General features: G+C 40.0%; 1 protein-coding gene and 1 non-coding gene across 4 annotated transcripts; one reads left to right on the top strand and one right to left on the bottom strand.

The window, feature by feature from the left end:
* Positions 1 to 16,397: 16,397 nt before the first annotated feature.
* On the top strand, positions 16,398 to 35,190 carry NTMT2 (N-terminal Xaa-Pro-Lys N-methyltransferase 2). Of its 3 annotated transcripts, XM_081489534.1 has the most exons (5): positions 16,901 to 17,009; positions 19,526 to 19,578; positions 27,395 to 27,570; positions 32,389 to 32,638; positions 33,644 to 35,014. In XM_081489534.1, exons 2-5 carry the CDS (start codon positions 19,566 to 19,568, stop codon positions 33,913 to 33,915), a joined length of 711 nt encoding a protein of 236 aa, XP_081345660.1. In that variant the 5' UTR covers positions 16,901 to 17,009; positions 19,526 to 19,565; the 3' UTR covers positions 33,916 to 35,014. The 3 variants fall into 3 exon arrangements, with proteins under 3 accessions (XP_081345659.1, XP_081345658.1, XP_081345660.1); XM_081489533.1 differs by lacking the exons at positions 16,901 to 17,009; positions 19,526 to 19,578 and adding an exon at positions 16,398 to 16,672 and having other exon boundaries at positions 33,692 to 35,190; XM_081489532.1 differs by lacking the exons at positions 16,901 to 17,009; positions 19,526 to 19,578 and adding an exon at positions 16,398 to 16,672.
* An 11,590-nt stretch (positions 35,191 to 46,780) lies between these two features.
* Positions 46,781 to 46,853, bottom strand: TRNAC-ACA (transfer RNA cysteine (anticodon ACA)). The gene has a single exon. It is a non-coding gene; the product is annotated as a tRNA-Cys (tRNA).
* Positions 46,854 to 72,089: the final 25,236 nt, after the last annotated feature.

The following is a 72,089-nucleotide window of genomic DNA, read 5'->3' as shown; positions in this document are numbered from 1 at the left end:
ATTTACTAATTTTTGACTTGACAATACGATTCAAATAATAATAATATTCAGTAATATTACTCAAATAATATTCAAATGGACATGTCTTTCGGGATGAAAACTATAAATACTTCTGAAGTTTATTTGTTAAGCTAGAAAAAGATCATAAATGAAAAAACATCCATGATACTGCTGTATTCTTTATACAGTCAAAATTGTAAGAGTTTTGTCTCATTTAGCATCAACAATCTCATGTCTCCCTCTTGGTTTTACACTCTCATTTTGGTGTAGCACATTCTTTAGTATCTTCTTTTAGTAAAATGGTGCATGGGAGGTAATTTTTAGTACCTTCTTCCATGTCAAAAAAATGTCATTGTTTTTCCTACATGTCATAATGGATAGTTTGGTGGAATATTCATATTTTAGAATTGAAATAATATTTTTCCACAATTTTGTAAATCTTCCTGTTATTGCTATGTAGCTGCCACTGCTGCCATTCAAAAGTCTGGTGATGGTCTGTGGTGCGGTGTATGCGTGCTTAGTCATGTTCGACTCTTTGCCGCCCCATGGACTGTAGACCATCAGGCTCCTTTGTCCGTGGGATTTTTCAGGCAAGAACACTGGAGTGAATTTCCATTTCCTCCTCCAGGGAATCTTGCAGACCCAGAGATCGAACTCACATCTCCTAAATTGACAGGCGATTCTTTACCACTGAGCCACCTGGGAAGCCCCGATGATGGTCTGAGCGATCATCATCTCTCATCTGGCTATTGCAGAAACCTCCTAAGTAGTCTCCCTGCTTCCAGTCTTGTCTCGCTATAGTATGTTCTCAATGAAGCAGCAGGGTGATCCTTTGAAAAAAGACATCCTTTTGTCCCTCTTTCCTTCCCCCACTGTGTCCACAAGCCTGTTCCCTGTATCTGCATCTCCATTCCTTCCTTATAAATAGGCTCATCAATATCATTTTACATATATATACTGCCATGTGTAAAAAAGATAGCTGGTGAGAAGTCGCTGTATAACACACAGAACCCAGCCTGGTGTTCTGTGATGACCTAGGGTCAGGGAGGGGAGGAAGGCTCAAGAGGGAGTTGATGTATGTATAATTATGGCTGATTTGCATTGTTGTATGGTAGATACCAATACAACATTGTAAAGCTTGTAACACAGTAAATAAAAAATTATTATTTTTAAAATAGATTAAAAAAACAAGTCCTATCATGAGACTCTTCTGTTCAAAATCTTACAATGACTTCCGTTCTCACTCAGAGCACCGTCAGTGTCCTTCCAGGCCCTGTGTTCCCTGTTCTCATCTTTACTGTCCTCCTCCACGTTTACTCTGTTCCAGGCACATTGGCCCCCCAGTTGCTATATAAACATGTCAGATACATTACCACTTTTGCACTGGCTGCCCCTTGGCCAGGAAGGCTCTTCACCCAGACATCTGCAAGGCGGATGCCTTCACTTCCTTCAAGTCTTTACTAAAACACACCTGGTGAAGGAAAACTATCCTGATTATCCCATTTAAAACTACATGTCATTTTCCTCTCTTTTGACGCCAAATCATATTATCCTGCTCTGTTTTTTCTTTCTTTGTGGCATTTTCAATTTCTAACAAGCTATATTATTTGCTTTTATATTTTGTCTATTTCCTAGGCTCTAGGAGGGCATAGAACTTCATCTATTGTGTCACGCATACAGCCCCGGTTCCAAATCAGTACAGTTTTGGTGCACAGTAAATGTCATTCGAATGAATAAACAGGACTGATGATTATATTCTTCTTCCATATAATGTGACAGAGGCCATTCATTTTAGAAACATTTCTGAGGCAGAGGTTATATATACAATCAAACTTTTCATCATTTTACTCCTTCCATCTGTTTTCCATATTGTAGATAAAATAATCTTTCCAAAATGCAAACCTGATTATGTTAGCCCCGTCTCCACCTTCTTCCCTTCTGCTTAAGATGTGCTAAATGGCCTTCTGCATTTTTAGGTTTGACAGAAGTCTTTGACACAGTTTATAAAGCTCTGCACAGATTGCTTCTTGCAATCTAAGCCAGAGGGTCTTTGCACAAGCTGTTCCCTCTTCTTGGAATGCTTTTCCCTCCTTTCTTTGCTTAATTATCTCCATGATCAAAGCCACATCTAACAGTGGAGGAAAGAGCCTAGAAACAGGACCAGGCAAGGGGCCTGAGCAGGTTCCTTTGATTTATAAAAATTTTAGTTTCAGATATTCAGGATAAATAAATTCTGGCAATCAAATGTATAACAAGAAGACTATAGTTAATACAATTGTGTTGTAGGGAATTCCCTGGTGGTACAGTGGTTAGGATTCAGTGTGCCTGAATTCAATCCCTGGTGAGGGAAATAAAACCCCACAAGCTGTGAAGCACAGTAAAAAAAAAAAAAGAAAAAAGAAAAAAACTATCATATATTTGAAATTTGCAAAAAGTGAGTTTTAACCATTCTTATAAAAAAAAGATAACTGTGAGGTGAAGGATATGTTAATTAATAAACATTTCACAATGTACATGTATGTGTAAGCATCACACTGTACACCTTAAAAATATACCATTTTTATTGGTCGATTGGACCTCAGTAAGGACTTCCCTGGTGGCTCAGTGGTGTAGAATCCACCTGCAATGCAGGAGACCCAGGAAGGAAATGGTAACCCATTCCATATTCTTGCCTGAGAAATCCCATGGTCAGAGGAGCCTGGCTACAGTTCAGGGGTCACAAAAAAGACCCATAGGACTGAGCTACTAAACCACCACCACCACCACCTCAATAAAGCTCAGGGGGAGAAAAAAGTTACCACTAGTTCATACTGCTTCTTCTAATATCTTTTAGTGCTGGTCCTAAAAACTATTAAATAGATTAATTATGCTAAAAATAAAAACAAAAAAAACAGAAACACTGTCCAATTTACTCTAATGAGAAGCATCTGTCTTTCTCATCTCGTTAACTCTTGCTTATTCCTCGGGTCTCAGCTCAGGGGTCTTTCTCAGGGCAGTGTTCCCTAAAGAGACCATCCCCACCTTTGGGAGGCTCTCTCCTTAGCACTCACCAGAGATGTGCTTGCTTTCACAAGCCTGTGATTACCTGGCTACTTTCTATTGCTTGCGCTAGACTCTAAGCTTCATGAGGATAAGGGACTGAGATTGGTTTTGTTCACCATTTGACCTCAGTGCCTAATACAGTATCAAGGTAGGTGATCAAAAAATCATTATTAAAAAAAAATTTTTTTTTTTTTACTGTGCCATGTAGCTTCAGGATCATAGTTTCCCAGTTGAAGATTAAGTTTGGGTACTGGCAACAAAAGAGCCATGTCCTAACCCCTGAGCTATCAGGAAATTTCCTCCAAAAATTGTTTTAAAATGGATGCATGGGTGTAAAATTGTCTGTTTAGCCATTGACTTTCATTCTATATTAGATCCTATCGAATCACCAATGTTCCATGATTCTTCCATATTATTAGTGCTCTAAACTTTAAAACTTGCTCTTTCTCCATCTAGTGACATATACTACATTCAACAAAGTCGCAACAGGTCTGTATATCTGCTTTTCTGTTGGTCTTCCTTGAGTTCTTAATAATTGCCTCATGTGGCTCTTCAAAATTAGAATCTTGATGTCAATCACTGTACTTGAATATTAATTTTATACTATTCTGGGCTCACCTCAGCTAAAGCCGATTTTAAAGGTGGTTCTAGAGTTGTCTAACTTTAAGAACCACCAATTCTAAAAGTGTGTGTACTCTAACTTTTAAAAAATGTGGTTAGATTGCTCTGAGTGTGTGCAGAACTTTCATATTATACCTCTCAGACCTTAATAAAAACTTTCAAAATCCAGATAAAAGAAGTGTTGGAGGTGAGCCTAGGAATAGGGAATGAGTGATGAAAAAAAAAAATAAGAAAAAGCAAGGTGAACACAGAGTGGATTAGCAAAGTGAAGCCAGGAATTTTTTCACACCAGGTTTCTAATTCTTTCTATAGAATATGTGGAGGTGTAAAAAAGTTATTGTCTTCTGATACTTGGCTTCTGACATTTGACTTCAAGTTTCATTTTAGGTTAGAGAGGGAAGAATTCCCTGTATAATGATGATTTTACTGACCTCGTCAGCAAGTCTAGGAGTTGTTTTTCTACCAGAAGTGATGGATTTGCTGTGATCTAGTCATAATCTGTTACTCAGTCCCACTCTGGCAAGTTTCACAGATTTATAAAAGAGATGAGTCAATTAGGAATCCAGCCTGGGCAGTTAAGAAATGGAACAAAAGTTAGAAGGTTTCATCTGGCTTCAAATGCAAGTCTGTCTTGCTTACTCTCTAGGTACCCTGGGTGTACACATGGAAGTGCCAATAGAGAGACGTATTATTTTAAATTATGTCACTGAATCCATCAGTATTCACAACTGCACAAAACATAACATGCTGGCCAAAATACGATTAAAATCAGCCCAGAAAAATAACCCAAGAGAATCAAGCAGTTTATGACCTTGGCTGTCACTAGGTATTTAATTCATTCAAAGCACACTTTGTAACTGGAATGATAGGAGATTTTTTACAATGATTCCAGAGATCTTGATAGATGCACCAAGAGTAAAGGAGGGACAGCATTTCAGCCTCACTTTATTCTTGTCTGGCTTTCGTCAGAGAGCCAGAGCAGTTTGAGAGTGATCCATTGAGTCTGCACAGAGGACCAGTAAGTGAAGCTTCAGAGGTTACCCTGGCCTGACATTGGCATTTCATAGTAATGTTTCTGTGGTGTGTGTACAGCTTAATTGCCGGTGTCACCTGTAACTAGCATTTATACAATCATTCTTTTGGAATGGTGGAACTATAAAAATAAAAACACACTAAAACAAATATGCTCTACCCTTAATATCAATCAAAAGACAGCTTTAGTTAAAAACAAAAGTAAAAGCAAAACATACTTGGTCTAACAAGTTATTCTGTGTGAAAAAGGAAGACTGTCCAAAACATATAAATCGTGGCCACTTCTCTCTGCAGTAAGCACTTTTTTCCCTTCAGAATTATCATTTTGTGATCGGAAAAGCCCTGGAGTTTAAAGTATGCCTCGTACAAATGTCACTTCCAAGCTTCAGTGCTAATCCAGAGGAAATATTATCCTAGTGGTCTCCAAGGTCCAATGTCTAGGTGTTGGATACATGATAAACTTACATGGAGCTTTCTTAGTGAGATATAGTCCTCCAGAGGATTGAATGTTTCAAGGCTTAGTACAACCCAACCCTTTAAATAAGATTTAAGCTTCCCTTGTCAGGTTCCTTTAAGAGCTTTTTAAATTTGTTTTATTTGCTGCTTTGACCAGGTTCTAATCCCCAGTCCCCAGTGACAACATTTGGCCATCTCAACCACTTCATGTCTGCTTTCCCAGGGCCTGGGGCAGCTTGTACAACTGAAGATATTTCTTTTCTTCTTTCACAGAAGAACCTCATTGAAATAATATGAGATGGAAAATTGCAATAATAATGATTAAATGATAGAATTACTGGAAACAGAGAATGGGTCTACCAATTCACACCTTAACCTTGGACTTCCCAGCCTCTAGAACTGAGAAATAAATGTCTATGTTTAAGCTACCCAGTCTGTGGTAGTTTGTTAATAGCAATCTGAGCTAAGACAACAACTAAAAATTTAAAATACTTTCTTGTACTTGAAAATGATGTGGAAATTTCTAGGTACCAGAAACAAAAAGGGAACTCAAAGCCAGAATGAAAATTTGGAGCCAATACCATGGCATCCTATGGGATTAGCTGATTAATATATAGACCCTAGGGCTTCCCAGGTGGCTCAGTGGTAAAGAATCTGCCTGCCAAGGCAGGAGAGTTGCAGGATGTGGGATTAGATCTCTGGGTGGGGAAGGTCCCCTGGAGAAGGAAATGACAATCCACTCCGTACTCTTGCCTGAAGAATCCCATGGACGGAAGAGCCTGGTGGGGTACAGTCCAAACACAGTGCATTGGCACTGGCTCATATTGAGCCTAGGACAACTCCACAGCTCAGTGGGGCCGCTGCCCACACTGGGAGCACAGGGCAGCTGGACCCTCCTAGTGTGCATTTCTCTGTTCAGTCATAGTGGGTGGGCAGTGGTCGGGGGATCCGGATCAAGACCTGTACCATTTTTCTCCAACTTCCCTGGGCGCTGGACAACTGGCAGCAAAGGGACAGATTCTCCTCTTTTCGTGATAGCTGTTCCAGGTATTGGAATGCGCTTCCATCCAAGGTTAACTGCAGGCTGGCCTCAGCCTCCCCCCAGAGTATGTGGAGAAATTTTTGCCATCATCTTTGGTCAGTGTCACCACATCTGCTCATGCAAGAAGAATGTTTGTTTGTTCGTTTTTCGCTCTTCTTTCCCCTTGCTCCCATCGTAGCAAAGGAACATCCAGCAAGGAGACAAAAAGAAAATACAGTAATATTTAAAATATATATATATATATATACACATTCATGCTCAGTCACTTCAGTCGTGTCTGACTGTTTGAGACCCCATAGTCTATAGCCTGCCAGGCTTCTCTGTCTATGGGGTTCTCCAGACAAGGATACTGGAGTGGTTGTCACACCCTCCTCCAGGGGATCTTCCTGATCCAGGGATGGAACCCATGTCTCATGTCTCCTGTTTTGGCAGGGGAGTTCTTTACCACTAGAATCACCTGGGAAGAGCGTCTAGGGGATATATAAACACACACACACACACACACACACACACACACACACATGGGCTTCCCACGTGGCTCTGGTGGTAAAGAACCTGCCTGCCAACGCAGGAGACATAACAGATATGGGTTCATTCCCTGGATTGGGACCATCTCCTGGAGGAGGAAACTCCAGTATTCTTGCTTGGAGAATTCCATGGACAGAGGAGCCTGGCAGACTACAGTCCATCGGGTTGCAAAGAATCAGACACAACTGACACTTTGCATAGTGACTTGGCATATAGTCACTACAGTGACTTAGCATATACCCTAGAAGTGACTTAGCATATACCCTAGAAACAGAAGGAAGGACCTTTAATATCCTGACACCCTTAGCAATGACTTCCTAGGCCTCCGTGATTTGGTGCAGAGACTTAAGAGAATGTACTTTTAAGCTAGGCTACCTAAGTTCAAACTCCTAATGCTACAATTTATCAACTGTGTGACCTTGAGCATATTATACAACCTCTCTATACATCAATTTCCTGATCTATAGAGTGGGAATTTAAAGAAGAACCTTCTCAAAGAGGTACATAGAACAATGCCTGGAATAACTTATGTGTTCTATAAATGTTTACTTAGTATTATCAGTGAGTTTGAGCAAACTCCAAGAGATAGTGAAAGACAGAGAAGTCTGGCATGCTGCAGTCCATGAGGTTGCAAAGAGTTGACAGGAGTTAGCAACTAAACAACAACAAAATTAGTGAAATGTCCATAAAAGCAAATTAGGAAAACTTTTTAAAAAGTATCACAAAGTTTAGGAAGAATATAGGGGACTTGAGGGTCTCACACTGCTGGTAGATGATAAATGTGTGTATCCACATTGGAAAGCAGCTTTGCAATGTGTAGCAAAGTTAAAGAAGTGCATAGTCTACAACCCACGAATTTCACTAGAGCACACTCTCTAAAGCAACTCTCACACCTGTGCACCAGGAGGCTTTTAGAAGGATGATGGTAAAGTAAAAGATGGGAAGCAACCTAAATGTTCATTAATAGGGAAAGATTAAAAGTGGTACAGTTATATAATGGAATACTACACTGTAGTTAAAATGAATGAATGAATGAATGAATGAATGACTCTGTGTGTATTGGCTCCCCCTCTCCCCATTGTGCACTGAATATGTAATGTCCTGGATAAAATATCAAGAACATAGAGCTGACTCAGTAAAGTGAATTGCAGAATACCAACTTGTTTTTATTTAAAAATTAGCAAGACAATTTAAGGCTAAGTACATATGTACTGAAAATACAAACACTCAGATAGGAAGGATGCATACCTCAAATTGGCGTGTGTTTTCTGAGAAAAGCAGACTTCCCTGGTGGCTCAGATGGTAAAGCATCTGCCTATGATGTGGGAGACCTGGGTTCAGTCCCTGGGTCGGGAAGATTTCCTGGAGAAGAAAATGGCACCCCACTCCAGTATTCTTGCCTGGAAAATCTCATGGATGGAGGAACCTGGTAGGCTACAGTCCATGGGGTCGCAAAGAGTTGGACATGACTGAGTGACTTCATTTTCCCTTTCTCAGAAAGGCAGTGGAGCAATCCTGGTAGGGAAGAGCTCCCAACTGTATTTGTGTGACTGTTTAATTCTTAGAAAGACAAACAAATCTAAATCTGATACACCATAATAGAGCATTTGTTAACATTTGATGGTAACATGAATGCTTGTTTTGTAAATCTCCATAAGGCTGAATTTTCAAAATCCAGTAAATGAGGAAATAAAAAACATAACTGTGGCAGAGAAGAAAGCATCTATTTTTCCAGCTTTTGGTTGGAACAAATAAACACCCCAGAAGTTTTTGAAGCTCACTGGGTGAGGTTCACACTTGGAGAAACTCTATCATCAATGCCAGGTTATCCAAAGGACACCAAGAATACAAGTTTCTAGGCTTGAGGGGTGGCAGGAGACTGGGGAGAGAGAGAGAGGGTGGGAGGGTAGGGATTGAAACTGAGAGTCAGAACAGAGGGAAGTTTATTTGGTATATTACATATTGTGGGTTGGACAGCATATTCTTTTACTTACAGCTCTTAAAAAAATTATACCTGCTACTGATACATGTTCAGTTTCAGCTGAAATCAGTTTGTTATTTAGTCATTGAGTTGAGTCCGACTCTTTTGCAATGCCTTGAACTGTAGCCTGCCAGGTTCCTCTGTTCATGGGATTTCCCAAGCAAAAATACTGGAGTGGGTTGCCATTTCCCTCCCCATAAAACAGTAGAGAATAGAATACTTAACCCCAAGTTTAGCTTGTGAAATGCCCAATAGGGTAATTGTAGAGGCTCATATACATATGAAAACATTGTTGAGGAGAAAGCCAAGGACAAGTTGAGTAAGAGCCAAGATATCAGTTAAAGGGGAGGTGTGAAAGGAGGGCTTCCCTAGTGGCTCAGCGGTAAAGAATCCACCTACAATTTTAAGAGCCACAGGAGACTCGGGTTCGATCCCTGGGTTGGGAAGATTCCCTGGGGGAGGGCATGGCAACCTATTGTAGTATGCTTGCCTGGAGAATCCCCATGGACATAGGAGCCTGGCGGGTTACAGTCCATAGTGTTGCAGAGTCGGACATGGCTGAAGCAACTTAGCAGACATGCATAGGATGAAAGGAAAGGATGGGGGCAGAACACTGAATTTTCAAGTGAAAGTCTATGCAGAATTCTTCTGTATAAAAATTAAAATCAACCCCTCTGGCTGATGTGAGCGGGGAAGGCCAGAACCCCTATGCTTGTTCACCTCATCATGTTCTACCCCTATCTACAGAGACTGAGTAGTACTGATGAGCCATACTCTCTTTAGATTTCAACTCACATTTCTACTTCTTCCCTCAATCTTCCTTTCTACTGAAAAGGAAAATAAGAGTTGATACACTGAAGGGAAAACTGAAATATTAAGATAGCAACCTGAGACTTCATCATACTTCTTAATTGTTTACGATAAAAAAAGATAATCTGACTTTCTTTTATTAATAATTGTCTGATATTTTTTAATTAGGGAAAATGTGCAAAAGTTAGTTTGCCTAGATAGTGTTCTATGTGTGCACTTTTAGCTATTGGAAATCATATTGAAATATTGCATTATGGAAATTATGTGAAATCAGGCATTGTTATATTTTAAAAGGAGAATTTGAAATGAAGTTGAATGTTTTATAATTTTTTTAATTAAAAAAGAATTTTACTTATTTTTGGCTGTGCTGGATCTTCATTGCTGTGCTTGGGCTTTCTCTAGTTGCAGTGATGCTGGGCTACTCTCCAGTTGCGGTTCATGGGCTTCTCATTGCCGTGCTTCCCTTGTTGCAGAGCACGGGCTGTAGGGTGCGTGGGCTCAGTAGCTGTGGCTTGTGGACCCAGCTGCCTTGTGGCATGTGAGATCTTCCCAGACCAGAGATTGAACCAACATCTCCTGCACTGGCAGGTAGACTCTTCACTGGACCACCTGGGAAGCCCTATAATTTCTTAAATTAACATAAATGAGAAATGATAAAAGTAAATACACACACGCACACACACAGATGTTTTAAGTAAGAGCATATTTCCCCTGGTTAGAGATGTGAATGTATTTTTATAAATCTAAATGCTTGGGGAATCAAACCCCTAATTAGAACCAAGCCTCCCAGTTGAATTCTCTCCTCAGTACGACAGGAAGGAGTCCTTCCATGGCTACTCAGCCTTTCTGTCTGTTTAACTGTATGACTTAACCTGAAAATTATGAGTTTAAATATTTCTTCAGCTGTGAAGGTCATTTACATTAAGCCACATTTTTTGTTTAAGAATGACTGTTAAGTTGAAATCTGCTTGTTGACCTTGAATCTAATTGGTTCATACGGCCAATGGATGGCTCTTCTGTACCACATGAAGCACTGCAGTGGATGAAAATAGTAATCCAAACTTCCTCTTGTACCATATATTCTAAGCACATTTAGGGTAATGTATATGAGTGCTTGCTCAGTTATGTCTGACTCTGCGACCTCATGGATTATAGCCCACCAGGCTCCTCTGTCCATGGAAGTTTCCAGGCAAGAATACTGGAGTGGATTGCCATTTCCTTCTCCAGGGAATCTTTCCAAACCAGGGATCAAACCTACATCTCCTTCATTGCAGGTGGATTCTTTATTGCTGTGTCAGCTGGGAAGCCCCATATAGGGTAATAAACTCTCTTAATGATTTCCAAGTTATAATCAGGGGTAATCTTGATTGGGTGCCTGTTTTTTAAACACAATAGGATAAAGAAAGAGGCAAACACTTCATATGAATTTATAAGTATAGAATGACAAGAAAGCTGGTGGTCTGCTCATTGAAACCTATTTCTAACCATTTTTCACGCTACTGTCTCATTCTAAGCTTTAAGTCTACTTAAAAGTCTATTTTAGTACAAAGATACACCGAGTTTATCAAGCAATAATTACTCATTCTGTATTCTCAGCACTAATTTTCATTAAAACCTGTATACAAGCCAGAAAGAAAAACAACAATACAGTATACTAATGCATATATATGGAATTTGAAAGATGGTAACGATAACCCTATATGCGAGACAGAATAAGAGACACAGATGCATAGAACAATTTTATGGACTCTGAGGGAGAAGGTGAGGGTGGGACGTTCTGGGAGAATAGCATTGAAACAAGTATATTATCATATGTGAAACAGAACACCATTCCATGTTCGATGCATGAGACAAGGGCTCAGGGCCGGGGCAATGGGATGACCCAGAGGGATGGGATGGGGAGGGAGGTGGGTGGGGGGTCCAGGAAGGGGAACACATGTAAACCCATGGCTGATTCATGTCAATGTATGGCAAAAACTATTACAATATTGTAAAGTAATTAGCCCCCAACTAAAATAAATAAATTTATTAAAAAAAAAAAACCTGTATACAATAAAATATATTGATTTTATCCTAAATTTAATTCAGCTGATTTTGGCCTATTATTTTAGTCTTTTAGATCTACCTCCTTGGATTGGAATTGGGAATGTTGATCCAGGTACTTTTATTTCACTCTTGTTTTAGGCCCAATTCTATATACTTTTTAAAAAATCAAAATATTGTTGATTGACAATATTGTGCTAGTTTTAGGTATACAGCAAAGTGATTCAGTTATATATGTGTATGTACCTATATTTTCAGATTATTTTCATTATAGATTATTACAAGATATTGAATATAGTTTATTGTGCTATACAGTAAATCCTTGTTACTTATCTAGTTTATGTATAGTAGTTTGTGTCTGTTGCTCCCACACTCCAAATTTATCCCTCCTCTCCACTCTTTCCCTTTTGGTAACCATAAGTTTGTTTTCTATGTCTCTATATATTTTTGTTTTCACTGACTCAATGGACATGAGTTTGAGCAAACTCTGGGAGATAGTGAAGGACAGGGAAGCCTGGCGTGCTGCAATCTATGGGATCACAAAGAATTGGACACAATTTAGGGACTGAACAACAATATGCTTTTTAATCTCCATTTTTCTATAAGATTGTTTGTATTGTTATTTATTTATAGGAACTATTCAGGTACTTATCACACAAATTTTGTTGATTATAGGTGCTCTAAATATTTATCTTTTGTTCGTTGACTTTTCACTTTCTTCATGTATTTTTGATGGCCAGAAATTCATTATTCAAATATTAATTCAGTCAAATTAATTAGCTCTCTTTCTTTATGTTTTTGTTTTTTGCATCTTAAAAAATATCATTTTTTTTACCCTGGTGTCATAAATATATTTTCCTGTAACTTGTTCAAAGAGTTTTAGAATTGTGCTTTTCACAGTTATGTCTTCAATCCACCTGGAATAGGTTTGTGTAGGATATGAGGTGGGGACCCAATTGTGCCAACATCAGGGGTCTTATTGAAAGTACCTTTTTTCTACTACAATATTATCTCTATCTTATATCAACTTAATATATGTGAATAGACTTGTTTAGGGGCTCTGTATTCTGCTTCAGAAATCTTTTTAAGCTATTTTTATGCTAATAAGTCCCTTAGACCACAAGTAAATCAAAACAATCAATCCTAAAGGAAAGCAACCCTGAATGTTCATTGGGAGGACTGATGCTGAAGCTCCAATACTTTGGCCATCTGATGCGAAGAACTGACTCATTGGAAAAGACCCTGATGCTGGGAAAGATTGAAGGCAGGAGGAGAAGGGGACAGAGGATGAGACTGTTGGATGGCATCACTGACTCGATGGACATGAGTTTGAATAAGCTCTGGAAGTTGAACAGGGAAGCCTGGCATGCTGCAGTCCATGGGGTCACAAAGAGTTGGACATGACTGAGTGACTGAACTGCAAGATGGAGAAACTTGCTAGTATCAATTGCTAAATAAAGAATACAGAGTAGCTGGAGTCAGTGATTGCCAGTCTTCTCCTAGGACCATACATTCTAACCTTTTCAATATCTGAGCTATTATCAAAATGCTACTAAAATGTTGAGGTTAAGAACCTGCCTCCTGTTAGAAGCATTGACAAGTCAAGTAATGAAGGAGTTTCCCTGAATCTTCTGCTGCTGCTGCTTAGTTTTTCCCACAACAACAGAAAATTCTGAAGGATAGATGAATTAATTCCAATAGCATGTTTAATTTGGGTTTCTTTTATTTTCAACTTTTAAATGCCTAGAATACAAAAAATCTCCTGGATATACAGTGAAATTTCACAGTAAGAGACAATGTCACATTAAATATAACCCTGAAAGTATTTTTAGGATGTGTAACTTATCAACTTTCCTCCAAAGATTGTAATAGCTTGCACTTATTGAACATGGAGTGTATTCCAGGCACTGAGGTGTTTTACATGGAGTATATTTAGTTCTCACAATATACATCATATGAGGTATATATTATTATTATTACCCTCATATTGCCCAAGAAAAATGTGAGGCTCAGAAAGACTAAGAATTTGTTAAGTTTTCCAGATATGTAAGTGGTGGAAATGAGTTTCTAACTTAGTCAAATATGTTGAATTATAGTTAAGAGCCTGCCTTCTTAATACCGTGGAATACTCTCACTTGAAGTTTCCCCGTTCTGTTTAATATCACATACTTTATCTCTGTCCTCATGAGAATTTAGTAAAAATGAGGCAGGATGATATTTGTGTTAGATAAGATTCCATATTGCTAGCACAGAAAGCCTGGCTCAAGCTGGCACTAATAACAGATTTAGATAATGTGCCCACTTCCACATGAAAACTGGAGCTGGGGGGAACATCACTGGCTCAGGACAGGATGATGTGCCCATCCATGAACCACACACTGCGGCAAGGGGAAAAGGGATAACTGAGATTGCAGTTCAGTCCGTTCCTAAAGCCAGGGATGGGAAAAATCCCATCAAAATCGAATGGCTGCCCCTTGAGGTGGGGAGAGGGGAAATGGGAATATAGAAGCACAGGGAAATGAAGAAAAATAAGCCAAACAGATGGAGTCCTTAGTTCCTTTCCCACTAAAAGATTAACACATACATTAAACTGAAAGGAAGATCATGGTTAGATGCCAAATCTTAAAAGAATTCCACTGACAATGTGTGAATTAGCTCTCCTTTAGCTGCATTGTGGCCTTCCCTGTAGCTCAGACAGTAAAGAATCTGCCTGCAATATGGGAGACCTGGGTTCGATCCCTGGGTTGGGAAGATCACCTGGAGAAGGAAATGGCAACCCACTCCAGTATTCTTGCCTGGAGAATGCCCATGGACAGAGGAGAGGACCCAGGTGGGCTACAGTCCATGGGGTCACAAAGAGTTGGACATGACTGAATGACTAAGGACAGCACAGCTGCATTGTAACACATTATTCCAAATTTGGCTGCTTCAAAGAAGCACTTACTTCTGTGAGTCAGTAACCTGAGTGTGGCTTAGCTGGCTCAGTGCTTTTTATCGAGTTGCTGGGGAAAGCTCTTCCAAGCTCACTCATGATTGTTGGTAGAATGTAGCTTTTCCTAGGCTGTTGCACTGAGGCAGTTTCTTGTCACGTGGGCCTCTCCTTAGGGTATCTCACAGCACGCAGCTGGCTTCCCCGAGAGCAAGCAAGGAAGAGAGCAAAGGGAATGTCCAGGACAGTCTTTTTATAACCTAATTTTGGAAGTGACATCCTATTGCTTCCACTTGTATTTTATTCTTTAGAAGGGAGTCAGTAAGTCTATCCTTTTCTCAGGAAAGAAGAGAGAGAGAGAAGTGTGAAAATCAATCATAAGGTGGGGATCTATGGGGCTATTTTAGAAGCTGCCTACTCTGTGTGGGCTTCCCAGGTGACTCAGTGATAAAGAATCCGTCTGCCAAAGAAAGAGACGGGAGTTTGATCCCTGGGTCGGGAAGATTCCCTGGAGAAGGAAATGGTAACCCACTCCAGTATTCTTGCCTGGGAAATCCCATGGACAGAGGAACCTGACAGGGCTACTATCTGTGGGGCCACAAAAAAAATCGGACATGACTTATCGGCTAAAAAAACAAACAAACAAACATAATGTGTTCATTTGTATGTGGGTGGGTGGGTGTGTATGTATGTTTTAGGGATGGTGGGCAGTCAGTGGTTGTACACGGTATGGGCCAAAAGAGTATGAGTTCTTATGAATTTTCCTGTTTAGAGTATTGGAGAGTTAAAATGGTAGTTGTCCCTACAGGAAACATATGACATTCAAAAATTGAGAATTTGAGCCAGCTTAATAAAGTGACTATTTCCAAAGGTGTGGTAAGTTAGGTACAGAGAAATTACAAGGAATAGTGCATTACTCGAGAGGTTGAGACAGCTTGGTGTATCACTCTCCTGAGGTCCGAAGCAGCATGAGGAAGGAGCAGTTATCAGAACTGGGAGAGGGTTTTGTATGAGAAGACCCCAGGAGAGAAGCCATGACTTTTCACCTTATGAAGCAATCAGCCAATAGCATCTCAACAGGGAGGGTGCCAGGGGAATAAATCCACTGAATCACTCTCCTCCACCCTCCTGCTGGTACCACCCACTGGCAGAACTCAACCAGAAGCCAGAAGGCAAGACATACACTAATATGGTCAATACAGTCCAGTCTCCAACCACACACAATAATGTCGGAACAGCAGTGAGCAGACCAGGAGGACAGTGAGAAGATACACAATACAGATTTCAAAGGAGTGCATATGAGGAAAATCATATCCTTAATAGGGAAAGATGAAGAAACAGTCTTCCATGAATAGGTATTATTTAGTGAAAGCTAGATGGAAGAGTTTGCTGACAGAAAAAGGTATTTAACATCAGAACAGGCTTTCATATAATTGCATCTCTTGAAGATCCTCAAAAATGGGAAACATGCATCCATCTCTATGAAAAGATTTGGGCAAAACTGTACTGATGAAAGAAGCATGGGTAGCTAAGATGACTTTGAAGAGTCCTTGTAACTTGAGGATTTGGCGTTCCAAGAGGAGGGATGGAAATCAGGGAACTGGATCTCCTGCAAAATATTCACAACTCTTTGAAATGGAAATGAGGTTCTTCCAATTTAGGAATCAAATTAAAGCAAGTATTCAGGGTGTTAGCAGGCTGTGCTCCTGCTTGTTTGAAATGGCAGCTAAAGGAGGGAGGTGTGCTTTTTCCTGGATGAAGCAGGATCTCGCTCAGCCTGTTTTCAACTTTACTTAGCACCTGCTGACCAGGAGTGGTGTCGCCCGAGCAATCAGACACTAGACGTGCCAAGAGTCTGACCTCCCCGTGTCTGCTGCCCCTCCCCCAAGCCCCATGACACCTCTCCTGATATAGATGGACAGGGGTTGGTTTAAAATGACAGTCTCAAGTTCGTGTAGGAAGAGAAAGTTAATTCAAAGAAACTGTCAGGCAAGCTTCCTCTCTCTGTAGGAATAATTATTAGCCCCTTTCACCATGGCCCACCTGGGAGCCCACTTTGCCTTCAGATCCCGCTGGCAGAAGACCGATGATGAACTCTGTCGACATAGCATGTCTTTTATTCTTCACAAAGCCATTTGCAATGACTTCTTTCAGAGCTATCTCTACCTGCTGGAAAATATTCCCCTGGGTAAGTGAGTCAGAGCTCCTAGATAAGGGATAAGAAATGACTGGAGCCACTGTGTGAGGTTGTGGGGCTTTTCCAAAAGGAATTAGAACAAGGACACTTTTCAGATAAAAAGGACCCACAACTGTTTAAATGGGCTTAAATGTTTCAATGGCATTCTTTTATGGAGAGTGCAAAGATCAAGGGCTGCCTGGAAGGTCAAGCCTCTATTTTGGGACTTGCATGCACCTCAGACATGAGTAACTTGCTTCTCTGGGTGTTGGTTGCCTGAATATCAGGCTTGTAGAAATGCATTTCTTGAGTTTGAAAGGACATTTTTAATATTTGCGAAAATTTAGAGGTGAGTAAATTAGGTAACTCAAAGATGAGAGTATTAATACAATAGCATATCAACTAAGAATTAACAAGAATGGCTAAACAATAATAGATCAAGGTTGCTGGGGTGTGCATATATGTGTGCATGTCTGCATGTGTATGCCTGAGCTCACACTCCACATAATGCTTTCTGGCCTTTCTGAGTTACAATAATAGACTGAGAGCTTAAAGGAGCTGATTTTAGTGTGATCTTTGAATGCTAAGAAAAAAACTGGGCAGTAGTCTGTCTCCATTTTAGTTATTTCCTCTAGTTTTCAAGGAATTGGACAATAGGGCAACATAAAGCTTATCTGGTTTGTCTACACTGCTTTTCTCAGCCTGTGTGAAAGTACTTAGTTAAGTGCACTCTTAACAGCCCTGAAGAGGAAATAACTTGTGATTAAAGAGTGAAGTATCCCCTTTGATTTATATTTCCCCCAATGGAAGCAGGAGCAATATGTTTCAGCCCCAGTCTGTTTTCTTAAGGTTGCTGAAAGCCCCATTGTACACTTGATGTGGGCAGGCTTTCCAGATGGGCAAGGAGCTACATAATTCTTTGCATTGCATTCAAGACTATGTTCCCAGCCTACCAAAGTCACTTTCTAAGCCCATTTCTGAGGGGAATCTTTAATTCTAGATATACAAATGGCTTCATCTCACATATATACATACATGTATATATATATTCCTTATACAAATTTCTCATTTATGACTTTATTTGATCCTCATAACCACATGATGAGATAGATAGAGTCAGCATTATTACTATTCTATGCACCTTCTCACTCTTGTCCCCTATCCTATTTTTTCAAAGTGAGCAAAAGAAAATTCAGAGATGATAAGATCAGTCTAGATAGGTCTCACCTAGATACCAAAGCAAGAACCAGGGCTCTTTCTGATAGATCACATTTTGTTGTTCAGTCGCTAAGTTGTTCCCAATTTTTTGTGACCTCATGGACTGCAGCACTTCAGACTCCTCTGTCCTTCACTGTCTCCTGGAGTTTGCTCAGATTCATATCCTTTGTGTTGGTGATGCTATCTAACCATCTCATCCTCTGCCACCCTCTTCTCCCTTTGCTTTCAATCTTTCCTGGTTTCAGGATCTTTTCCAATGAGTCTGTTCTTTGTGTCAGATGTCCAAAGTATTGGAGCTTCAGCTTCAGCAACAGTCCTTGCAATGAATATTCAGGGTTGATTTCCTTTAGGACTGACTGGTTTGATCTCCTTGCAGTCCACGGGACTCCCATGAGTCTACTCCAGTGCCATAATTCAAAAGCGCCAATTTTTCATTGCTCAGCCTGCTTTATGATCCAAACTCTCTGATCTACCCACAAGTAATTCCTTTAGGACATACTGGACATCTCATCTGTATCCAAATGGAAAAATTAGAGCAGTTTATTTGGAAGATGATGATGTTCTGACCACTCCATATATTTTGTCAGACCACTGGAGACACTCTTTGGACGATACCTCAGTAACAGTAGCTTGTTGGCTCATGTTGCATTAGTCTGGCGAAAGATATAAATTCAACAACTTATGAGAGACTTGCTAAGGGGTAGATGACTGCCAAATTTTAAAAATAATTATTAGAGATTAAAACTTCATCTCTGAAAGTAGCTAAAGATGAATTTAAAAGACTCCAATAAATATTTGTTAGAAAAATTAAATGGCCCCTTACTAATAATTAATTGCAGGTTTCCAACATCCTGAGTTCAAATTCTGGCACTGCTACTGATAGAGAAATCACCCCTGCAAGTTGCTAAACTCTGAGCATCATTTTCCTCGAAACGGTGGGGCTGTTGGAGTATTAAATGCAATTATATATGTGAAACTCGTCAATGCTCAGTAAGCAGTAGCATTTCATTTCCTTTCTTAGAATCAGCTCTCTTTTAAAGTCACCACGCAGCCTTCCTTAGAACAGGCATTACCGAAGATAAGCTTAATTTGCTGTATGAGAGTTTTCAGGCTTCAGTGGATATTAACGTTTTCAGCTTGGAAATAAAACTCAGCCAGTGGAAGCACTCCTTCCCCAGCCCCACTGAGGTGTTTTAGAGTTGGCTTCCCCTCCTCTTGATGATTTCAAGACTTCATAGAAATGAAAATAAAGCCCCCCTTTTTTTAAAAGACTGGGGAGCCCTACTGTAGAGTCTGCACAGAGAGTTTGTTGTTTGAAGTAATTATGGGAAGAATGGCGGCTAACCAGACTCTTTGATTCCTTCTTTCCTTCCTTCCTCCCTCCTAATGCCTGCGTTAGGCAGTCAGCCTCACACCAGCTCACTGTGAAGTGACATTTACTCATGGGGACACTTGCTGAAATATCCCTGGCTAACTTCAGTGATTCCTGGAGAAGCAAGAGCATGCATATTCAAAGTCTCCAATGAAACTCTTAGCTATGCCATTGACTATGATAGGTCTTCACAAAGAAATGGAAACATGCTTGTTACTATTCTCAGTGGTGTGCATGTATTAATTATCTGTTAATCCTCTCAACATCCGTATTAGGTGGTGGTGTTATTTTCTCTCTCCTGAACCCGAGGAACTGATGCACAGAGGAAGTAAGTAACTGGCCAACGATCACACGGTGATGAGTGTGGAACAGGATTAGAACCCAGGCCAGTTGAGCTTTTTAACCACAAAATCATGCTGCCTCCCAGTGTAAATGGCAACTTGACTAATGAGGGGAGCACTATAAGTTTTACCAAATTTTTCCAACTGACAGGAATATAAAAAACAGTCCATGAGGAGCACTGGCTTTCTATTGAAGAAATCAGAAAGATGAGTGAGCCAGTGAATGGGTTCATATAATCTAGTTATACCAGCCCAAATTCAGCTAGAGGCCTGGAGTGAATGAATTTGTCATAGGTGGCTGTTTGTGAACGAATGGGAAGTAGAGTAGGAAAACAATTTATGTATATCTCCAGTTTGTATAATAGTGTGGGCCTGTATACAATTCAACTTAGAGATGTACACATAAGCCAACTCGTCAGTAATTCTTCTAGCACTATCCACAGCATATTTTTAAGGACACAGAAGTCAGTGAATATTTATTCATTATATATTGTGCAAGAATCTATTACTCCTGGACATTGTTAAAGGCTTAGTCTAACTTGGCATTTAGAATAATACTTCCATGCAGTTTAGCAAAAGGAGCAAAGGCTTTGCATTTAAATAAGTTTGGGTTAGGACCTGGCTGTGACACTTCTTTTCTCCATAATATTGAGCATGTTACTAAACTTTTCTGATTTTTTTCATTACTTACCTGTAAAATAGTGATTACAGTTTCAGTTTTTGTGAGGATTAAGAGAGATAACACGAAGAGATGACATGAAAGTGCCTTGGCATAATGTCAGGCACATGGGAGGTACCTACTAATGGTTATTAACTCCCCATCACTTACCCCTTTTTAGAAGAATTAGGCTCTGAGGAAGAAATTGAGAACAATGGTCACAACTTTGCTATCACAATTAAAACCTAGAATTAATAAAAACATTCCCTATAAGACACTTGGAACTTTCAAATGAAACTCAGCATACAACCTTTGGCATTTTTTCAAATTGATTTCATCCCCATGGAAGGCATGGCTGCACAACTCACTATGCAGTGATACATTTTCCAAATGTTTACTGTTGCCTTTGCAATACCAATTATGTAAGACCATTTTTCTTTTTAAAGAAATGAAGAGGTGGATAATTTTCCTTTCTTTAGCAGACCTTCCTATACACAGTATTAAATGGGTAAAATATGGATTTTGGATTTAAATAGAACTAAATTTAAATCCCAGTTGTGTTACTCACCAGTGGGCAATTTCTTTAACCTCCTGATGCCCTTTTTTCTTCTGCGGATAGTCACATCTATCTTAAATATTCAGTTAGATATAAATGCTAACAAATATAGTACATATATATATGTTTGATCAGTGATGATTACTATTTTTTATTATTTGGGTTTGCCTAATAAGGAAAATCAATATATCCTCCTATAGTTTTTCATTAACTACAAAAAGTGTGACCTATGTGTGATTATGTTGTGTGTGTGTGCATGTGCTCAGTCGTGTCATACTCTTTGCAACTCCATGGACTGCAGCCCACCAGGATCCTTTGTCCATGGAATTCTCCAGGCAAGAATACTGGAGTGGGTTGGCTATTCCCTATATCCATTCACTACTTTGTTGAACCTGTTATCCAAAGAATGAAAAACTAGACAATATTCATGTATTCAGTGAACACTCAAAGGAGGCCTGCTATGGGTGAGCATGATGGTAAGTCCTGGGGTTATAAGGAAAATAAGATAGAGCTTTATCCTCAGAGTTTAATGTAGGAGAGAGACCCGCACAAGTAATTTTCATGGAATGTGGGGACAGGGACAGGCATCGCTACAGGATGCTGCAGAGGGAGGTACAGAGGAGGCTTGGTGACTGCTGGATCAGCTTCTGACTCTTCCAATGCAAAATCTCACCTTGAAAAATCTGTCCCCAGTATCTTTGTATTCTGATCTTTTCACATTCAACAGCAGGTTAGGTAGAACACTCAAGTAGGAATTAGAGAGGAAGACATTTGGCCAAGTGGGCAGGGGATATGATGTGCAGCAGGAACTTGTATACATCCTTGCTAGAGTGGGGAAAGTGTATTTTCCCTCCCTCCTCACCTTACTTGTGTTGAAGGTTGAAAAGAATTTGTGTGCTCAGGTGTGTCTGACTCTTTGTGACCCTATGGACTATAGCCCGCCAGGTTCCTCTGTCCATGGGATTTCCTGGGCAAGAATGCTGGAGCAGGTTGCCATTTCCTCCTCCAGGGGATCTTCCTGACCCAGGGATTGAATCTGTGCCTCATGTGTCTCCTGTATTCGTAGGTGAAATCTTTTCCACTGAGCCACCTGGGAAGCCCTGAAATAGCCCTCAGTCAAAAAGGAAAAAGCCCACTACAACTTTCAGGGTTGAGAGTGCATTATTTTACAGGTAGGAACCCCAGACTCCTAAAGCATTCAGGGAAGAAATAAAACCTAGAGGGACTCTCAGGGTAATTCTAAGACTTGTTAATGATGACTTTCTAGCATTTTGGCACACACAGACCTTTGGATTCTACCAGGAACACTGGTAAAATTCCACTTCCTCCTACCCTTTCTTGTGGATAAGAAAACAGATATGACTTTGGTGTTTTTTAGATTCCACATATAAGTGAGATCATACATTATTTATCTTTCTCTGTCTGATTTATATCATTTAGTGTAATGCCCTTGAGGTCCATCTATGTTGTCACAAATGGCAGAATTTTCTTCCTTTTATGGCTGAGTAATATTCTATTGTGCTTAGACACATTTTCTTTCCTTCTTCCCTTCCTTTCTTAAATTTTTACTCTCACTTCTTTAATGGCTAAATTGAGAAGTGACCACCTACCAATCTCTTTTATGGAAGACCTTATACTTCCTAAAGTCATCTCCTGGTTGGGCTTTCTTTTCTCTTATAAATAAAAGACTAACTTGATCTAGTATTCTATCTTAAATCATTTCAAACTTACTGTTTAAATTTAGCCTACATATCCTCTGAAACTCCCAGGTCAATTTCCAGTTGACAAACAGGTCTAATATCTAGAATAAAGTCTAAAATAGTTACATCCAACTCTACTAAGAAAACAAACAAAAAAAGGAAAATAGAGAAGGTACTCAGCAAGCATAAACACTATGCTCTCAACAAATTTTTCTTAGAGAGTTCACAAGATCTTTGTTCTTCTTCAGGGCAAATTCACATGTACTTTATTTTTCTTTCTGTAACATTGAAAATTCCTTGAAAGTTCAGCTTATAATGTAGGTGAAAAAATAAGCACGATGTTATATCAAGAGCGAATAGTGTCTAGTCTCTGGTTTAGACTACACCAAGTGTCACAAAAACATTGCAATCCCATAAGAATAAGCCACTAGATGTATTTCTATAATAAAAAGGCATAGGCTGATGTCTGATTACCTTATCAATCAACTGGCACCATTGCAGGAGCTATCAGGAGGGGAGTACCTGGGGCTGGACATTACACCTCATATATCTTTTTAGTGAAATGTTCCTGTCAATTAGGTGACAAGCCCATAACCATAAAAACTTGCCTATTGAGTCCGACCCCTGCTGAGCTTGGCATTCACTTGTGGTCTAAACGTTGCTGGCATAATGGACCATTCCCATTTCCAGATTAATGGTTTTAATAAACTCCACCAACTAGTTGACTTAAGCAGGTGATGATGAGAGTGGTTGTTTTGCTGCTTTGGTTAGATCAACAAGAGAGCACTGGGCTGTGGCTTGCCCCAGAAGCATTCATCTCTGGGAAGACTTTGTGAGCTGTGATTTCTTAACCTGATTTTCTGAGACATCCAGACGAATTTGGAACAGTCGTGTTTTTTTGGCATGGTGATGCTTAATTTTTGCTGTCCCTGTTGAATTTATAAGCATTCATTGGGCTACCTGTTGACATAACACTTTACTGAGTGCTGGGGAAGGGGGACTGGTGTCGGTTCCCAATGATTTTGAACATGAGGGCATTCCTTTTAAAGTTATATTTTCTCAATCAGTTGCTCACTTGTATATAAAATGGCAAAAAATCTGTATATTTATTAATAGTTTTAAAAGGCTTATATTTTTAAAATGACAATCTATCGTTCAGTTCAGTTCAGTTCAGTTGCTCAGTCGTGTTTGACTCTTTGTGACCCCACGGACGGCAGCACGCCAGGCCTCCCTGTCCATCACCAACTACTGAAGTTTACCCAAACTCATGTCCATTCAGTCGGTGATGCCATCCAACTATCTCATCCTCTGTCGTCCCCTTCTCCTCCTGCCTTCAATCTTTCCCAGCATCAGGGTCTTTTCAAATGAGTCAGCTCTTCATATCAGGTGGCCAAAGTATTGGAGTTTCAGCTTCAGCATCAGTCCTTCCAATGAACACCCAGGACTGATCTCCTCTAGTATGGACTGGTTGGATCTCCTTGCAGTCCAAGGGACTCTCAAGAGTCTTCTCCAACACCACAGTTCAAAAGCATCAATTCTTCAGCGTTCAACTTTCTTTATAGTCCAACTCTCACATCCATACATGACTACTGGACTATTTATAATAGTTTTAAAAGGTTTGTATTTTTTAAATGACAATCTATTGTATTAATTAATATATACAGGAAATATAGTATATAATATAGTTAGTCTCTAGAAAATAACATACATGGGTTCTGATTCCTATATTCCTTTTAGCAAATTCATGATCACTCAAGGGTCCAAATATTGGCCTCAGCATCTTCAAGCTAGGAAATAATGATGTAACTCCACAGAGGAAATATACTACAATGGATAAAAAGTAGGGTTTATTGGATTTTTAACTTTTAGAATCAAAATTTGTAACTATGTAACCGTTGTTCAATTCAGAGCCATGTGGTGCATTAATCCAACGTCACAATCTTCGTGTTACCTGAAGAAAAATGTTCCTAGTAAAGTTTAAACAGATTCTCTTTCCTTATAATCCTTCTGTGTACAATTATGTCATATTTTGGTTTGCTTCTTATCCTGATTGTAACATTTTTTTATACGGTTGTATGTTTTACTTGGAGCATCCAACTGTCGTTTATTTTTGTTGAGGTTAAAAATACGTCTTCCTAAGGATATTACTCATGTCTTCTCGCTTTTTCCCTACTATCTATTGCCCAGAATCCAGTTCATTTTATTTCCTGAAGATATTTTTTGAAGCCAATGCTTTCTGTTGTAGTATAAACTCATTTCTTTCTAGATCTAATAATATCTACCATTTTGGGATTTATTTTCATTGGATTCCTGTGTTAATTTTGTTGTCTTTCATGATATATCGCCTCAATTTTAACCCTTGCTGAGCTGGAATATAGATTTGAGAAACTTCTGAGGAATGAATATGGGAGGTAAACATTCTCTCACCATTTGAATAGTAACATATTTTAGCTTCAAAATAAATTTCCCTTAAAATATTGATGACACTGTTTTTCGGTGTTTCTGATGAGATCTGTGTTATAAGCCTGAGTCTACCCCTTTGAATATACGGCTGCCAGGTAAAATATGAGGTCAGTTAAATTTGAATTTAAGATAATCAACAAATAATTTTTTAGTAAAAGTATGTCCCATGCAATGTGTGATATTTTGAGCATATTTATACTAATAAATTATCCATTGATTATCTAAAATTCAAAAGTAGTTGCATTTCTTGTATTTTAATTTGCCAAATCTGGCAATCCTACTTGAAAGTCAGAAAACTTTTTCCCTATAAATAACTTAATAATCTTCTCATTACTCTTGGTGTTTTGAAATTTCCTAAAGATATGTATAAATGTGACTTTTATTTAATTATTTTTAATAAAAATGTTATAAATAAAAAATTATTTTTATTTAAATAAAAAATATTTAAGTATTTTTAAATTAACTTATTTTAATTGGAGGATAATTACTTTACAATACTGTGGTGGTTTTTGCCATACAGTGGCATGAATCAGCCAGGTTTTTAAAATCCATATTGCTTAGTACTTTTGGACCTTACAATCTCTTTCAGCTTTGAGAAATTTTATCTATTTTTTCTGTAATAATTTTCTTCCCTTCATTTTCTGTTTTTGAGAATCTTAATTAGCTTGATGTTGGGTCTTCTGAATTAAATCTTTATAGCTTTAATATTTTCACTTCTGTTTTCTGAATCTACCTTTTCCTTTATGTCCTGATTTGTTTACTCAATGTTAACTCCAAATGTTTACTCAACATTAACTCCAAAGTTTTTGGTAATCAAAATTTTAATTTCTAAGAATTCTTTATTATGTTTTACATTGTCATTTTCTTGACATCTTATCTTCAATTTATGGATGCACCTGTTCTCATATCTCCTCATGGATGTAAATTTTTGCTTGGTTTTGGTTTAAATTCTCATTAATTTCCTGGATTATTTCTATTTCTTTCGGAGTCAGTTTTGATTGTTTATCTCTCTTTTGTTTTTCAGAAATTCACCCTCATGTATTTGGAAGTCATTTTTTATCCATAGTTAGGGATGAAGGACAAGATAAATGATTTTAGGTAGTGGAGAAGATTTCCTCTGTTATATACTTCTCCACTGAATAGAAAGGATGACAAGAAGCTCTACATATGCCAGTTGACCTTACCAGACTCTGATGAATGTAAGCAGATGAGGTACCTGGAACCTTCTACATGCCAGAATTACTATTCTAGGATCCCAACACTAATGGGTCTGGTTCTCCTTTTTTTCTTCTTGTAGAGAAGAGACATATTTACCCCCCTTAGATTATAGCTGTGCTGCTTGTCACTTATGGGAGGGAGTGCATTGGTCACCTCTCAACTGGCCTACAGGCAGATTTTAAATTAACTTTTACTTCCTTTGCAGATGTCCTGAGCTGTAAATTCTATAGTTTTTTTCCATCTGTTTTTTGTCTTCCAGAAATTTTTTGAAATCATGAATTCATTGGTGGTCGCTCCTCATTTTCTTCACTGTTACAGATTGAGTTTATTAAAACAATTCATGGGGAGTATTAGGAATGAGAGGAGACAAATGGATGGATTCAGTTTATAATCTTGAACAAGAAGTTCCTCCCTTTCACCTCACTTTCTATCATTTCCTTCTGAATGTTCTCTAATGAAAATATTTTATATCTGCAAGGATGCATTTTAATTTACAAATCACATTTAAGTGCACACTCATTTACCCTTCAGAAGCGGGAACACATGTTTTTATAAAAATAAATGTTTAAAAATAATACCTCACTTCTTTTCTGAAATAATGACATAGTATATGTGAATGTGCCTAGTATAATACCTTGTACAAAATAGTTGCTCAAAAAATATTATATTTTTTAGTATTTTATTTTCAGAACTTAAGGCTCAAGCAGTTTCTGTCATGTTGGTAACAAAGAGATATATGGGTATGAATTGCTTGAAAAAGAAATGAAAAAAATACCTATCCCTAATCTACCTTGTGGTTAGAAGTAAGGATTAGTGATCAAATTTCCAGAAAATATTTTAAGGTCAAAGATAAAACTTACTGTGAAACTTGTGAAATTATTTATTCTACTGTAGCAAACACTGTTGAATATTTTTAAACACAGTGACAAGCTATTTTTAAAATTAAACTCTAGGTTTATTAAATCATGAAAATGCCACATGACTGTGATTTATACATGAGACACCTGAAGATCATAGGGGTTGAGAAGTTTACCCAAGGTTACATAGCAAGTAAATAAGTGAGCTAGAGATCAAACCCAGATCTTCTGACATCAAACGAATACCCTTTCCTCCATACCACAGATTTTCAGGCTTCTAAGAGGAAATTTGATGCATGATAAGAATGAACTTGTTCTGTCACTTAAATATTAATAATGTTTTATTTTCAGTGAAATTGTATGCTTTAACAAGTCAAGTCATCAATGGTGAGATGCAGTTCTATGCCAGAGCTAAACTCTTCTATCAAGAAGTACCAGCTACAGAAGAGGGTATGATGGGAAATTTCATTGAACTGTCCAACCCGGATATCCAGGCCTCTCGGAAATTTCTCAGGAAATTTGTTGGGGTGAGTATCCAACTGTAGTTTGATTAGGAAGCAAAGTTCTTGCAAACAATGAGCTCACATGCTTCTGTGTTGTCACTTCAGTCATATGAAAGTCAAATGGGTGATCCACAAGTTTAGTGTGAAAGCCTGTTTTAAGAGGTTCAAAAAGGATGGGTCACATTAAATGACTGGTTTATCCTAGTTGGCATTTCACCCTCCTAGCACCAGCTTATTTCTTATGCTTCAGGGGAAGGTGAACTAGCAGTGTTAATATTGCAAGTAGTGGATTAAGAAGACTTCTCTTTCAGATCCCATAGATAAGCAGTTGACTCTCAGATGACTGATGAGAGATCATGCCATTTGGGATCTTGGGGTGATTTGCTGAGTCCCTGTAATAAAAAGTCAATGTTGTAAGGAAATGCAGGCTTATGTTCAGTTTAAAAATGGTAAGTATAGTGGAATATTTTTATATTGTTTTATACACAGTTGAGACATTGCCTAGAAAAAATGTGATCCCTTTATAGACTTGGTGTTGGGTAAAACTCCACTTCCTTACTTTCAGGCCATATGGAGATGGGTCATATACTTTAGGGGCCAGAATCTTGGGCTCCAGAGTCATTATGGTTCTTCTTACTGTATAAGCCACCTTGAATTCTCTTAAACCTCAATTTTCTTACCGGTGTCTAGAGCACAACCACAGAATCTATCTTGTAGGATAATGTGAAGTTCAAATGAGTTAATATGTCAAATGTTTACTTTAGTGCACATAATTATTATGCAATATAGCTCATTTATTGCTACTACTAATAACAAGCTTTCATATAATTCAGTCATTGTATTTTATGGAGCTTCATTTAGTTGGTGGCTCAGATGGTAAAGCATCTGCCCGCAATGCGGGAGACCCAGGTTCGATCTCTGGGTCAGGAAGATCCCCTGGAGAAGGAAATGGCAACCCACTCCAGTACTCTTGCCTGGAAAATTCCATGGATGGAGGAGCCTAGTAGGCTACAGTCCACGGGGTTGCAAAGAGTCGGACAAGAGTGACTTCACTTTCACTTTTTCATTTAGTTTTTAGAACAGACAACCTACACAATAAAGCTGTTGTTGGTTCTACTGAGAACAAAGTCCTTACTAGCAAACAGGTTTTGTTCCAATTCACTATGAAGTTATTCATCTGAAATTTGGACTCCATTTGATTTTGATGAAAGAACCATTAAGAGTATTACAAATGTTTGGGATTAGGTTGTCAACCTATTTAGAAGCATAACATTAACAGTTTCCCTAGTGTTGAGGTGAGGTTCACTTTATATCCAACTTTCTCTGAAGCACCCTTTGCCTGAGTACAGAAAAGTAGGACCAGGATGGAGCACTCATTAGGGCAAAGTGTCTGGACATCAGCTGTGGCCATAAAGGACTAGGAAACTAGGCATGATGGCTGGGGTTATTTATAGATCAAGTTAACCTGGAATATTTTAAAATCAGTGTTACTGACTGACTGACTTCAGTGAGCACTTTATCTGAGATAGTCACTCTGATGAGCACTTTAGAAGCACTGTCTTATTTGTTCTTCACAATAATTTTGGGAGGTAAGTACTATTATTATTTCTTATTTTCATGGTTGGGGAAATTGAGGCTTATAGAGATTAAGTACGTTTTCAAGATTACACAGTTGATAAGAGACAGAGCTGGGACTCATGCCCGGCAAGGTCTGTCTGATACCAAATTCCCAGCTCTTATTCATGACAGATTTTTTCCATTTGTCTCATGAAGCAGAAAAATCCCTGCTCTGTGTGTGTGTGTGTGTACCACAGACCTCAACTCTCCCCCAATCTGGCCAAGAGCAATCGCTCCTGCTCGCCTCAAGGTGAGGCTGACTTTGATCCCAGTGCATTTCAGAAGCTTAGTTAGTAATCCAGCTGTCTTGTCACTCCATGTGGAATGCCAAACTGACCACAGGGATGCTGGTCAGACAGAGCCCATACACAGGTCCACGGACCTGGGAAAGGAAGCAGCCTTCTGCTGGCATATTTATGTTGGAAATGAGCAGTCTGCTCTTTTCAAACAAATATAAGGAGCCCTTCTTAGTAGACAAGGCTCATTGTGAAGCTGTGACCTCAAAGTACAAACATAGTCTTTTTAAAGAAATGATATTTTGGTACTTTGACCTTAATAATATGCTAAATTAGTATCCAGGTCAAGATACAAGGAGTTAGGGAATATGAGTATCTGACATGATTTATCCTTGTGTCAACTGGGAAAAGGCAGATTGTTTAATTTAAAGTTTTGCTTTCCTTTCAACCCTTAGTGACCTGGGACAGTGGGAAAACACTTTTAAACTTGTTGCAAATGTGCTTACTTTAGCGAATAAACAAATGATACCAAGATGATATCAGTGGCATAGCTGATACCATTCCTTACTTTTAGCTTTTTGAAGGGAAAGTAGAAATTTTTAAAAAGTAATTGGTATTTGATGGTATTTATCTCTTGATATTTCTCAGAGATAGGATGACTGAAAAATTGAGGGCTAACTGTATTTCATGGTTTTTATACAGTGGTATTTAACACTTTATTTTCAAACTCCAACGGAAAGAAGGTAAAATAATATTCTTTGAAACAAAACACATAGGCAGAATCAAAATGAAAATGAAATTTCTAAGAGTATTTTACTATTTTATATGAATCCATAAATGTGAAGATAGTATAATAAAAGTAAAGTTTTGAAATCACACATTTATGTGGTTTTGGTCACATTCATGGAGGAGCATCAAATTTCAATCCGAGTACGGTAATAAGCAGCCATAGTGTCCAAGAGAGTAGAGATGTTGTCCCAGAGGTCAGTCTTTAAATGTCTCTTCTCAGAGGCACGCATGAGAATGAAAGAAAGAGGAAAAAACCTGGTGCCGGGATATGCAAGGCTGTGCCAACCATGTGGAATGCCATGGAATAAAGACAACTAGGCAGTAGTGGTGAGGGGCAAAGGTGAACAAGATTTGAGTAAAAGGCATCTTTTGTATTTTTATATAACAGTTTTTGTATATTTGTATATTTGTGTATGTGTGTGTGCTCAGTCACCTCAGTTGTGTCTGACTCTTTGCGACACATTGGACTGTAGCCTGCCAGGCTCCTCTGTCCATAGGGATTCTCCAGGCAAGAATACTGGAGTGGTTTGCCATGCCCTTCTGCAGGGGATCTTCCCGACTCAGGGATTGAACCCAGGTCTCTTATGTCTCTTGCACTGGCAGGAGGGTTCTTTACCACTAGCACCCCCTGAGAAGCCCAATTGTTTTGTATATAACTGTTGTTTCAAGGATAGCTACAGTCAAATATCATACATACATAAACACACACACACACACATATATATATATATATACACATATATACACGTTTATTTCATAGATATATACTGGGTGTGTGTGTGTGTGTGTATATATATATATGTATAATACTTTATAGAAGCAAGTTTGAGAAGGTTTTCATTGGCTGATTTCCTCCTATCTCGACTAACTATTCATCTTTCACTGTCAGTTAGTTTAATTCAGAATTTTACTTTTAAAAAGTTTAAGGGCTTTTTGTCCAATAAGTCATGTGGTTTCTGATAGAAAAGCAGAAACAATTTTTAGCATGAAAAGAGACAGGGGAACTGTGCTGCAACTACTTCTTATCCTCATGAATGTGCTATATGCCATTGAGGCTGAGTTTGAAGTGAAATCCTGGCCTAAGAATGGAGCAGATTGCATTTCCTCAGCTCAGGTCCTAAAAATTATCTTCCACACAAGAATAGTAGATAATTCAGAGCCTCCAAAATCAGTTTTGAAAAAAATAAAATTTTAATCATCCATCCCAGTATTAATTGAAATGTGTTCATTGAATGAATTTGAAAAGCAATTTTAAAACTCTGAAAGATTCTCACTGCTTTGCTCTCTCTTTTTCTACAAGGCAGTAAGCTACAGTGCAGGTCCACTTGCTATGGGTTTGACCCAAATTAGCAATTAACAAAGTTCTACTTTCATAGGACTTTAAATGGCCCACTTCTTATAAAACATTACCTAGTTCTCAAACCTAAGACATTTTCTAAAATCTTATTTTTTAATTCTTGGAAAGATCTATGTTTGGATAAAATAAAGAAGGCAAAAACTAGACATGTTTGGATATGTTTTGAAAAAAGTCATTGAATGTTTTATAACTTGATTCTGGCAGTGGGTGCGTGCATTCTAAAGTTGCCTCAGTCGTGTCCGACTCTGTGCTATCGTATGGATTATAGCCTGCCAGGCTCCTCTGTCCAAGGGATTCTCCAGGCAAGAACACTGGAGTGTGTTGCCATGCCCTCCTTCAGGGGATTTTCCCATCCCAGGGATTGAACCCATGTCTCTTATGTCTCCTGCATTGGCAGGAGGGCTCTTTATCACTAGTGCCACCTCAGAAGTCCATGGTAGTGGGTACATACCTGTATACATTTGTCCAAACTCCTTGAATGGTACATTTAAAACAGTACATTAAATTATATATGTGTGTGTGTGTGTGTTAGTTGCTATGTCGTGTCTGACTCTTTGCGACCCCATGGACTGTAGCCTGCCAGGCTCCCCTGTCCATGGCATTCTCCAGGCAAGAATACTGGAGTGGATTGCCTTTTCCTTCTCCAGGGGATCTTCCTGATGTAGGGATCAAACCGAGGTCTCTTGCATTGTAGGCAGATCTTGACTGTCTGAGCCACCAAGGAAACCCACATTTAATTATATGAACTTAACATAAATGAAGTTTACTTAAAGAGATGACTGAATGTCAAGACTCAGGGTGAGTGTCTGTCATTGGACTGTTCCACAAGGTACCTTTCTGCAGGGGCCCAGGAGAGCTGGGACAGACTGTGCCTTGGACTGTGGCTCCGGGATAGGAAGAGTCAGCAAGCATGTCTTGTTGCCAGTTTTCAACACCGTGGAACTGGTGGACATGATGGAATCGTTCCTCCTCGAAGCACAGAACTACCTCCAGGTCAAAGGGGACAGGGTAGAAAGCTACCACTGCTACAGCCTGCAGGAATTCACACCCTCACTGGGGAGATATGATGTCATCTGGATTCAGTGGGTCATTGGTTAGTCCTGCATGGCATTGCATCTTCCCTTCTCCCTGCTAACTGGAGGACTTGGCAGAGCAAGGACACAAAGGGATATTTGGCTCTAGCTGCACTTAGAACAGTTAGCTAATCTAACATATGATGGGAACTCCCCCAAAGCTCTGGTCCTCTGGATTCTGCTCCTAACATCCACTGAACAAGGCTGACAGTTCCCATTCTTAGGATGCAGTGTCTTTGTGCCAACCTAAATCCTAGAAGAAAACTGAATATTTGAAAAACTTTAAAAAGTGTATCCCCATTATTGACAAACCTTGGCCTTCTTTGATTTAAATTCCCAGGAAATGAGATAACAGTGAATTAGATTTCGGTCTGAGTGTGTGTGTATGTGTATGTGTGTGTGTGTGTGTGTAAGACACAGAGGAATGATGGGAGAGTTGTGCTGTTCAGCAGACATGGAGTGAATCCAAGGGATGAGGAGTGGTTTATTTTGTGCCTGGGAGGTAGATAGACTAGGTTGGTATAATAGCTGTTTTACAGAGCATGCACTGCTCCTGCTGCTACATCGCTTCAGTCATGTCTGACTCTGTGCAACCCCATAGACGGCAGCCCACCAGGCTCCCCCGTCCCTGGGATTCTCCAGGCAAGAACACTGGAGTGGGTTGCCATTTCCTTCTCCAGTGCATGAAACTGAAAAGTGAAAGGGAAGTCTCACAGTCATGTCCGACTCTTCGCGACCCCATGGACTGGAGCCTACCAGGCTCCTCTGTCCATGGGATTTTCCAGGCAAGAGTACTGGAGTGGGGTGCCATTGCCTTCTGATTCCCCTCAAAGAGGATACCTGTCCTCTTACCTAAATTCTCAAAGCCTCCCGCAACAAACCAATTCAGGCTATGAAATAATTCATTAATGAGTGAACAAACGAGCTCCTGATTTGTAGCCTTGTGGCCGTCAGTCTTTCCTACTCACCTCCTTCCCCACCCACCCTTTCATCCTGTTCCCCCATTTACCTGGCCTCACCTGTAGGGTACCTGACTGATAAAGACCTTCTTGCATTTCTTTCCCGGTGCCGAGATGGCCTGAAGGAAAACGGCATCATCATCCTGAAGGACAATGTGGCCCGGGAGGGCTGCATCTTCGATCTCTCTGACAGCAGCGTGACTCGGGACATGGACATCCTCCAGACCCTCATTAGGAAGAGTGGGCTGGTGGTGCTGGGCCAGCAGAAGCAGGACGGCTTTCCAGAGCAGTGTGTCCCGGTGTGGATGTTTGCGCTGCACAGCGATGGAAGCTCCTGACTAGCTGCGGGAGTTAGCGATTGCACGGCACAGTGGTGCTTTGGGAAGAGTGGCTCTCCTCTGATCCACAAGTTACACCCCTTGTGATCCATGGAGGAATGAACAGAAGGGAAGCAATGTATGTTTCAAAATGGTTGATGTCATGTTTCCACTAATTATGCAAGTACATGCACACACGCTGTGACTTTTCAAGAGATAAATGGAATGTGACATCTGGAAAAACATCTAAACTGTACCAGTGTACCCATAAAAACAGGAAAGGGAGCAACATTCACAAACTATAAACTGCGTTGGTCTCTGAAGATTTGCATTAAAGAGTAGTTTAGGGCGGGTGGGATAAAGTCTAGAACACCTTTCTCTGCCCTCATGCTAGATACTTTATACTTCCTTCCTCTTTGGGAATATTACTTCTCTTAGACAAAAATATCCCCCTAATTAAGAAAGCACCAGTCAAAATAACCTTGTAAAACAATTCCATTACTTAATTTTGTCTTTAGCAGAAAAAAAGAATATGGTTTCACTTTCTATTTTGGGTCAGTTTCGCTGCCCGGTGATGTAATATGGATGTAATTTCATAACAGAAGTCTGCATTTCAGTGATGGGGAAGTGTCTCCTTTCAGGAGAAAATGTTTTACCCTTGAAATTTCAGCTGTGAACATGTAAGTGAATGTCATTGATAATCTAATTTTAGCCACTGGCTTCTAACACAACTTGCTTCATTGCAGTTGCTCCTGTTTCCTTGATTGATAAGAATGTACACTGGAAAGAGATAGGAAATGGTAAACCTGAAAACTGAACTAACTGCATTAGTTTAATTAAAAATATATAAAATCTTTCAAAAACAAAAATGCAATTTAATTTCTATTAGCAGAATGTTTAAATATAACTTCTATTTTACTTAAAATGCTCCAAAGTCTTCATGTGAAGGATTTTTTGTGTGTTTTGATGTATTATATATTGAGTCTTCTACGAAATACAATCTGTTTAAGTAAAGAAAGTCTGTTAAATGCATATGCTATCACCCTAAAATCATGTTTATAAGTCATAGCTCTAAATTAGGAGGAAAATAATTATTATAAAACACTATGTTGATAAAGCATGACTTAGTAGTTTGATTTTATGACCTGGAAAATTATGTCACTCTGCCACTGGCACCTTCCAGCTGCAGTATGTTATTCATAACATTTTAGGGTAATGTAACATAATGTGAGTTAAAACCATTGCTGGAGAAACCAGAGACCAAAATTAAATAAAATGGTGAATCATTACCAAACAGAATTACTATGACAAAACAAGGATTCTCATGTTTTCATCCTCTATATATTGGAAAAAATTAACTAAATCTTCCTTTTCAGCCCATCCTAGGAATTTTCTGCTTCTTTTACACTTATCACCCTTATTCTCTTACTTCTTGACTTTCTGCTTTGCAAGTACTCACATGCTGATTGACACAGTTGTCCATTCCTCAGCACCCCGGTTCCTGAGCTCAAGGAGGAAATAACATAATTGTCCCATTAATATGGATACATAATCTTTAACTCAGTTGAATCTTTGGAATAGATCAGCAGTCCCTTTTCTCTTCCTATGTCATTTTCTGCTCTTCTTAGAAAACTTCCAGATCTTTATTGTGCCACAAAAATTCCAACTCCATATCTATTTGTACTTAATTGATATAGCAGAATTTAGGAAGTAAATTATACCAATATCTCCTCTCTATAACAAGTTAATAACTAGTACAAGGTAAAGGGAAGAGTGGGCTTTGCTGGAGCCTCGCAGTCAAGAATCTTCCTGCCAATGCAGGAGACATAGGTTTGGTCCCTGGATCTGGAAGATCCCCTGGAGAAGGAAAAGGCAATTCACTCCAGTATTCTTGCCTGGAGAATCCCATGGACAGAGGAGCCTGGCAGGCTACATAGTCCATGAGGTCTCAAAGAGTCGGATATAACTGAAGTGACTGAGCACACATGGATGCATGGACTGTAGTCCACCAGGCTCCTCTGTCCATGGAATTCTCCAGGCAAGAATACTGGCGTGGGTTGCCATGCCCTCCTCCAGGGGATCTTCCTGACCCAGGGATTGAACACTCATCTCTTATGTCTCCTGCATTGGCTGGTGAGTTCTTTACTGCTAACGCCACCTGGGAAGCCCGGTCTATAGTCCATGGAGTTGCAAAAGGGTCAGGCATGATTTAGCAACTAAAGGGAAGAGTAGCTTGAGAGGTGAGGCCATCAGAGTCAGAGCATGCTGCCTGATAGTTCATGTGAAGGTTAGGATGTGTTTAAAGAACAATGAAAAGATCTGAGGTTACAAGGAAGGGGCTGAATTTTCTGGTCTTCTGAGTAGAGTCAAGGATGCTATAGAAGGAAAACATTTGGAGTGAGACCTACTCCAGCCGTCTTTAACAAGACAAACATATTTCTGATGTTTATCAATACATCTGTGTTATATGGTAAGTGACAGTCTACATTAGTTCATAGTCCAAGTGCCCCCAAATCATTTGGGCAGTTTTTATAAAATAGAGATTCCCAGGCCCTGTCCCCATGAGAATCTGATTCTGTGAAATGGGATCAAATAACTTGTATTTTTTAAGATCTCAAACTGATTCTGATCATTACTTTTGAGGATACTGATAAAAGAGTTGTGGAGCTGGGCTCTTCAGAGTCAAAGGAAGATAAGACAGGGCAGGCAAGACGCAGGCCAGGTTCAGGGAAGTAGCTGGATGGTGAAATCCATTCTCCACACCGATGCTAGCTTTCTAAAACCTAAACTGACCATGTTATGTATAAACTTTCAATGACTCCCCATCACTGATAGGATGAATTCCCATCACCTTAGAATGGCACAAAGCCTTTTGTGATCTAGCCCTGGCTTCTCTCTCTAGCCTCAGTTTTCCCACATTTCTTGAAATTGTGCTTAACTACTTATAGATCTCTCAAGGAGCTATGACTTACAGCACATGGCATTTACTGATGTTACTTCCTTATCCCTCATTCTTATTTTATTTTGTTTTTTTAAAAATTTTTGGCCGTACCACGTGGCATGTGGGATCTTAGTTCACCAACCAGGGATCGAACCCATCAATGTCCCCCATTTGAAGCTGAGCCTGGCTCAGTGGGTAAAGAATCTATGGGCAATGCAGGAGACACAGGACACATGGGTCTGATCCCCAGGTCAGAAAGATCCTCTGGAGCAGAAAGTGGCAATCCACTCCAGTATTCTTGCCTGAAAAATCCCATGGATGGAGGAGCCTGGCAGGCTACAGTCCATGTGGTCCCAAAGAGTCAGACACGACTGAGCAACTAAGTACACACGCGTGTTCTAACCACTGGACCATCAGGGAAGTTCCAGAATATCTCCCATTCTTTTTTGTCTGTCTCAGACTGCAAAGATGTTACTGACTCTAGGAAAGCTTCCTTCCAGGTGCTGGGTTAGATGCCCCTACTATGTGCCACCCTCATACCATCTGCTTCACATGTCACAGCACTTACCATGTGCCATTGTAATTGCCTGCTTACCTGTAATTTCCTCTATTAAACTCTGAGCTCGTTAATGGGACATTCGTGTTAGAGCCTCAGTTTTTAGCGTACGCCCTAGTTGTTGTTGTTTAGTCACTAAGTTGTATCTGACTCTTTTGAGACCCCATGGACTGTAGCCTGCCAGGCTCTTCTGTCCATGGGATTTCCCAGGAAAGAATACTGGAGTGGGTTGCCATTTTCTTCTCCAGGGGATCTTCCTGACTCAGGGAGATCCTGACTTCCATGTCTATTGCATTGGCAGGTGGGTTCTTTACCACTTACCCACCAGGGAAACCTATATCCCCTACTACACTGAAGTGAAGTAGTGAAATGAAAGTCGCTCAGTTGCGTCTGACTCTTTGCGACCCCACGGACCATACTAGAATTCTCCGGGCCAGAATACTGGAATGGATAGCCGTTCCCTTCTCCAGGGGATCTTCCCAACCCAGGGATTGAACCCAGGTCTCCCACATTGCAGGCAGATTCTTTACCAGCTGAACCACTAGGGAAGCCCAACTACTGCTGCTACTGCTGCTGCTGCTGCTGCTAAGTCGCTTCAGTTGTGTCCGACTCTGTGCGACCCCATAGATGGCAGCCCATCAGGCTCTGCCGTCCCTGGGATTCTCCAGGCAAGAATACTGGAGTGGATTGCCATTTCCTTCTCCAGTGCATGAAAGGGAAAAGTGAAAGTGAAGTCGCTCAGTCGTGTCCGACTCTTAGCGACCCCATGGACTGTAGCCTACCAGGCTCCTCCATCCATGGGATTTTCCAGGCAAGAGTACTGGAGTGGGGTGCCTGAAGGAAGTCCAAATTTTACTGAAAGTATGTAAGTAGAGAGACTCAGGGGATGGCCTGTTTCAAGAGACATCAAACAGGAATCAGAGCAAAGCAGCAGGAAAAACCAAGAGCTTCTAAAGTTCCATGAGCACTGGAATGTACAAGACAGGTCCAAGGAGTTATCAAACAATGCAAACTGGCAAGAATCAGGAAAGGCACAGAAATAAGGCAACAGTAAGCTCAGGGGTCAGACATGGGAGAAGACTGCAGCAAGAAAGTTAGGTCCTGGGGCAAAATCCTGCCTAGTTAGGAAATCTCTTTTTTCAATAGGAGCCAGTTCAAGGAAATGGCCAACCAAAGACCCATAGTTTCATTAGGTGGGAAGGTATACCTCATAAGAGAGACATGTTAAAATTGTGAGTGAAACTGGAAAAAAAAAAAAGTGAAAGTGTTAGTCACTTTGTTGTGTCTGACTCTTTGCGACCGCATGGAATTCTCCAGGCAAGAATTCTGGAGTGGGTTGCCATTCCCTTCTCCAGGGCATCTTCCTGACCCAGGGATCAAACCTGGGTCTCCTGCATTGCAGGCGGATTCTTTACCATCTGAGCTAACAGGGAAGCCCTAAAGCCCTAAAATTGTGAGTAGGTCGTAACAAAGCAATTTGTAATCCTAATCTGCTTCCTGCAAAGCAACAAATCCAAAGGAGCAGCTAGGCTTAGAGGAAGTGAATCCTTTTCTGAAAATTGAAGAGAAGTGGAAGGTGAGCCCCTGTACTTCATAGATGAATTAATCATGAACATGTCTGCAGTTGTAGGTGAACTTTGGAGGACCCCTTGGTTTATCCAATGATTGATGAAAGGGTACAGTCTTCACCTACCTCCTCTTCTGAGAACCTGAGCCACCACTCCTCAGCAATAGTATAGAAGCATGCCAAGTCTCAAGGGGTCAACAATTTTATAGATTCAGGATCATCATAAAAATATAAAGCAAAATAAATAAGGTCATCCACATGAAAGATGAGCTGCTTTATATTGTGGACACATTTTGGCCCCATTCTGTAACTCCACCATTTCCTATACCTGGCCTGTTTTGAGTGATGTACTGGGGAGAAGACCTGTGTCAGATATATTCAGCTGCCTGTCAGGAGTAATTAAAACCAGTTGTGTTATTGCTTTCCTTAATTCTAGCTGATTCTTTGATGCTTTGGTGTCTATGCCGGAAAAATACCTCTTATAATCATTAGAGGCCAGTGTTTTCACAGAGGTCACTGAAAGCTAATTAAGCAAATATGTGAAAACTAGTTTAAAATTATCTCAATTAGTAGAGTGTGTGTATACATGCATCTGGAGTGGGGTTAAGGAGAGACTTTTAAAATAATAACTGACTTGTAGAGTTAGTGATTTGGTGTCAGAGAACTATGCATATATAGCACCTTTGTACTTTCATTAAGTGGGCATGATTTGTCCTTTTGCTAGGTGACAGGCTGTATTACTTACTGCAAATAAACATGTAGGAGATGTCCAAGAAGAATGTGACTCTGTAATGGGCAAGAGAGATACATAAATAATAATAAATTAGGATAAAAAGACTAAAATAATAGTATGTTCAAAGAATTAAATAATATGGAGAATAGAGTGACTCACTACATCTCTGGGATTGGAAGGAGTTCACACAGATTCCATTCATTCAGCACATATTTTCTGAATGTCTACTATGCACCACACACTGCTCTAGGGTCTCAGGATACACAGGGAGTAAAAGCCAAAAATTGCTGGCCTTGTGGAGCATGTATTCTAGGAGAGATAGTATTACAATAAATCATTTCAGTTCAGTTCAGTCGCTCAGTTGTGTCCGACTCTCTGCGACCCCATGAATTGCAGCACGTCAGGCCTCTCTGTCCATCACCAACTCCCGGAGTCTACCCAAACCCATGTTCATCGAGTTGGTGATGCCATCCAACCATCTCATCCTCTGTTGTCCCCTTCTCCTCCCGCCCCCAATCCTACCCAGCATTAGGGTCTTTTCCAATGAGTCAACCCTTCACATGAGGTGGCCAAAGTATTGCAGCTTCAGCTTCAACATCAGACCTTCCAATGAACACCCAGGATTGATCTCTTTTAGGATGGATTGATTGGATCTCCTTGCAGTCCAAGAAACTCTCAAGAGTCTTCTCCAACACCACAGTTCAAAAGCATCAATTCTGCGGTGCTCAGCTTTCTTCACCATCCAACTCTCACATCCATACATGACCACTGGAAAAACCATAGTCTTGACTAGACGTACTTTTGTTGGCAAAGTAATGTCTCTGCTTTTAAACATGCTATCTAGGTTGGCCATAACCTTCCTTCCAAGGAGTAAGCGTCTTTTAATTTCATGGCTGCAGTCACCATCAGCAGTGATTCTGGAGCCCAAAAAAGTAAAGTCTGACACTGTTTCCACTGTTTCCCCATCTATTTCCCATGGAGTGATGGGACCAGATGCCATGATCTTAGTTTTCTGAACGTTGAGCTTTAAGCCAACTTTTTCACACTCCTCCTTCACCTTCATCAAGAGGCTCTTTAGTTCTTCTTCGCTTTCTGCCATAAGGGTGGTGTCATCCGCATATCTGAGGTTATTGATATTTCTCCCGGCAATCTTGATTCCAGCTTGTGTTTCTTCCAGCCCAGCGTTTCTCATGATGTACTCTGCATAGAAGTTAAATAAGCAGGGTGACAATATACAGCCTTGACGTACTCCTTTTCCTATTTGGAAAAAGTCTGTTGTTCCATGTCCAGTTCTAACTGTTGCTTCCTGACCTGCATACAGGTTTCTCAAGAGACAGGTCAGATGGTCTGGTATTTCCATCACTTTCAGAATTTTCCACAGTTTATTGTGATCCACACAGTCAAAGGCTTTGGCATAGTCAACACAGCAGAAATAGATGTTTTTCTGGAACTCTCTTGCTTTTTCGATGATCCAGCGGATATTGGCAATTTGATCTCTGGTTCCTCTGCCTTTTCTAAAACCAGCTTGAACATCTGGAAGTTCACGGTTCACGTATTGCTGAAGCCTGGCTTGGAGAATTTTGAGCATTACTTTACTAGCATGTGAGATGAGTGCAATTGTGCGGTAGTTGGAGCATTCTTTGGCATTGCCTTTCTTTGGGATTGGAACGAAGACTGACCTCTTCCAGTCCTGTGGCCACTGCTGAGTTTTCCAAATTTGCTGGCATATCGAGTGCAGCACTTTCACAGCATCACCTTTGAGGATTTGAAATAGCTCAACTGGAATTCCATCACTTCCACTAGCTTTGTTCATAGTGATGCTTTCTAAGGCCCACTTGACTTCACATTCCAAGATGTCTGGCTCTAGGTGAGTGATCACACCATCGTGATTATCTGGGTCGTGAAGATCTTTTTTGTACAGTTCTTCTGTGTATTCTTGCCACCTCTTCTTAATATCTTCTGCTTCTGTTAGGTCCATACCATTTCTGTCCTTTATCGAGCCTATCTTTGCGTGAAATGTTCCCTTGGTATCTCTAATTTTCTTGAAGAGGTCTCTAGTCTTTCCCAATCTGTTGTTTTCCTCTATTTGTTTGCACTGATCGCTGAGGAAGGCTTTCTTATCTCTCCTTGCTATTCTTTGGAACTCTGCATTCAGATGAGAATATCTTTCCTTTTCTCCTTTGCTTTTCACTTCTCTTCTCTTCCCAGCTATCTGTAAGGCCTCCTCAGACAGCCATTTTGCTTTTTTGCATTTCTTTTCCATGGGGATTTTCTTGATCCCTGTCTCCTGTACAATGTCACGAACCTCTGTCCATAGTTCATCAGGCATTCTGTCTATCAGGTCTAGTCCCTTAAATCTATTTGTCACTTCCACTGTATACTCATAAGGGATTTGATCTAGGTCATACCTGAATGGTCTAGTGGTTTTCCCTACTTTCTTCAATTTAAGTCTGAATTTGGCAATAAGCAGTTCATGATCTGAGCCACAGTCTGCTCCCGGTCTTGTTTTTGCTGACTGTATAGAGCTTCTCCATCTTTGGCTGCAAAGAATATAATCAATCTGATTTCGGTGTTGACCATCTGGTGATGTCCACTTGTAGAGTCTTCTCTTGTGTTGTTGGAATAGGGTGTTTGCTATTACCAGTGCGTTCTCGTGGCAAAACTCTATTAGCCTTTGCCCTGCTTCATTCTGTACTCCAAGGCCAAACCTGCCTGTTACGCCAGGTGTTTCTTGACTTCCTACTTTTGCATTCCGGTCCCCTATAATGAAAAGGACATCTTTTTTGGGTGTTAGTTCTAGAAGGTCTTGTAGGTCTTCAAAGAATCGTTCAACTTCAGCTTCTTTGGCGTTACTGGTCGGGGCACAGACTTGGATTACCGTGATATTGAATGGTTTGCCTTGGAAGTGAACAGAGATCATTCTGTCATTTTTGAGATTGCATCCAAGTACTGCATTTTGGACTCTTTTGTTGACCATGATGGCTACTCCATTTCTTCTAAGGGATTCTTGCCCACAGTAGTAGATATAATGGTCATCTGAGTTAAATTCACCCATTCCAGTCCATCTTAGTTCGCTGATTCCTAGAATGTCAATGTTCACTCTTGCCATCTCCTGTTTGATCACTTCCAGTTTGCCTTGATTCATGGACCTAACATTCCAGGTTCCTATGCAATATTGCTCTTTACAGCATCGGACATTGCGTCTATCACCAGTCACATCCACGGTTGGGTATCGTTTTTGCTTTGGCTCCACCCCATCATTCTTTCTGGAGTTATTTCTCCACTGATCTCCATTAGCATATTGGGCACCTACTGACCTGGGGAGTTCATCTTTCAGTGTCCTATCCTTTTGCCTTTTCATACTGTTCATGGGGTTCTCAAGGCAAGAATACTGAAGTGGTTTGCCATGCCCTTCTCCAGTGGACCACAATCTGTCAGACCTCTCCACCATTACAATAAATAGAAATTAGTAAATTATTTTTTAATGTTAGAAAGTGGCAAATTTTGGAAAAAGAAGAGGGAAAAATAGAGGAAAGTAAGGGGATTGAGAGTCATGGAGGAAGATTGTAATTTCAAATAGTGGCCAGGATTGCTTTTGCTGAAGAAGTGACATTTGAGCACCAAATTAAGAGGGTGAAGGCATTGGCCATCTGGATATCTGGGGGAAGAATGGTCAGCCAGTGCAAAAGCTCCAAGTCTTGAGTGTGCCTGGGCTATCTGAGAAACAATAAGGAGGTTAGTGCAGCTGCAGCCAAGTGGATGAGGGAGAGAATATAGTAAGAGAGGAGCTTTAGGGATATGCCTGGGGCCAGATCACATAGGGTCTGGTAGGTTATGGAAAGGACTTTTGTACTGCCCAAGAAGGGAGGACATTGCAGAGTTTTGAGCAGAGAAGGGACATGATATGACCTGTGCTTTTAATTCCTCTGGCTGCTGTGTTGAGAAAAGGTAACAGTGGGGTGAGGATGGAAGAAGGAGACCAGATAGACGAAGATGTGGTAAGTTATAGCTAAAGGTCCAAATTCTACTTGTTGCTTTTTTGTAAATAAACGTATATCAGAGTACAGCTACACCTAATTGCACTATAGTTGCCACAATGACAACATGGCCTGCTGAGCAGAAAAATTCACTAAATGGCCCTTACACACACACACACACACACACACACACACACACACACACACACACACACACACACCAAACAAAAAACCTATTCTAATCCCTAAATTATCATATTGCAGAAATTCAGGAGAAAAGTAATGGTGGCTCAGATCAGGATGGCAGTACTGATGATGCTGAGAAGTGTTTGATTCCGGGTATGTTTGAAATTACAGCCAACTCTATTTGCTAAATGATTGTGTGTGGGAATGTAATAGAGAGAAGTCAAAGATGAGTGTAAATTTTTTTGGCCTGAACCAGAACATAGTTTCTATCATTTGAGATAAGGAAAGTTGATAGAGAAACAGTTTTCATGGAGAGATCAGGAATTAGAACAGTTTAAGCTCAACATTTGTGTGTTTTTAGATGACAATGACACCCAGTGAAGATATTGAGAAGCCCATTGAATATGCAGGTCTGAAGTTCAGGAGAGAAGTCTGGGGAGAAGTGGAAAATTAGCATAGAGATGGTATTCAGAGCTGTGATCCTGGATGAGAGTATAAAAGAATGAGTGAAAATAGAGAAAATGACAAAGGAGCAGTTAAACATTAAGAGAGTGGGAAGAAGAGGAAAAATTGCAAAAGAGACTTAAGTGTGAACAATATTGTAAAGCTAGAGTGGAGCATTCTGGAAGCCAAGCAAAGGAAGTATATCAAGGAAGACAAAGGAATTGGCTATCAACTCTTTCTAGTAATTCAAGTAAGAGGAGAACTGAAAATTGACCATGCAGTTTTGATAAGTAAGTAGGAACAAAAGCTGTGTTGGAGCATTTATAAATGAACATGGGAGGAAAAGAATTGTAGAGAATGAACATAAACAACTCGTTCAAGGAGTTTTGCTAGAAAGGGAAACACTCGCTAACAAATAAGGCAACATCAAGCAAGGGAAGTAGGGCTAAGAGGAGGGTATTTTGTTTTTGTTTTTAAGGTGAGATAAATAGTTTGATTGAGTTTGTAGATTGATGGGAAAAATTTGGTAGAGAGGGAGACATTTGTGATTGAGGAGAGGAAATGGGAGAATTGCTAGAGCAACGTTATTGAGTAAGTAAGACAAGATGGGATCTAGTTTTCAAGTGAAGGAATTGACTTTAAATGGGAGAAAAATAGTACTATATGATCATCAAGCAGCATACGGGTTCACTTGAGTTTCATAATCAAGAGCATTTGTCTTCAGTGCATTTTTTTTGCATGAATGAAAGCACAAATTAGGTAAAAAGATGAATTTAACCAGGGTTGTGGTTTTGTCAAGTGAATACAACAAGGAATTGAGGGTATGTACAAAGAAGTGAGTATATTGATTGATTATGGAATTTAAGATGAGTAAGTAGGGGAGAAAGAGAGACTATTAAGAAGGTTAGAGACAGTGAAAAAATAGAAATATCAATGGATTGGAGATACCGGTGAAATTGGAATTGGGGCAATAAAAGGATGAATGGAGGTTACGGTCAGAGAATGAATTAAATTAAGATCATGGAGGGATTATTGGTAATGAGAAGGTCTAGGGTTATTAAATATATGAATGAAAGGCCTGTAAGGTGTGGAGGACTGGATCCCTTGAAGAGAGGAGTTTAAGAAACTGAGAGGCTGAAGTGCTGAATTAAGTCATCTACAGTGTATATTGCAATCATCAGAGAATTAAGACATTAGCAGTACTAGAGAGAGGGAAAGTGAACCAAGAACATAAATCTGTGAAAAATAAAGGGATATTTTCTAGGAGTTCATTAGTGACATCAACAATGACAGATAATGAGTAATATAATTTATTTATATGAGACTCTATCCTGAGAGTGTCTGGGGAGGAAAGAGAATGAGAATGATTTGCAAATAGCAATGAGGAGCATGGATGGAACCAAATTCACGTAAGATTTAAATTTTTAGCCGAGACTTCAAGGGTAAGTTGTTATTCTTACGGCCTCGCTGACAAGAGAATATTACAGGCATAGTGAAGTGGTTGGGCATTTAATAACATGTACAAAGAAATGGTAATTATATAAATCTGGCTTGGGTATCAGGTTGGGGCATGGTGCTGCATATGTAAAGATGCTGTGATATCGTAAGGCATGATGGAAGAAAATGAACTTGCTGAAATTTGTGGATTGCTTAAATTTGCAAATTGTGATGTCTTGTAGTAATACACTCAGATTTTCCTACAAGTAAACAGTTGTAGGACTATCTAAAGTTTTTATTCAGGGCACTGACCTCACCAGATTTGCTTCGTAAAGGTAAATCTTGCTACAATGTGAAAGTTATCGGAGGCAAAGAAGACAACCAGAAAGCTTCAGCAGTAATTAAAACTAGGACCTGAACTTAAGTAATGCCCATAAATAAGAACAGAGGAAACCCTCAGAAGGCAAAAACAAATAAGAGTTGTTGATTTTGATGCGGTTAATGAGAGAGAAGGGCTTCCCTGGTAGCTCAGTGGTAAATAATCTGCCTGCCAATGCAGGAGATGTGGCTTTGATCCCTGGGTCAGGAAGATTCCCTGGAGAAAGAAATGGAAACCTACTCCAGTTTTCTTGCCTGGGGATTCCCATGGACAGAGGAGCCTGATGGGCTACAGTCCATGGGGTCGCAAAAAAGTCAGACACAGCTTGGCAAATAAACAACAACATCAAAGAGAGAAAGAAAGGAGTCAAGAAAGACTAAGATTTTTAACTATTGTCACTATATAGAATATGTTACTTTTAACCAGTTTAGGAAATAAAGGAGAACAACTAAGATACCATGATAGATTACACATCTTTAAATAAGCAGTCACACGGTGAAGTCTTAATGAGTAAGCACTATTGTGTAGTTATTGTGTGAGTGAAGTTGCTCAGTCGTGTCCGACTCTTTGCGACCCCATGGACTGTAGCCTACCACGTTCCTCTGTCCATGGAATTCTCCAGGCAAGAGTACTGGAGTGGGTTGCCATTTCCTTCTCCAGAGGATCTTCCCCACCCAGGGATTGAACCTGGGTTCTCCTGCATTGTAGGCAGATGCTTTACCATCTGAGCCACCAGGGAAGTCCTAAAGTTATTGTGTAGCTAAGTATTTATTTCTTTCATGGAACTCAACATTCTTTAAAGTATCTTCAAGACTGGTGAGGATCCTGAGGGACCGATCATATTCTTTCCTCTAAATGGCTTATCTAATTTAGGAATAGACTCAGGAACCAAATATTACTTTACTGTGTATAAAGCAAGAGAATGTATCATGCATCTGCAGCCCACATAAGCCCTCCTCACAAGCCCTGTCTCCCCTCCACAAGTCTAGATCTTGGGACTTGATTGTCCTCATCTGCCCATTGCACTTCACCTCAGCAGGAAAGAATCAGATCTGAAGAGTTGATATTTGCCAAAACATTTACAAGGAGATTTACAATCTGCCTTGACCCAGGGAGGACACAGGACTGATGGGAAAGGATTGTCAGGCCTCTACACTTTCTTTCCACAGTGAAACTAGAGCAAGAAAGAGAAGCTAATGCCTACACTGAGTTCAGTACTTCTCCCAATCTCAATAGAGAAGTTACTGCTCTTTCTGTGTCAAAGCATGAGTTAGAAGTGGATCAGGGACAGAAATGCTCCCTTCCTCCCCTACAGATCTCTCCTGAAAATGGAATGGAAATTTGTGCCTTCCTATTCCCTCGTGGCTCAACTGGTAAAGAATTCACCTGCAATGCAGCAATGCAGGAGAGCTGGATTCAATCCCTAGGTAAGGAAGATCCCCTGGAGTATGAAATGGCAACCCACTCCAGTATTCTTGCCTGGAAAATTCCATGGACAGAGAAGCCTGGCTGGCCAGAGCCCATAAAGTCGCGAAGACTGAGCATACATGTACATGCATGTTTTTTTCCATGGAAATCGAGGGATGGAGTAATAAGCATTCCCAACATGGAAATATAAATGCAGGTTAAGTAGCTTAGTCATCTGTGATTTCTAACTAAATAGGAGAATGTGTCCCTCCCTCTCCGTATACCAAATGCAGGGTCAGGGCACTGAGAGAAATGGAAGATAGAAGACTCAAGAAATATACTAGGTCACTTTCTAGCTGGGTTACAATGGAGAAGGTTTAGTATATGGATGCAAGGGTGCCTTGTAAAACTCAAGGCAGAGTACAACTGGGCCTCAGGATGGGACCAGAGGTAAGAAAGCCACTGGGAACCAGGAAATAGACCCTCTCCATCTTTAGCCGCTGCTTCTCTAGGCACATACACTGAAACTGAGCAGGGTCCTATGATGTTTATGGGCACAAAAATGCTCCTGTGTCTTCCATTTCTTGATAACAGGAAACAAGCTTCAGTCCGCCTCCTTGACCTTCACTGAATTCCAGTGAGCAAATTCAAACAGTTGCTAATTAGGGAAAGGAGGGGATGCAGAGTCAAAGGAGGAACAGTCAAAAGAAACAATAGTGCAGCCTTGGGGCAGTGTCCTGGTTCCCCCTCAAGGGATATACTTAACAATATCTTTGAGCTCTTTTACAGATACTGAAACCCCCACCAGGTGGGCGAAGTTATATTGCCCAAAAGAACTAGACCCCAGACCAGTTGAAACCAGGTTGATGATGCTGACTCCCACTTACTTCACCACCAGTCAGTCAGAAGAATGCCCATGAGCTGATCATGCCCTCTTTGAACCATTGCTATAAAAATCCTTGCTTCCCCCTCCAGGTTGGGACATACAGGTTTGAGGGCATTATCCTGCTGTGTCCCCCTTTGCCTGCCAAAGCAGTAAAGCTATTCTTTTCTACTTCACTCAAAACTTCTCTCTGAGATTTAATTCAGTGTCAAGTTACAGAGGCTGGATTCACCTTCGATGCTTCATTTTTCTCTTTCCCTGTGGGTGGCATTCTCTGCTTCCTCCTTGCGTAACAGAAAACATGGGCAACCATTGCTTCTTGGTTTGTGTGTTCTGGATTTAGCCACAGGGAGAGGCTAACTCTTTCTCAGTAGCCTTTGATCTTGTTCTCAATTCTCACTTCACTGGAAAGAATCCCCAGTGACCTGACATAGATCAGAATCTCACTTCTTGTCCCATCAGCTGTGCAATATGACTGTGGGTATCCAATCCTCTCCACCCCGACCTGTGCGCTGTAGTTGTGGAACACAGTTAAAAGAGGGGCAGAGGTGGGAAGATATTCCAAATTGTCTTCAGTGTCTGAGCGTCCTCAGCAACTGAGATCAGGAAATAATAAGAAAATTTTAAATCTTGTAACATCTTCATGCTATGCACTAGAGATGAAATGAAGCAGTCTCTTGATAGGGACTCTTAAAATGAGAATCTTGGGAAGGCAGCCAACACCTGCATTTGGGACTTTCGCCAGAGGAAGAAGGCTGCAATTTTTCTGCACTACTGGATTAAATATGTATACAGAAAGGATTTGGGTTATTGTAAGATAAAAAGGATGTCATGGAAGAATGTCTGATTCTCATCCCCTTTAGGAATATTTGTCAAGAAGGAAAAAGGAATGCAGCAGACAGGCCCTCTGTGTCTGCCAGATGTTCTCTGACAATATATATTGTTAAAAACTGAATTTAAATTATGAGAGCCAGCCCACCAAACAATGAAATATCCAGTGGCCTGTTGATTCCCACTCATCAGGCCTCTCTGGGTGTTGCACTGGGTCAAGCTACCATTTCTTGATGTGAAATTTTAGTCTGTCTCCGGAATATTAGCCCTTTGGCCCTTTCCCTGGCTCAGAAGGTATAGGAGAAGTACTTTTCTTTTGTCGCTTCCTCACTTCCACTCTTTGAAATTTCCTTTGAAGTGGAAAATAATAATAGTAGTAAACACTCAGTGAATGGTAAGTTCTTTATTTCTGTGATTTCATGTAATTCTTTCAATAGTCCTGTGAGATAGGAAACTGAGTCTTTTTTAATTTATTTAAAAACTAAGCAAACATTAAAGAAATGCATATCAAAACTACTACAATGAGTTATTACCTCACATGGGTCAGAATGGCCATCATTAAAAAGTCTCCAAATGATAAATGCTGGCGAGAGAAATTCTTACTGTTGGTGAGAATGAAAATTGGTGCAACCGCAGTATGAAAATTTTTTAAGAAACTAAAAATAGAGCTACCATATGATCCAGCCACCCTATTCCTCTGCATATCTAAAAAAGATGAAAGCTCTAATTCAAAAAGTTACATACGCTCAGTGTTCATAGCAGCACTATTTATAATAGCCAAGACCTGGAAGCAACTTAAATGTCTACCAAAAGATGATAAATATATAAATATATATATATATTGCAACAACATGGATGGACCTAGAGATTTTCATCCTAAGTGAAGTAAGTCAGAAAGAGAAAGAAATACTGTATGATATCACTTGTTAAATGGGTACAAAAAAATTTGTGGTTTTGGACCATGAATTTTAAATCATTTTAACTAAGCTCAAATGCATCTTCATTAATCAAAATAGGAACCATTACAGTCAACACATTTTTACTAATGAGAAATAAGTTGGTTTATTCATGTAGCATAAAAATCCATGCTTCAGGATTCGACACATTCTTGGAAAGCATTTTCTGCCTCCTGCTGGTCGTGGAAGCGTTTTCCCTGCACAAAAGTTGTTGAGATGCTTGAAGTAGTGGCAGTCAGTTGGTGAGAGGTCAAGTGAATATGGCGGATGAGGCAAAACTTTGTAACCCAATTCATTCAACTTTGAAGCGTTGGTTGTGCTATGTGGTGTCAGAAATTGCTGTGGAGAATTGGGCCCTTTCTGTTGATCAATCCTGGCTGCAGGCATTGCAGTTTTTGGTACATCGCATCGATTTGCTGAGTGTACTTCTCAGATGTACTGGTTTAGCCAGGATTCAGAAAGCTGTAGTAGATCAGACAGGTAGCAGACCACCAAACAGTGACCACGATTGTTTTTGGTACAAATTTAACGTTGGGAAGTGCCTTGGAGTGTCTTCTTGACCCCCTCACTGAGTTGGTCATCACTTTACATCACATGTCACAGTCCAATCCAATAGGGAAATGGTTTGTTGTTGTAAGAGTAAGAGAAGATGACACTACAAATAGATGATTTTTTTGATGTGTGATCAGCGCACAAGGCACCCACTTGTTGAGCTTTTTCACTTTTCAAGTTTGCTTCAAATGCTGAATACCATAGAATGGTTGACATTGAGTTCTTGGGCAACTTCTTGTACAGCAGTTAAGAAGATCAGCTTTGATACTGGCTCGCAATTGGTCATTGTCAATTTCTGATGTCTGGCCACTGTGCTCTTCATCTTCAAGTCTCTTGTCTCCTTTGCAAAACTTCCTGAACCAACACTGCAGTGTATGTTCATTAGCAGTCTTGGGTCAAATACATTGTTGATGTTTTGAGTTATCTCTGCTGCTTTATAACCCATTTTGAACCGGAATGAGAAAATCACTCAAATTTGTTGTTTGTCTAACATCATTTCCACAGTCAAAATACATATAAACTAAACAGCAAGTAATAAGCTATTAGCAAAAAAACAATAAAGCAAGAAATGCACTTTAAAATGATATATAACATAACCACATTTAAGAATGTATTCCAATGCTGCTGCTGCTGCTGCTAAGTCGCTTCAGTCGTGTCCGACTCTGTGTGACCCCATAGACGGCAGCCCACCAGGCTCCGCTGTCCCTGGGATTCTCCAGGCAAGAATACTGGACTGGGTCGCCATTTCCTTCTCCAGTGCATGAATGGGAAAAGTGGAAGTGAAGTCGCTCAGTCGTGTCCGACTCTTAGCGACTCCATGGACTGCAGCCTACGAGGCTCCTCCGTCCATGGGATTTTCCAGGCAAGAGTACTGGAGTGGGGTGCCATTGCCTTCTCCGTGTAGTCCAATATCAAATGGCAAATTTCAACAATGCAAAAACTGCAACTATTTTTGCACCAACCTAATATATATGGCATCTAAAATATGATACAAATGGACTTATTTACAAAACAGAAATAGATCCACAGACATTGAAAACAAACTTATGGTTACCAAAAGGGGAAATGGAGAGAAGGGATAAATTAGTAGCTTGGGATTAACGTATACACACTGGTGGTGGTTTAGTTGCTAAATTGTGTCCGACTCTTGCAATCCCATGGACTGTAGCCCGCCAGGCTCCTTTGTCCGTGGGATTCTCCAGGCAAGAATACTGGAGTAGGTTGCCATTTCCTTCTCCAGGGGATCTTCCCGACCCAGAAATCGAACCTGGGTCTCCTGCAGTGCAGGCAGATGATTTACCAACTGAGCTATGAGGGAAGCCCACATATACACACTACTATAAGACTCTGATGCTGGGAAAGATTGAGGGCAGGAAGAGAAGGGGACGACAGAGGATGAGATGGTTGGATGGCATCACCGACTCTATGGACATGGGTTTGAGTGGACTCAGGGAGTTGGTGATGGACAGGGAGGCTTCGCGTGCTGCGGTTCATGGGGTCGCAAAGAGTCGGACACGACTGAGCGACTGAACTGAACTGATATATAAAATAAACAAGAAGGACCTACTGTATAGCATAAGGAGCTATATTCAATATCTTATAAAAACCTATAATGGAAAAGAATCTGAAAAGAACGTATATATATGTACATCTGAAACTAACATAACATTGCAAATCAATTATACTTCAGTAAAATAATAAATATTAAAAAAAATAAGTAAATAAACAAATGCCAAACACACATCTTCTGTGCCAGGCTTTCCATTCCTCATCACAGGGATTATGTTTCAGTGGTTGCTAATCTGAGGACAGAGCCCAGACAGAGATGAATGAGAAACCTTAACCCTCTGTGGAATGTGAGCAGGTCCTGGGACCATAAGCTTGGCTTCAGAGGAAATGGTTTAAGGAGCCAGGAGCCCAGATTGTCCACAGTGGAGGATTAGCTCCTTAACTAAGGAAAGATGAACACTCAGCAACGGCTCTAATCTGGGGCTTGAGTGTATGATGCATGTGTTACTCTTTCCCTCACAGGTTCAAACCATGGTGATCAGGAATAAGGGTGGCTCAGTGTACAAATAGGCATATTTACATCTAAATGTCCCTGGGAAATTATGGTGGATTGCTTTTAATCTGAAATGTGATCTCTTCTACAGATGCCCTCCTTGTAGAGCATAATGACACTCACCTCATTTTCAGTCCAATTGTGATTGCCCCTATTTGCTTTAGTGGGCTAAGTTCTTCTCTCTTCCCTCACCCTTTAAATCCCCACTAACCATATTCCATTCTCTGTGGTTACTTTTCTAGGGGCTTGGAAAGTAGGTATTACTGTCTCCTTACTTTAATTTCTGTGCTGTGCTGTGCTAAGTTGCTTCAGTCATGTCTGACTCTTTGTGATCCCATGGACCACAGCCAGCCAGGCTCCTCTCCATGGGATTCTCCAGGCAAGAACACTGGAGTGGGTTGCCATGCCCTCTTCCAGGGGATCTTCCCAATCCAGGGAATCCCCATCTCTTACGTCTCCTGCATTGGCAGGCAGGTTCTTTGCCACTAGCACCACCTTCAATTTCTACTTTCAGTTAAATAACAGTAACCCAAGTTCCCTCCCATTCCACTTCCATCCTTTAACTTTAGGAAGGTTTAAATAAAGCTGGAGTCTCCCAGAGACCTATACTCTAGGTTCTTCCTTCTTTGCCATTCCTGGAAAGACCAAGCACGCTCTTGCCTATTGGCCTTTGCATTTGCTCTTTCCTCTCCTTGGTATGTGCACATGACTTACCTTTTTACCTTCTTCAGGTCTCTACTATAAAGTTATTTACTAAAGGGGATTTCCCTAATTCTCCTCTTTCTTCCCTTTCTTCCTCATTTTCTGTATTTCTCTCCAAAGCATTATCAGTATCTAACATTATGTCAGCAATATACCATGAATATATCTGTTTATCTCTCTACAATAGAATATAGGCTCTGGAAAGCATTGCCTTAGCTGTTTTATTGTTATCTGCAACATTCAGTAAAGGGCTGTCCCAACATAGATGCTCAATGAATATTTTCTGAATGAGTAAATGAAATGCAAGCATCAGAGTAGTTTAAAAAGAAACCTAAAATATCAAACCAAAACAAAATAGCAACCAAAACCCTTACATGCGGCAAAAAGGGTCCTATGATTGAACACATTTCTTATTTATTTTCTTGTACTATTATAACCCAGGTATCAGGCTCCCTTATAAATTCCTTGTTTTCTCAGAGTTCTAAAGCTCAGTTAGCTTCCCTGCATTTCCACATATACTCCCAACCTCTGAAAGCCTTCCCTATTTTTACAATGCCAGGAAGGAGTGACATAACAATACATCTGGTGACCCACTTAGAACAGGCCACACTTAAAACTATCCTGTGTTAAAGGGGACTATTTTAAATGGACCACCCTGTATGTTATATTAGATAGTGATTTTCTGCCAATGAACTCAGAAGTGTTTTATAAATAAAATGATGATGTTGGAGAAAATCATTCTCCTTTTTTTTTCTTTTTAATTCACATGAAAAATTTTATTGTACAAACCTTCTGCTCAGCTGTGCAATGACAAAGCAATGTGGCCCAGGAAGATGGTTCTTCTGGTTCAGAATCTGCCTGTTATGATTTGTTGCTGCTGAAAAGCAAGTTTCAGCTTTAGGGGGGAAATTAGAGAAGACTAGATTCCATCGAAACAAGCCTCTAGCTATCAGCATGAATCCTCTAAACTTCACTTCCTGCTTCCTAGAGGGTTTCTACTGGGCCCCTGAAAGGAAACTCAAGTTCCTTTCTTGAAGAGGAAAAGAAAGAGAAAAGAAAAAGCAGGCTAATGTACAGCTGTTCCACAAGAATGTAGTTGCTGGATATCTCCTGACAGGGGGTTCTGTTGTGCTTTGAAGAATAATATGAATATTCAAGCTCAGAATGAGCTTCTGTAATATAAAAATTAAAACTCCATTCCAAACCTTCATTCACATCTAAAGCCAAGCCCTTTGAGATGTGCGGTAGGGATCTGTTTACTTTGTATGGAAAATCATTTTCTTTTTATTAGCAAGCTCCAGGGTATCCTGACGATCTGAAAGGCTGTTACCTCTCAGAGGGCAGTCATGGGGCATTCTTGGCAGGAACAGGGGCCAGAAAGACTGGAAATCTTATTTTGCAACATTTTCTGCCTGGCTTTTAAAGTCAAAGAAGACAAATGGTTCTGATAAGTTCAGCAGTACCTTTCCATTGGAGTTGCCTTACTGTCCCAAGCTGACCTGGGGAGGTTAAAAACCAAACCAAACCAAAATAAACAAAAAATAAAAACAGAAACTGAAACCAGTGTATCATGAACAACTTTTTCCTTTCTCTGCAAGCAAATCAGAGCCAGTAGGAGGTAACTGTTCTCATCCTATTTTCATCAAGAAACCAAGCACAAGATTTCTTCATGGCTTACTTACTGGACTCAGGATGGAGTGGAGGATGGGGAGGGATTCAGTACTCTTTAGATACATTTTTAGTTCCATCTTTCCCTTGCTGTCACCATGCCCAGTTTTGCTTTCCTGCTGTTGTTTAATTGTTCACCTTTAAGAAGCAGCCCATTCTGATTTCTTCTCATTTTATCAAATTCCACCAAGAGACCTCTTTTGACAGATATGCCTTGAACCTTCCAATTCACCATGATGTCCCCATTTCTCACTTAGAGCAAAGATTTTCCAGGGACCCAAGTATTCTACTGTTGGAATTAGGTATTTTTTTCCACCTCTCTACTGTTACAACTAAGTCAAACAAACTCTCCCCAGAAAACTTCTGACTTTCCTGAGCTGCCAGATCACCCCTTGATTTCCTACCCTGGAGACTAAACCCTTGAATTTCAGTAGCCTGTAGGTTCCTTGATTCAACTGCAACCCTTCCAGTGGCCAGCTCCCTCTGCCTTTCAAATGCCTTCTAATCCACACATCCTTTTCATCGTTACTTTACCATCTACTCACTAACATCAGATCCACTCTTTGTTCATGTTTTTAGCCTTCAGCCCTCCTAGTGCCATTTGTTGAGTAATCCTGTCAGTCAAATCTGGCTCATCACCAAATGAATACGTCCTAACCCCACACTTCCATATGGCCTCATGATATTGTTGCAGTTGCATTCTCTGTCTACAGTAGGCAAAATGAAACACATGCTGTAAGAATGGATGCTTTTTCTTTGGCCCTGCCACCTGGCATGTACGATCTTACTTCTCCAGCCAGGGATCGAACCTGTTCCCCCTGCAGTAGATGTGTGGAGCCTTAACCATTGGACAGCCAGGGAAATCCCAAGAGTGGGTATGTTTTAAGCTGGTTCCCAAGGCAGACTTTAATAGAAAATGAGCAAGGTCACCTTTAGGACATTTTCCACCCATTGGCCTCTACCTGGAATGGGATTTCCTGATAGTTAATATTTCTCTGTCAGATCACATAAAATACTTGCTTCTGGATCTTGCTTTTAGGTCCTTAGACTACATAGGTGATGATTTTAAGTGGAGACTCTAAGGAAATCTCAGCAGTGTACATGTTAATTCCAAGTGTACTGTAGAGTTTGGGAGTAAAGGTAGGGGACTAAGTGGAGATGGTTTTATGTAATAATGAAGCTATCATTGATTGAGGAACTACTTCAGGCCAGGCATTAACTAATTATTTTACATACATTCTCTTAATTAAATGTGGCTAGAGACTTACAATTCAAAGTTATCAGTGAATTCTACCTTCTGGAATTTATTTCCTCAACTGCTATTTTTCTGTATGTGATATTTAGAGCACGAACCTAAGAAGTTGAGGAATCTGTGTTCAATTTTTTCCTTTTTTGTGGGGATAAAAATCTTAATGTCTTAAAATAAGGTCATCAATTTCTCATCTGTAAAGTTTGGGAATGATAATATGTATTTAATGGTATTGATGTGACAAGTAAATTAGATATTATGATCAAGATGGGAATTACAGTGATTGTTCTATGGTAGTGTTTAATAAATGAGAGCAGCGGTTATAATATTTACCTAGATATGTTTCTGGCAAGGGAGGAGGCACCTAGAGCCAAAACTTGTTGGTACTAAAATTCTTTACTTGGGAGGTGACATTACCAAGATGATGACATAGATTGATTCTAACTTTGCTCCCCCTTACAAGAAAATGACTAACATGTATTCAAGGACAAGATACCACTATGGAAAACAGTATGAAAGATCCTTAAAAAATTAAAAATAGAACTCCATATAGTTCAGAAACTCCACTTCTGGAATGTGTCTAAAGGAAATGAAAATATGAACTTGAAAAGATATCTGGACCCCCATGTTCATAGCAGTTCTGTGTACAACAGCCAAGATAAGGAAACAAGCAAAGTGAACATCAATGGATAAAAAGATAAAGAAATTGTATATGTGCACATAACAAAATATTATTCAGCCAATAAGTGAAATTCTACCATTTAGAACTTGAGGGCATGATGCTAAGTAAAATAAATCAGTCAGAAAAAGACAAATACTATATGATCTCACTTACGTATGAAATCTAAAAATAAGGACAAAAAAAGCCAAAGAAAACCAAGCTCATGGCAAAAGCTCTTGTGATTACCAGAAGAGTAAGTTTGACAAAGGGAAAATTAAAGGAAGGTGATCAAAATGCACAACCCTCCAGTGTAATTACAACGTGAGACTGTAACTAACTCTGCTGAATGATGCATAGAATAGTTGTTAAGAAGGTAAATATTGAGTCCTCATCCATAAAGAGAAATTTTTTTCCTTTTTTCCATTCTTTTATTTTTACTGTATCTATATGAGAAGATGGATGTTAACTGAAACTATTGTAGTAATCATTTAACAATAGATATAAATCAAACCATCATGTTGTATGCCTTAAGCTTATACAGTGATGAACATAAATTATTTCTTAGTAAAACTGGAAAAAATTCTTTAAGGTTTGTGAGCAAAAAGGTATATCCTGATTCATAAAGGTTCTAACACCTAATGGACCCATGGGTGTTCACAGAGTTAGGGAGGAAAGTGGATGGGGAGGTCATAAACACCCCACCTCAAATGGGGTCTTTAACAGTAAACCAAGGTTCCCTCGCAGAGCTCTCATAACAAATGAGCATATGGTGAGCATTTGAGAGAGGAACACACATCTACGGAGGAAGCTCTTAAGTTTTGGGAATTTGGGGAGAGTAGGGGGAAAATGTCTTAGAAATGAGAAAATTAAGGAAACCCTCAGAGGTTTATTCTTTGTTAAAAATTGCAAATAGGAGTTTATGTCTGCATTTAAACCTCTGGGCTAAAATGCATTCCTCCACACTATGACCTGGAGAAAACAGATCTGTGTGCCTTTAATCCATGACCACTGTAGATCAAGTTACCTCTTTGAAAGAACTTTTCTTTCTCTGGCCGACTAAATGAATTGAAATTGATGTACTTAATTGTTTTCTAAATTGCAATTTTTCTCCCCCAGATGTTTTTTATCAATGTTGAGCCCAATGGGCTCTGTCAGTCACATGGGAAGATGAAGTCATGTGGTAATAAAAGGGAAGGGGTGGGGGCAGGAAGGGAAATGCCATACTGCATATTGTCTAATTGAAAAATGTGCCCATAAATGCTGAACTTGAAACCTCTCGCTCCCCAAAGGCTACTCACAACAAACAGTATACACATCTTTGGCACTGAAAACATTAGACTTCTTCCCTTTCTTCATTATTAATGCAGGCCAGTGCAAAGCATTTCCTTCTATTGTCATTTTTGAGTGAAATCACTGTAGTGGAATTGTGAAGCAAGGTAGCAAAATTCCAAAGTGAAAGCTTAAATGTGGAAGGTAGGAGCATCAGGGCTAGAGGGTGATGGTTAGGGTAATGGCAATCAAGGATAGCATTAGTTCTAACCTTACAGAGGTGAGAATGAGAAATAGCAATAATATCAAAGGACATTTCTGAGAAGCAGTTGCTAATGCCAACACAACCTGAAACAGAGGAATATACGGGTGGGAATATGTTACTTGGGAGTCAGACAGTCTCAGGCTCGAATGCATACCAGCGAAAGCTTGAAACACAAGCGGGTAGAGTGGGAAGGACAGACAAAAGGGGAAGGGTGGACGTGTTTCTCATAGCAGGAAGGAGAGGGCTGCAGATGTAGGACCCATGTCAGCATTTGAGAGAGACAGGAAGACGAGGAGAGAGAGCAGATGCTCACAAGCAAACCTAAAGAAGTGAAAGAAAGACCCCCCCCAACCCCCCATGTTAGTCACTCAGTCATGTCCAACTCTGTGCAACCCCATGGACTGTAGCGCACCAGGCTCCTCTGCCCATGGGATTCTCCAGGCAAGAATACTGGAGTGGGTTGCCATTTCTTTCTCCCCAACCCCCCATAGTAGAAAATAAATGGGAACTGGCTGCAGTACAAAAATTTGCAGTACAAAAAGAAGTTCCTTGAGAGCTTTTTCTTGTCCTTCACCTATCATCACTTGCCCTGTACTTTACCCTGACTATGTAAAATTGGTCCAGTTTTTTAGACTCTGTAGGAAATGACTTCTAACCAATGGGCTGGTAACTAAAAGGTCTTTATTAGCCCTCACTGTCAAGTAGTCCTCTCTCTTGTATCAGAAAAAAAGCCTCTTTCTTCTTGTTCCATCATCACTGAAGAAGGAGGACACCTGGTCATTATAGAAGAAATCTAATGAATCACTCATTTGTCACTCATTTAATTTAGCAGTACCTCACGTTTGACAAAAACAAACTCCAGGGACTTCTTCAAGTTCTTTGATTGCACTGGAATCTTAATGAATCGACCCCTTCTTTGAAATATGAGGACTACTGCCCAAATTTATAATCCTTTATAATTTTCTTTGTAGTGATACTGGAGTAACCAGATTCGAGCTGCATGAGAGTTAGAGTCAGCCATACATAATACCAAAGCTTTAGAGGGAAAAAAAGCACAGTGTATTAAGACTTGGATGATGGGAGTTTTGTCTGGGCTGTAAAATTTACCTTAAACTCTCAGTTCTTCTTTGTATTAAAATCATCATCATTACCACCATCCTCATCATCATCACTTTTCCTCTCCTTATTTCTCTTTGTCTTTCCCCCTTATTTTGCCTCTTCTCCTTTCTTCTTCCTCCTTCTTTTCTTTTTTGCTTCTTTTTCCACTTTTTCTTTTTTCCCCCTTACTTTTCTTGCCCCTCTTCCTTCTTTTCTTTTTCTTCTTCTCTTTGTATTTTTATTTTCCTCTTTTCCCTTTTCTTGCTCCTCCCTCACTTTTTCTTCCCCATCCCCAGTTCTTCCTTTTTTACTCTATAATTTGTAAAGTCTTCATTCTGTGCCAAGATTTAGAGAAGATTTTACTATGTCATCTCATTTCATCTAGGTAATAGCCCTAGATATTATATTTAGACAAAGAAATTATCAGAGAAAATAAATAGTTTACCCACCCACATGGCTAGTAGATGTGACTCTGGGTCTCTTTGACTCCAAGTCAATGCTTTTAGCAAGATCTTCCCTAAGAAAGGATCATATGTATAGGGGTGAGAAAAAAATAAAAAATTATGATTATTTAAATTTGCAATTTTAGAAAACAAAAACATTTTTACTTATGAAAATTTGGAGTAAAATGAGCTGAGATAATTAAAACATTATAGGCTAAGTATCTTTTAAGAGAAAAACTGTGAAGTAGAAATCATAGAGGTGCGACAGTACCTTGAAATACAGAAAGGTCTTTAAAAGTATAAATAATTATTTATTAAATCTCCCAGTAGATTCTCAAGAATGAATAAATGTGCTATTAAAAAGGACTTGACATTTGTTGGGAAATGCACATTTGCATAAATTATGATCAGCAGTCAAGAACAGAAGACCGGGGACTTCTCTGATGGTCCAGTGGCTAGGACTCCACACTCTCAATGCAGGGGTCTCGGTCAAGGAACTAGATCCCACATGTTGCAGCTAACAGTTTGCATGTCACAACTCCTGTGTGCTGCAATGAAGACTCGATACAGCTAAATAAAAATAAACGATTTAAAAAAAAAAAGAAGACTGAATTATAGCTGTTTTACACTTTACTAAAAGGAGTCTGCAGATAAACTTTTCCAGGGCAGTTGGAATGGCTCAGTTATGTTATCAAGGCCCATTTTTTCCTCTCTTTTTACTCTACCATTGTCAGCATATTTGCTTTTGGTCCTTAGACTTGTATCTCATTATGCTAAGATAACTGCCACAGTTCCCAGCTTCACATTCTCATCTCATTACATTTAGAAATAGAAGGAAAGTTTTCTTCCTTGTGTGATTTTTGTCTTCTTTTTTTAAGAAGGAAAATAGTTTCCAGAAACTTCTCCCTACCTGCCCCCCAGCAGGCTTTCTCTTATGTTTCGTTAGCTAGAGCTGAGTCACAAGACAACCTCTAATCACTAGCAAAGGGAATGGAATGGCAACTGGGGCTGGAGAAGGGGCTAAACTTCTTCAAAAGTGTGGAATCTGCTTGCTACCTAAATTACATTTGGAGTTTATTTAACAGGTAAGGGGTGGGGAGGTGGATGTTGGGTAAATAATTAACAGTGTCTGCTATACTACCTTATTTATTTCACATGGAAAAATGACTTCCTTAATCTCCCTCAACTAAGAGCAGACTCGAATGGAATATTTTGTCTAACGGAAACAAAGATGGCGAGGAAACAAGAATCCCATGAAATATTATAGTTAGTTTGACTCTTCCTTTCAAACTTTCAGCTATTTTGTTCTTATTCCAATCTAAATACTAGGAGGGCTTTGAGCAGGAAAGTGGAGAAGAATGATTCAAAATTAAAGAGCAAGACAAGCTTTATTTTTTTGAGAGGATATGGACAAGTGAGAGATAGGTATGTAAGTAAGTAAACATGTGTCACTAAAGATGGATGAAGCTTTACATTTGCCACAGCACATGAAGAAACAGCTAATGACAGTCATGACAAAGGGGTGAAGTAGTCAGAGGCTCAGAAAAGTCCTGAAAGATTCAGTAATAGCCTCCTTACTCTTTTTTGGTGAACCCAACACAGTGAGCCAAGGGCCTCAAGGATAATCTAATATCTAAGATAGTCAACAACAGCAACAATAACAATATTAATACACAGTGCTATGTGTCAGGCATTGTTTTGAGCACTTTATCTATGTTGTCAATTAATTGTTGACATTGCACTGTGAGGTATCTATTATCATTTCATTTTTCAAATGAGGAAACTGTAGCATGGACAGGTTAAGAAATTTCCCAAGCTTACACAGTAAAAGGCAAGTTTGCGTTTTGTTGTTGTTGTTGGTTTCTTACATTCTTTTAATGTATTATTCATGTGAATCAGTTTTATATCCAATGATTGGCTCTTTCAAATAATCACATCAAGAGGCCGAATAACATCTCGTTCCTTAACAACAGATACAGGAAAATGTGGTTATTTATAGGCTTTACTCTTAAGCAAGGAGATCAAATCAGTCAACCTTAAAGGAAATCAACCCTGAATACTCATTGGAAGGACTGATGCTGAAGCTGAAGCTCCAATACTTTGGCCATCTGATGCAAAGAGCAGACTCATTGGAAAAGATCCTGATGCTGGGAAAGATAGAAGGCAGGAAGAGAAGAGGGTGACAGAGGATGAGATGGCTGGATGGCATCACCAATGCAATGGACAGGAACTTGGGAAAACTCCAAGAGATGGTGAGAGACAGGGAGGCCTGGCGTGTTGCAGTCCATGGAGTTGTGAAGAGTCAGACACAACTGGGTGGCTAAACAACAAGAATAATTACTCTTAAGCTCTCTTTGGAAATCATCAGTGCTGATTTCATCAAGGAGCTGTTTCAGCCACAATCATATAATTCAAAGTAAACAGCAGTTGGGTTAAGGCAATACAGGCAGGCTGAAATAAATCAAAGTATTCTGAACAATTAATCTATATATTTCACTTGTATCAGAACAATAATCTGAATGGCAAAATGTTGTATATTATCTCATAATCCTTAATGACAGTGTAATGGGCCTTTTGACATTTACCGTGATTACTATGAGACTAGGAAGACAAAGGACTTGATTCAGTGGAGGTTTATCCACTGGCTTATTTCGTCTCTCTTGTTTCTTGAGATTACTTTTCAGTTTAGAGTTTACCAAGGACATCATGATTGCATTTTCAGTTAGCATGGAGCAGTGTAGTTTCTTGAGAGGAAGGCATGGTTCCTTGGCAACACCTGTGCTTTTGATTGTCATGGCCTCTTCAACCTTTTTCCTTTCACCGATTCAAAGACTAATGAGCTTGGATCAATTTCAGAACTACAACCAAATATTTTAAACCTTGCAGTTGTAAGATTTACGTTTTCATTCACTTGAATCTATAACTTCATTACATTACAATCAGCAGGAGCGTTCACCAATCTAGTTCAAACATTTTTGGATGTCTTGTCAAGGAGCTGTCCATTGTTAGAACCCTCTGTTGTTAGAATAACGAACAACCTTCTTGTGATACAGCTGGGCCCAGTACAATAACTCTTGTTCCCTCATGAATGGTACATCCAAGGCTACTGGTCCCTGATAGTCCATCTAGCCACTGCTATCTTGTAAAGACCAGAGATAGAATTTAAACCAGGTATTCTATCTCCAGAGTTCATTTTCTTAACCCCTATCCTATATTATCTCTCTAGAAACTGTGTTTTTCACCACTAACTTAGAATACTAAAATTGTAGCAGGTTTATAAGTGAAAAAACACAGCCAAATAGGAAAGACTAATCAAGATGGTGTTATGGGGTTGAGAAGAATAGGACACACATGGCAATGATGAACTGGAAGCTTTGGGGAAAGAAATGAGGAACAGTTATATTTTGAATGAAAACATGTTGGAGAAGGAGAAAGTCACAGAGAAATAATCAGATGTATTTCAGATTGGCTACTAACCAACTGAGTTCTTAAGTTTCCCACCTGAGAGTTGAGTGGGTTGATGGGGGTTGTTGTCCTGGCAACTTTTTTATACATTCTCTCTCACCATCTCTCTGGACTCTGTGGTTCACATGACCACACATCACTATGAAGCTGTTCTACAAGAGTACTTTGTCCTGACATGGAGAAAGGACTTTCTGATATCACAGACACTTTCTGTGTGAGGACGAATGGGAAGAGAGGCCTTCTTTTTGGAAGCATTTCTTGTCTAACCAGGGATGTAGCCCCCAGTGACAGCCTCTCCCTATCAGATGATGGATGGGGCAGTGGGCCAGCTAGCCATGGTCTTAAGGCAATACCAAGATACCTTTGAGGCTTAGTTCATAATGTAGTAGATTCTTCTTCTTGTCACATGGCAAGGCTGAAGGTACTTTCAGAATCTTATTTTCGTGGTCTGGTGGTGAACAGCATTTTGGGACAGCAATTCAATTATCCCTTTTTAATGAAGAAGTAAATCAGAAAGTACTTTCATATAGGCAGCTGCCCAAAGGTCAAGTGGAACCATAGAAATGCATGACAGGCCTGCAATACTTACCAGGCTCCATCTGCATGCAGCCTGATGACTGTGTTTTTACAGAACCAGAGACCTGCAGCATTCAGGACATTTAAGGCAATGTATCTCATTCAAATCTTTCTCTTTACAGATGAGAAAACTGAAGTCTCGAGAGATTAAACAATTTATCAATTTTCCCCAGAGAGAGCTGATACTGAAACACATGTTGTTTGACCCTGGATCCAATGCTCTTTCCCACACACCCATCTCCCTGGGTCAATGACATTCTCTGGAAATGCAAAGAATGATTACTATTGAGACAAGTTGTATAGAGAAGGGACTTCAGAAACTTTGACTTAGGGAAGAAGGGAGGGCAAACCAGTTTGACTCAGCACTTTGCTCGAAACTGAAGCTTATTGGATGCTAATTACAGGAGGCTCCATCTCATTGATTGAAATCCTTTTGGGGGGAGTAATCTTCTCACCCACATGAAAGCAAGAAATTCTTCCATATGCACTTTAGTACTACTATTAAGGGAACTCAAAGAGGTTATTTACCAAATAGCTCCTTTACCCTTCCCACCAAGAATTCATTGCTTGAATTTAGGGGTGGTTTTTTTGAGAATTGTCTGGCCCAACAGTAAGTTGCATTTTAAGCTGGAATCATTTGCTTCTCTTCTCACTTCTCTCTCTTTACTATTCTCCAGAATTTTACTTTGTTTCTTAAATGGAAAATTAATATCAGTTCTTAGATAAAATTTTTAAAAAAATACATTGTGAGAAGAAAATCTCCATCTGAATTCTGACCCTCGGGCTTCTGGTTCCCTTTTCTAAAGAACCCCGAAACAAGCTTCTTCTGTTTCCCTAAACAATGTCTATTTAAATAAATGTTAATATACAACAGCCTCTTTTAAAAAACATGGTAGCATATTATTTTCATTGTATTGTACCCTTGCTTTTTCTCACTAATGTTTCTTTAAAATTATTGCCTATTATGTGGAGTTTTACTTTTTTCATTTTAATTATAGTTAAACTTTAAAAGATTGATGAAATATACTCTATTTCATTCTGGTACTCCTCCAGCGCCTGTCAGGTGGCCAAACCCTGGAAGATGAGTTTAACAGAGCAGATCACATGAACTGGTCCAGAAAGGTCTGTTGCTTCTAGGCCCAAGAATCCAGGAGCCCCTCACTGTCAGGTAGGCTTCCTGGGTGACTGCTCTGTATTGTGATATCTGTCACATTCAATGACTTTCCCTGCGTGGCTTAGAGGAGAGGGTTGGTGGGGTCCTGAGAAGCCGAATTGCCTTGGGTTTGTGTCTTGGCTGCTCTGTCATTGGAGTATTGCAATCCTACTCTGTGATTTCTCTGAGGAGACATTGGGTTTTGCTGGCAGGCAGAGCTTCGGGCTGCTCCGTGGAATGTCTTTAGTTCTGCAGCTTCAGGAGGAGCCAGGAGGCTGTGCTTGCCGGCCAAGGGAAACACTGCCTCAGACTCAAGACCACGACTTGGCCAAGACTCTGGGGCCTGCTGAATTTTGGAGAGGGCTATCTCATACCCTTTACTTACCCCAACCACTCTTTCCCACTAAAAGGTAGAGAAGGATGGAGTGACTCTGCAGTCTGGTTTAGTCGCCAGCACATAACTATTGCCATGGTGAAATGGATTCCTGTCTCACTCTGGGACAATAGGACAGGCAAGTGCCTCCTTCCTTCACTGAGAAGGAAGGAGAAGGAGAGTCAAAAGCAGACATCTCAAGTCTCAGCAGCAGTCATGCTCTGTGCTTAGACAAATAATCTCCAGGAGACCCAAATCCCCTGTTCATTGTGAAAACAGACAGTGCCAGAGTGAAACAGAATTAAATTGTTTCTCTTTCATGGCAGCTGAAGTGTAAAAACCATTCTATTCCGACCTTGTGGTCAGAATATCCTGACACCTCATAAATTATCATAAGGGCTCAGGGCCCGGGAGGCTGCGGAAGGCTGGACGTCCAGCTACACTCAGGCCTGCCTTCTCCCTCCCGGCCTTTCTGATAGGCAGGCACCAATGTCAGGCAGTGGAGGAATGCGGTTTCCCCAAAATCAGGTTTTCTGAGTTAGGACAAGTATTTCCCCCCACTTTCATGTTTTGAGAGTTTGCAGGGTCTGCTACTTTCATGAGTAGTTTATTTAGAGGCAGGAGAAGCACAGTGATAGCTCCCAAGTCTGAAGGAAACTCTGAGGTGGTTTTATCTTAGTAGAAAAAACAGAAAGAAGGAGAGTGAGGAGGGAGTAAGAGAGACATAAAAGATGAAGAGATAAAGGGAGGAAATGAATAAAGAAGAAAAAAGAAAGACAAAAAGTAGATGAAAGAAAGAAACGGTCTCTCCAGTTAGATGTGGCCTTACCTCCCCCTTCTCCCCTCCCCCCATTGCCATCTGGTTACCCAGAAACAGAGGGCAGCTGGGAACTCCTGCATTTCCTTGCCTCCTGGGTAGCTTCCTTTAGCTCCTACATCCTTCTGTACCCGACACACAGTAGGTGCTCTGTAAATGTTTGCCAAGTGGAAAGACTTACAAATGGGTCCCCAGAGGGGAAACAGACTTATTTTGGGGAACTCTGAGAATGTAGAGCCAAGTCATTTGGAGCAAACAATTTTCCTGTAGCCTGAATCACCATAAGGTTTAAAGAATCTGGGTATTTGTGGGTGTGTCTGGACGTATTGTGTGGGAGTGTGGGTGGGTGGTCTGGATGGGTGGGTAATAAGTGACAGGAGGGCCCTTGAAAATATAGAGGGCTCCATAACTACTGTAAAAATAAAACTGGGAACAGCAAGTCCAGACCTCCAGCCATGCAGTGACCAAAACTGACCTTGGCAGAGAGGAATAATATTGTGGAGATTGATTCAAGAATTATTAGTCAACGTTTTCAGTCCCTATGGGCTATTTTTTTTTTCTTTTAAAGAAACACTGGGTGGGTTTTTGGCAAGGCAAATGACTGCAATAGCCTGTAGGATTCCAGAGCCTTCTAAGCACTTTCTAGACTCTGCAATATTGATGTATTTTTATTTTTCATCCTTTTTTTTTTCTCTAATGAGATATCTTTTCTGGTTCCATCTTTGGGCAAAGAATATGATTTTTCAGTGGCCTCTGCTTTTAATACCTCCCTTCTTGAAAATTATATCTAAAGCATCCTTCACTGACAGGCACACAATTCTCTTTCTAATTCCTCTGACTTGGAGAAGGAGAATGGAAAATCCCAGGGAGTGAAGAGTTAAAAATCTGTTTATATCAGGCTTCAGAGTAGGTCACAGTATATTATTTTTTGCAGCTGTCCTAGTGCACAAATATTTACTCACAAGAATGTTCATTGTGTTATGGTGAAGGGAGGCAGGGCCAAAAGAAGTAGTTTTGGCTCTTTGACTGGAGATAACCCACTGGGCAAATAAATACCCTGCACATGTGGGTACCTGACAAGTTCAAGTTGCTGATATACATATTCATACATATATCCGTATTCACACTATAGCAAACTCTCATATTTAACTGAGATGTTTTTACTAGAGAAATAGTAATCTCTGAGGGTTGGTAATAGATCCTTAAACTCTGCAGTTATGTTGGGTACCAGATGGTTAAGTCCTAGAAATAAAGTATCTTAGATGCTGGAAGTGGCATGCTACAGATTTAGACTTCCAGGAGTATCATGAAACTAAACTTTTTCTGTGAAACTGCATTGATAACAACCTTGAATACTATAGCCCTATTTCCTTTATGTATCTTTTTGGATTTTACCTAATCATTCCCCAGCTAATCAGCCTAATTCTTGATTCCATATGACCATCTCACTCTTGTAATTGTTGTACACATCTGTATGTATTTATGCTGATTTTATGTATTTTATTCTCTCCCATTAGGCCTTAATCTCCTTGAGGATTGGAATCAGTGTAATCTTTATGCTGTATCCCCTAGTGCCTGGGACTGTTTTGTGAATCGTATGTGGAGTCAATAATGAAATACACATTCCACTTTCTGAGGAGCATTCTAATGCTTGATTGACTTGTTTCACTCACTTCTTCCTCCATCTCTTTACTAGTCAGTACATATCAAGAAATGCTGATATCAGCCATGGGAGGACAAAATTAGGAAAAAATATGATTCTAATATTATATAATGCAATTCAAAGTCAAGAGTAAATTACCTATGCATTGGCTTTTTAGACAGCAAGATGGCATTTAAATTGTAGGTAAAGGTTTCTGACCATAAGCGATTATCCAACGTATAGTGAAATATAAGCTTTCTATCCAGTTGCTAAATATTTTTACATATGTTTCTCTTGATCTGTTCTCTTGGGGGGCATTCTTTTGGACCCTTCACCATTAATACCTCCTGCATTTTGAGTCAGGTCCCATGGTCAAGGGAACAACACAAGGACAATCAACTAAATAAATCTGCCCCATTTCTAAACAAGGTTCTATGTTCTTTGGTGCTATTTTACTGAAGCTACTGGCTCTTAAGGGCTTCCCAGGTGTAAGCGGTAAAGAATCCACTTTCCAAAGCAAGAGAAGCAGGTTCAATCCCTGGGTCAGAAAGATTCTCTGGGGAAGGAAATGACAACCCACACCAGCATTCTTGCCTGGAAAATTCCATGGACAGAGGAGCCTGACAGGTTACAGTCCATGGGATCACAGAGTTGGATATGACTGAATACCCACACATGCACACACACACACACACACACACACACACACACACACACACACACACACACACACACACACACTCTGACTCAAAGCTCCAGTCTTAATGCAACATCATTGCTCTAGCTTATTACTTCAATCTTCCCAGGATGTTTTACTGGATTGCAGATGGATTCATGCTTCAGTTCCTTTTCTTTCCTTGGTAATATTTGCCTATGTTGGTCCTAGATACATTTGTGAAATACATTTCTACCAACTTTTCCCCTTTTCCCTCTGTTGTGTGGTCATATACTGTACCCTGGGCACTCAATGTGCCTTCCTTGACACTCTGCCAGATACCTCTCCATACTCTTCAGCACTGATACCAACCCCATCCTAAACTTAGCTTTATCAAGAACCTCCCCTTATTCAGCTGTCTCCATAGGAAGAGCTATTGAATAAATTAATAAATTAAATGCACAATAATAAAATACTTTGGAAACGTGCACTCCTCATTTTACCTCTTAGAATATAAGATCTTCATCCTAGTGCTTTGAATGCATTCATCCATCCATTGACCCAAAGGGAGATTATAATTTTTTGCATAAGGAATTCAGTGAGAAAGATAGGAATCAGTCAGCTTCTAGCATACGAAATATATTGTGAACAAAACAATAGGCCAGAGGGCCAACCTGGCATTAAGAAAGTTTTCTCCAAATCTCTTCATTGCTCCCTTTTAGTAACAACTTAGCCTGAAGGGCTTATGCTCTGTGACTACTCCTCCAGTGTAGAAAAAATAGGTCTTTTCCTATGATGTTTAGTCAGCTCCATGGCAGTTGCAAAAGAGTTGGACATGACTTAGTGACTAAAGAACAACAACGACAGTGGCATCAGAAGGGTAAAATGGAAGAACCGTCTAGGGAGAACCAGCTCCTCTGTTGACTCCAGAGATTGTGAGAAAGAGAAGAGGAGAGAGAGTAAAGCAGTCAGACATCTTTCTCCTTCTTTACCATTAGGCAAGTTGAAGGGAACTCCAAGAAACAAGTTGGGATTGGAGAGGAAGCCCCCTTTGTGGCTGCTTTAAATCAAGCTGGGTCATAGTCACAGAGACCTGATAATGCAGTGAGCTCAGGCAGATGGGCTCCGAAGCTGACTTTTTCTGAGCCATGCTTGGTCTCATGTGTATTGACAGATCTCAAAAAGAGGTGAGAACCTGGCTAAGAAATGAAAAGAGTGAAATGGTTTTTATAGCAAGAGTTGCAATGAAGATCTCTTAACCCAGGGCCTAATGATAGTCACAGCCAGACCTCAGAGGGTTCTCTAACACCAGTAAGAGCAGAGATGACGCAGAGTCAGCCAAGGATTGGGCTTCCCTCATAGCTCAGTTGGTAAAGAATCTGCCTGCAATGCAGGAGACCTGGGTTCGATTCCTGGGTTGGGAAGATCCCCTGGAGAAGGAAATGGCAACCCACTCCAGTATTCTTGCCTGTAGAATCCCATGGACAGAGGAGCCTGGCAGGCTACTGTTCATGAGGTCGCAAGATTCGGACACAACTTAGTGACTAAACCACCACCTCCACAGACAAGGATCACCAAATCCAAGCTAAGACTGGCTAGATGAAAAGTTGTACTGCTTACAGCCCTCAACTGCTGCATGCTAGCAGGGCAGGCAGCACCCATGTTGACCCAGATGGTAATCCAGAGGCAGAAGGAGAGGCACTGCTCCTGAGAACCCTGTTCTTCTCTTAAGGACCCTGAGACCCTGCAAGTCACTCTCCTCCTTCTCATTCACTCATATATTTACACAGGGGAAGGAGGCTTTCAAAGATAATGTGAATTTGTAACCAAAAGATGTTAATTACTTCTAAAATAGATTGTTTAAATTATTGGATCTAACTGAATTTTAAGTTTGGCTGGATTCTTTATGTATTTTTGGCAGCTACCATTAGAAGAAAACCAGAGGGTTTACCCATAAAATACTAACCCTTAGTTAGTACTTCTCTGCTTTTCTCATTTGCAGTGTGTAAGCTAAAGTTTGTGGCTCCCATCACATAATGGTTGACAATAACTGCATAATTTACCTTTTCTGGGATATGGTGTTTTAGCGGGTGATTCTAAGAGGTCCAACTTTGTAAATGGAAGGACTTAATTTTAATGTTTAGAACAGAAGTTGGCAAACTACAGCCAGAAGGCCAAATCCAGCCTGGTTTGTTTTGGTGAATAAAGTTTTATTGGAGCACAGCCATGTTCATTTGTTTATGCATTTGTCTCCAGCTTCTTTTTCATTATGACAACAGAGTTGAGTAGTAGCAACAGAATCTATATGGCCTGCAAAGCCAAAAATGTTTATGAAAAAGCTTGCTAACCCTTGGTATAGAATATTATTGTTTTACTGAACAGCTTATCTGGTCCCCTTTTTAGATAGAAGAGGTCACTGAGATCTTGAGAGCTTAAGTGACATGTCCATCAAAAAGATCACATCAAAAAGAAGGAGAGTGGTCAATATAACAAACCATGAAATTTTAAATATGGCAAAAGACTAGTGGGGAAATCTTTATATATTTGGGTTTTTTTGATGAGTTTTGTCTTTAGCTGATACTCCTGTGATTGCATGATTATTAGAAACTAAAATGACTAATAAATCCTGAAGAAAATAAAAATAATCACCAGGGTTTTATAACAAGAGAAAACTCAGTTCAGTCAATGTGCCCCTGACATACATAAGACCTTCATTTTGGGACATATGTATATTCTCATCGTATATTAGATAAGTGAGTTCCAAAGGAGGGTCCAATGTGTCATGTTGCACAGCTTAGGAATTTGGAAGACAACCTTAAATACAGGTTGCTGGAATTCCAGATGAAATCCCAACTGGGAGGGGTGTCTCTAACTCTGATCTGTTGAAGAGACTGTCAGAGAAACAAGGGCTATGTAACTTAGTGCTGCCTCCTTGTCTCTTAAAGAAACTGGGCCAAGGAGGAACACAACATAGAATGGTTGCCAAGCTGCTGCCTCTGTCTCACCTTCCTCAGAAGAGTCCTCTCTACCTGCTCTTTCATTTCATCTCCGAACCTCGTGTTCACGTCTGACCTCCTGCTTTTTGGAGCTGGTCCTGCCACTCCATTGAAGGAACAAGGGTGTTTCAACCCTTACCTCATTTGACCCCCTGAGACATCTTTGCCCACACCCTTTTAAATAATGCTTTCTCCTCCCTTGGCTTATGCCCTGTTCAAGTAATTCTCTTGACTTTTGCTTCTCTTCAGGCT

This window comes from Giraffa tippelskirchi, chromosome 5 (assembly GCF_054371585.1).
Source record: "Giraffa tippelskirchi isolate mGirTip1 chromosome 5, T2T-mGirTip1v1.2.pri, whole genome shotgun sequence".
Lineage (NCBI taxonomy): Eukaryota > Metazoa > Chordata > Mammalia > Artiodactyla > Giraffidae > Giraffa > Giraffa tippelskirchi.
This window is presented reverse-complemented; position numbering and strand designations above follow the sequence as displayed.

Coding starts and splice junctions, on each gene's coding strand:
- NTMT2 (XM_081489532.1), top strand. CDS start 16,519: ATGGCCCACCTGGGAGCCCACTTTGCCTTCAGATCCCGCTGGCAGAAG. Junction 27,571..32,388: donor TTCTCAGGAAATTTGTTGGG/GTGAGTATCCAA, acceptor ACCTTTCTGCAG/GGGCCCAGGAGAGCTGGGAC. Junction 32,639..33,643: donor CTGGATTCAGTGGGTCATTG/GTTAGTCCTGCA, acceptor CCTCACCTGTAG/GGTACCTGACTGATAAAGAC.